Source organism: Anastrepha obliqua, chromosome 5, assembly GCF_027943255.1.
Source record: "Anastrepha obliqua isolate idAnaObli1 chromosome 5, idAnaObli1_1.0, whole genome shotgun sequence".
In the NCBI taxonomy this organism is placed as follows: domain Eukaryota; kingdom Metazoa; phylum Arthropoda; class Insecta; order Diptera; family Tephritidae; genus Anastrepha; species Anastrepha obliqua.
The window spans coordinates 67,394,291-67,466,379 of record NC_072896.1 but is presented as its reverse complement, the minus strand read 5'-3'; the positions used below and the strand labels follow the sequence as shown (position 1 = coordinate 67,466,379).

At 35.6% G+C, this 72,089-nt stretch overlaps 1 protein-coding gene across 1 annotated transcript; it reads right to left on the bottom strand.

The window, feature by feature from the left end:
* Window positions 1-43,828: 43,828 nt before the first annotated feature.
* Window positions 43,829-62,704, bottom strand: LOC129249158 (uncharacterized). Its single transcript, XM_054888824.1, has 4 exons — window positions 62,616-62,704; window positions 58,309-58,579; window positions 44,703-44,789; window positions 43,829-44,609 (listed from the first exon to the last, which is right to left on the bottom strand). Exons 2-4 carry the CDS (start codon window positions 58,394-58,396, stop codon window positions 43,858-43,860), a joined length of 927 nt encoding a protein of 308 aa, XP_054744799.1. The 5' UTR covers window positions 58,397-58,579; window positions 62,616-62,704; the 3' UTR covers window positions 43,829-43,857.
* Between the last annotated feature and the right edge of the window lie 9,385 nt (window positions 62,705-72,089).

The following is a 72,089-nucleotide window of genomic DNA, read 5'->3' as shown; positions in this document are numbered from 1 at the left end:
AAAGAGTTAAGCTAGAACTTTTTAGGCTTGAATTCACTGCAGTATCAGCGTCTCAATATTGCGCATACGAAACTGAAATGAAGTTGGAGCTAAAACTTGAGCTCAGTAGCCAGAGTTGAGTTCTCCCGTTTCAATTTCATATGATTTAATATCTCATTAAGCAGATTCTATGATATTATTAATTTTACAAATTCATCAATTCAGATGATTTCAGGAGTAATGACATTATGCCTGAATATATCTGATACTAAATAAGTCCGAACGTATGTATAACGCTGTCGTCGTATTTACTACTATAAGGAATGCTTCCAAAAATTTTACCTCGGAACAGCGCTGAGTCATAACTGAATTAGTTGTAAGAAATACATAAAGGCCTTCAGGTACCACATCCTGGATATTGAAAGATAGAAACAAAAGATTTTGCAGATCGCAATATGCATCCGCTCTTTGTACAACAGCTCTATACTCGTATTATCTTAGAAATTTATCACATTAATTAAATTAAAATAAATGAAATTCTAATGAACACTACTTAAATTCAAATAAACACTTAGGTATATAAAATAATAAATTTAACTTTAACCGAATATATATAAAGGGTGATTTTTTAGCTATTGCCTTTTTAAACAGTTTGTTTAAACAGCTGACGCACGTTTCGTGTTTTGTTTCACTGTCAAACATCTTCAGTTTGGTCTATAATTTAACCATGAATCGTCTTACAAACGAACAACGCTTGCAACTCATTGAATTTTATTATAAAAATGCGTGTTCTGTTAAGAAAGTTTATCGCGCGCTTCTTCCATTTTATGGTCAGTTTAATCGACCCACTGAAGCGGCTATTCGAGCTATTGTGACTAAATTTAGAACCAAATTTACATTATTGGACATCAAACCAACAGCACGCTTACGTAGAGTGCGAACTGAAGAAAATATCGCAGCTGTATCGGCCAGTGTTAATGGTGACTATCAATTATCTACTCGTCGCCGTTCGCAGCAATTGGGCCTCTGTTACTCAACAACGTGGAAAATTTTGCTAAAGGATTTAGGTGTGATTTCGGCCTTTCAAAATACAGCTGGTGCAAGAATTGAAGCCGAACGACCTACCGCAACGCAGAATTTTTAGTGAATGGGCTCTTTGAAAGTTGGCCAAAGATCCACTTTTTTATCGAAAAATTGTGTTCAGCGACGAAGCTCATTTTTGGATCAATGGGTACGTAAATAAGCAGAATTGTCGATTTTCGAGTGAAGATCAGCCAGAAGAATTGCAAGAGCTACCAATGTATCCAGAAAAGGTCACAGTTTGGTGCGGTTTATGGGCTGGAGGTATCATTGGACCGTACTTCTTCAAAGATGCTGCGAATCGTAACGTAACTGTGAATGGTGAGCGCTACCGTGAAATGATATCCAACTTTTTTTGCCCAAAATGCAAGAGCTTGACTTGCATGACATGTGGTTTCAGCAAGACGGTGCCATATGCCACACAGCACGCGTAACAATGGACTTGTTGAGAGGCGAGTTCGGTGAACATTTTATTTCACGTTTGGGACCTGTCAATTGGCCACGCAGATAGTTCTATATAACGCCTTTAGATTATATTTTGTGGGGCCATGTTAAAGCTCATGTCTATTCAGACAAGCCTGCTTCAACTAACGCATTGCCAGACAACATTAAAGCATTTATAAGTGAGATACCGACCGAAATATTGGAAAGAGTATGCCAAAATTGGACTAAGCGGATGGACCATTTGAAGCGCAGTCGCGGTCAACATTTACATGATATAATCTTCGAACATTAAATTATATGGACTGTACTATCGATTTAAATAAAAATTGCATGCATTTTTCTGAATTTTACGTGTGTTTTTTTTTTTGAAAAACTTTCCTATAGCTCTTAAAAAACCACCCTTTACATTTATATATATATATAATTGGCACGTACACCATTTTTGAGTGTTTAGCCGAGCTCCTCCTCGTATTTGTGGTGTGCGCCTTGATGTTGTTCCACAAATGGAGGGACCTACAGTTTTAAGCCGACTCCGAACGGCAGATATTTTTATGAGGAGCTTTTTCATGGCAGAAATACACTCGGAGGTTTGCCATTGCCTGCCGAGGGGCGACCGTTATTAGAAAAATGTTTTTCTTAATTTTGGTGTTTTCACCGAGATTCGAATCGACGTTCTCTCTGTGAATTCCGAATGGTAGTCGCGCACCAACCCATTCGGCTAAGAAACGAATATCCTATTCTATAAATTTTTTTCAGTTTTCCCCGAAGAATGCCAACACAAGTTCAAGATACGTAAAACTGACTTTGTATTTAGCTGTAATAAAAATCTGAGGTCTTATTAAGTACTAAAAATTCACACGTCCGCTAACATTGAACCAAAGTACTTACTCACAGCATAACAAGCGCCACTCTCTTGACACCACTCCCAAAGTTTATAAGCAAAATCAAATGTAAGATGTAATGTAACAAAAGTACGTTGAGTTTATAGAATTTGTGAGAAATTTAAAAAAAGTAATATGATTTAGTACTTCATTGTGAAATTTCATTTTAACTTTCACTGCAAAGAGTCAAAGTAGCTGCAAACTCTTAAAGCAATGCTACTAAGTCGGTGTAAACTCCACTGACATCACAGCAAGGCATTCGAATGGGCTTTTTTATGCATTTCGACGTTATCTGAAGCTTGCGGATATATTCAATGAATGTCAAATAAAAAGTTTTGTGCGGTTTTCTTTTTTTGCTTTATTTCAATGACGAGATTAACATATTTAGATTTAGATCAATTTATTTCTTTCCTAATTTAGCGGCTAATGGAATAAGCGTCCACTACGGGTATTTGTCAACAATCTTGGCATAAGAAATGGAAGCAGAAAAATCCCCTTTCATAGCAAAAAAGGAACATTGAAAAGCACTTTGTGCATACAACATTTTTGTGGTGGTAGGAATCAGCTGGGTTTTGAGGTTTAGCGTTCAATTCTTTAAATGAAATATTAACATAGTACGAGTATTCGTGTTGTATCAAATAATTTTAAAGCAATATGAGTGACGAACTATCCACTTGATTTGATCAGAACTTTCTACTTAATCTAATATAGAAAAAATGCACCATTGTTTGCGCTATCTAATTGGTTTTGAAGATTTCAGACCCGAATTTTTTTCTGGGGAGATTGATGACGTTTTCTCTGTAGCTCTGGTAAACTCGAAAATTCACTAAAATCAAAAATTTAACCACTAAATTGTTCATAATAACTGGGCTTGAATGTCATGGTAAACATTTACAAACATTGTTCCTGGCGAACTATCTTTGAAAGTCTTATATTTATTGAAGTCTAATATTTATAAATTAATTGCAATTATGTGATATGATAAAAAAATTATAAACGATTTCAAGTTAAGATATTAATCTTATTTTTGCTAATTTCCTTGTAATCAGCTAAACGAACATTTGTTCGTCCTCTCGTGTGTATGCGCTCGTTCATATGCAAATACATACATACATATGTATATCACAAGAAATTTCTCGTCTATTTCAATCTTTGCATATTTCTACATTTTATTACAACTTCAGCTGTCAACTTCGCACAAATGTCACATCGCAATTTAATTATGCCTTTCCAGCATTTATTGTTATTGTTTTAGCAACACAGTTGCCGAGCAATTTAGCAGTTCAGTAACCTTTTCGCGCTCTACGCTGTGAGCGATTTAAAACTTCACAAATTTCTAGCCACATGCCGAGTATAGTAGAGCAACGAGTGACGACCAAAGGGCAACTTGAGATCAGTGCGAAGAAAATACGCGAGGAGTAGAGAGTAGAACGGAACGACGAGCAAAATCTGTATGAAATACATATGTATGTATGCATGTCTAGTATTGCTACAGCAGCAAAAGGCAATCATCTAGTTTGTTTTTTCCTCATTTTGTCTTCTTGCTAAGAATTGTGAAATTTTTCTTACTATTTATGACGCTTTATGCAAATTGCGAATTTACCTCTGAACACAAGAAAGTGTGTTTCAGTCCAGTCCACCAACGCAGCGTTTTCATTTGCTGTGTAATTTCAAAATTATGTACATAAGTACATTTTGTTTGCATAACCAATGTAAAAACGCTGGCAACAGAAATTTTCACTGCATTCTAAACACTCAAAAATTCAGAAATTTTTTCTCTCAAATGAATTATGTATGTGCGAATGTGTATTCGTGTGTAGGTATGCTTCAACGACGTTGGCTGTTATTTTGGTTTCGTATTTTATATACAGTTAAACAAATTATCTCCAAGTAGCCACTCCCAGGAAAACAAATTTCGGCATCCGTTAATGTATATTTTTTTATTGTATTATTATTTGCTTGCTATGAAATTTTCGTTCCACGCTTTGTTCCAACTGATTGGTTACCAGGCCGGCCGGTTTATTGGTTGTTTGGTTTGGCTGATTGTTTTTTGGTTATGGTTTGATTCTTATTGGAAGTTATGCGACGTCAATGCCGTATTGGCAGCCAACAGCAGGGGCTGGTAAAGATACAAGCAGCGCACAGTGTTCCAGGAATTTTAAAATTTGTTGAGGTCGAAATTCAGAGTACTTAAATTTACATCTTAAACAATAAAGCCCCGAAATAGATATGCACGCTAATAACCATGCCTAGAATGTTCAGATGATTCGATTCGAACATCAAGACGCACCCCACAAATAGGAGGAGAAGCTCGGCCAAACACCCAAACAGGGTGTATACGCCAATTATATATATATAAATACAGGGTGAACGATATGAAGTTCAAAACTATTCAAGTAACTATTCAAAACACCATAACCTTTTTGTGTGAAATTAGTTTTTATTGATTTCAAAGGCAAAATTGTTCAAAAATGATTACAATTTTAACATATATTCACTTTAGCTCGATATGACCACCTTTTGCCTTTGACTATAGCCTTCAAACGGCCAAAAATGAGTTGCATGCTGCACGAATGTGATCTTGAGGTGAGATGTGAAGATGGATCAGATGGAATAGTCCATCGGATTTGCGTCTGGCGAATTCGAAAGCCATTGTGTGGACGAAATGAAGTGTGGAACATGATATTTTAACCATTCTTGGTTGACACCAGCTTTATGAGACGGTGCCGAGTCCTGTTGGAACGTCCATGGTCTACGACCGAAATGTTTGAGTGTCCACGGTTTTAAAGCAGCTTCTAAAACATTTTCCCGATAATAAGTCGCATTCACTTTGACACTAGGCTCGATAAAAACGATTGGAGAGCGTCCATCAGCGGTCACTGCGGCCCAAACCATTACTTGCGATGGGAAATTGCTTCGCGTGGCCATACGTAGGCTCAAATTCTCGTGTGAGCGTTCGGTCAAGTAAACACGATCGTTTTGAGTGTTTATGAACTGCTCAATTGGGAAATTTTTTTCATCAAAAAACACAATGTTAGGAAATTCGCCACGTTCGTGCAAGCGCAACAACTCCTTTGCTCTTTCGCACCGAACTCTTTTTTGCTGGGGTGAAAGATCGCGTGCTTTTTGGAACTTGTAAGCCTTGACCTTGAGCTCATTTTTCAATATGCGTCGAATGCTGTCTTGCGATATTTTCAGTTCTTTGGCCATTTTTCTTCCACTTCGACGTGGATTTCGTTCAAGTCGAACCTTCACTTTCCGAACCATTTCTGGCGTTGTTGCGGTTTTTTTGGTCCACCTTCATAGCGTTTTGCATTGCTACCAGTATCTTTGTAACGTTTTATAATGCGATACACAAACATTTTATTCACTTTGTGGTGACTGGGCTCTCGAACAATGGCTGGTTGTGATTTTCCAGCCAAGTATAACGCAATCACACTATTATGTTTGAATTCCATCACAGAAAAAAAAATTCAACAAAACTGAGACGCAAATGCTTTTGATGGCTTATAAACAATATATTGAACTGTCATTAAAACAATTTTGACGTTGATGTCATGTGCTGTTTTACATATACAAGCAGTGTGAAGTTGGTAACACTTCATATCGTTCACCTGTATATATATAAAGGGTGGTTTAGTTTCAAGGGCCGGTGTTGACTTTGAATAAAATACATTTTTTTTAGGAAATCATTGCCATTTTTCTTTATTATGATAATACTGGTATGGCTCAATTACGTATGAAACAAAATATCGGCCAAATGGCCGCCGCGGCCTCGGCGGCACACCTCAATCCGATGATCAAAATTTTCGATGACGCTGAGGCATAATTGAGGTTCTACGCCGTTAATGTGCCGAATTATCTCATCCTTTAGCTCTTGAATTATTGCTAGCTTATCGACGTACACCTTACTTTTTCTTTCAAATAAGCCCAAAGAAAGAAGTCCAACGGTGTCGTTGACGTTTAGGTGTGATTCACATTCAACATCGGCCCTTGCAATTTAACTACCCTTTATAAATATATATAGAACTAATCGCTCTTTTGGAACGTTCTTTTCGACTGAGCAACTATCACTAGCTTATATGTATATAGAATAGAATAGAATAAATTTGAGGTTTGCATTTCGACCTCATGATCTTTTGTGGCCCCTAATCATCGCAATACCTCATCCAAATCCAGTTCCCTTATTAAACCTAAGATAGAGCAGGGGTGAGCTGAGCGTATATGCCTTTCTTCTGGCTACAATTGTCCGAAATATTTCAACCTTTTCGCACTGTAGCCACGTTTAAGGAGAAGGTGTATTCGAGTATCCGGGGATTGGTCGCAGAAACGACAAGAGGCAGTGCACCATATCCCAATCTTGTGCAGATGACTGCATATTGAAAACAAATATTCTCAAATTGAACCGGATGGACAAAGTAAACAAATTTTATTTAAATGCAAATGAAACGAAAGCGCTTCCAATTTCTAGTATTCGATACAACCCAATTGCATTAAATAACCCAAAAATAGAATATGGAATGAAAGACCTTATCAACTCCTTGGATTCAAACTTAAGAACAGGCGTACATGCTCTGATCATAAAAATTACATTACAGGAAAAATGTGTACTGTTCTTATACAACTGTTATTCTCAGCTTCGTATTTATGTATCTCACGATTTTAAATTAAGTATTGCTGGCACATTGATTGTTCCATTAATTACCTATGAAGAAGTGCTTCATTTAAGCATGGCTTAATCCCCAGAGGAAGTTACAACGCTCGCCTTTAACGTTTATTTAAAAACAAAAAATTTCCGTATAACCAACTTTTTCAGAACTATCCTAAATTGTAATCTCACCACATGCCGTAATTTTCTAAACTGTCACGTACTCCCAAGTATTTATTTACGGAGCTAATATTTGTCGTATTATCATGTACCTCTAATCTCTTAAGCCCTTTGCAAAAGTCAAAATACTCATTCCGCGTGTTGTTTTTTAGGGCCGTTGTGCTGTGCTACAAAAGTTGCTTACTTTAAATTGTGCCTTCTCCAACATTTTCAGAATATATCGCTCACTCTTTATTAATGTAATAATAAAATTCATTTCGCAAAAATAACGTATCCTTATCTTACTGATGTCTTCATTTAAAAATTATCATTAGAACAATTTTAGTTTGTAAGAAACTGAAAAAGTAAATGTGTACTGATATAGAAAAGTTGAAATTGTATAAACTTACAAAGAAGGTGGGCCAAAATTATAGGCCAAATTGTGTTGAAAAATTAGAAAATTAGTTTTAGAACTGCAACAAATCCAAAATGGCTTAGCCGATTGGAGTATGGCTGTTTTAATGCTATAATGCTTTGAAATGTTTACTATGACTCTGCATTAAAAATGTATTTATTATTTCCTATGACTATTACAAAACGGAGGCCGCCGTAGCCGAATGGGTTGGTGCGTGACTACTATTCGGAATTCACAGAGAGAAAAAAAATTAAGAAAAACATTTTTCTTATAGCGGTCGCACCTCAGTAGGCAATGGCAAACATCCGAGTGTATTTCTGCCATGAAAAAGCTCCTAAAAATATCTGCCGTTCTGAGTCGACTTGAAACTGTAGGTCCCTCCATTTGTGGAACAACATCAAGACGCACGCCACAAACAGGAGGAGGAGCTCGGCCAAACACCCAAAAACGGGTGTACCCGTCAATTATATTTATATATTATATATACATATATTAGAAATTTGAGAACAAAAGGAACATTTGTTGAAAAAATTGCTGTGCGATATTAACGCATACAAAAAATAGTGAGGGACTTTTATACTAACTATTAAACAGTTTTGAAATATAATATCTTTAATACTCTTTTCAGTAACTTCTTTCATACAGAGTGGCGCAAAATTACCTAGAATCACTATATCGGAAGATTTATAATTCTTCCAAATGGCGTCGTACGCCGGTCATACTTGATACTTGTGCACTAGAAAGCTCCAGTATAGAAACAGTGGAGCGGATAGAGGCCAAAATAAAGATTTTCAACAATATTTTTTTTACTTAGTAAAAAATTTTCAAAAAAAAAAAAGTCGGATGATTAGTTTTGGTCCACCTTGTATTTAGATCAGGCTTTTTGTACATATTTATGGTAAGCGTTTTGTGCAATACAACATAAAAAATTTGCCATAAGTTTTTGTGCAATGTTGCTGAAAAAATTATATTTCAGCTTGAACTGGCCTCTCATCCCGTGTAATGCAGCTTCTCTTGTCAATTGGCAAAACGTCACACTGTACAAATGCCAGCCGATCGACCGTTCCATAGTTTATGGCTTTATTTTTCTATTATTTTCCGCACTCATATCCGTAGTTTATTATTCTGCTCCATTTGTTTGCGGTACAATGCATGTTTTACCTACATAAATACATGCAATCATGCATACTTACCTACATACAAAACAAGTGCAAATACAAGGCATGCAAAATGTATGTAAAAAAGAAACAAGCCCATGAAAACGATAGACCCATTTGAATGTTTGTATGCATGTATGTACTATATATACGTATGAAAATGTAACAAAAGGAACAAGTGGAAGAAGAGCTAGAAGAGCTAGAAGAAAAAAAAAGACAGCGTACACTAATTGCTATTTACCGTTTCAATTTTGCTTTTTCTTACTTTTACTCTTCACTATTTGTATAAATATATTCGTATGAGACGGATTGAATGCCACACAGACCGACCGACGAAGGACGTTGAGTGGTCAGCGCGGAATATCGATAAAATGGTACGATAATAAGGCAGGCGCTCTTGAGGGTGGTACGAAGTGAAAGATGCCACTGGCTAAGGCTGACGTTCGCAAAGTAGAGCAAACACATTTTATCAATCTGTTTTATCAGTTGCGATAATTGCTTTATCTACGTTTTTTTCCTCTTATTTACTGATTCATTACTCATCCGTTTGGCTAAAATTAATCATCAGTTCTGCGTCGCGGATAGCAGCGTGTAATTAAACAAATTCAAAACAATTCACTTTTAAAGTGATTGCCAACTGTTAAAATTTGCTGAAGAAATGCCAAGCGCTATTCTACATACACACACTAAAATTGTGGATATACAGTGAAACCTCTCGTAACGGGCACTTCTATTAGACGGACATCTCCCTTGGGTGGGCATTTTTTCCTATACCAAATTTTAAGTATAAATTTCGGATCAAATTACTCCTTCTTAAGCGGACACTCGCGTGGCCGAACGCAGGCAGTAATTTTTCATAAAATTCACACAAAAACCTCAATATAGCGGACCCCTTCACATTTCTTTTCGGACGCAGTTACTTACATACATACATACATTGAGTCTCTCTATGAAATTTTAAAAGAAATAAAACCAATTTTCCCTATTGGGTTCAAAATTGGAAATACACAGCTCGGCTCATCGTAAAAAATAAAGATACATATTATTCGGTCAAAAGGGATGGGTAGGGACGATGACTTTACTATTTTCGAATTGTTAGAAAAAATGCGAAAACCATCTTTAAAATAGTTTCCTCTTGACAAAAAAGAAAAATACGTCAATCGATAATTACAAAGTTTTCTAAGTAATGAATCTAATTATCTAGTTTTATGTAGTTTATTGACTGAAATGCAATATTTATTTTGGTTATTATCATACTTTAGATGCACTTCACATTAATGAAATATTCACTTCCAAAAAAATATATACACATTTTGCTTTGAGTGATATACTATCAATATATTTTATTCAAATAAGAAATAGTATTCAATTATTCAAAAAGTTATGAAATAAACTACCCTCCCCTTGAGCGGGCAAAAGTTTACTGACGGTGAGGCTCCGACCAAAGGAGGTTTCACTGCGTACGGAGGGCTATGTACATATGCCAGTATTTGAACGTGTGTAGACATTCATGTAAAGGGTTTTTCAAAGGGGCACAACAATTTTGTATTCAAGTGAAATATTAAGAAAATATCTCGCTGAAATTTACTTCAGGAGTAGTTGATTGATTGGTAGTGCCATCACCTTTCTACTAAAGGAAACTTTGCCATTTTGATGTTACATATGCTTCTAGTTTACGCTCAACCTCAACTTCCTCAAATAAATCAAAAATTGGCATGTCCCTAATGAAACCCCCGCTATACACCATGGCTATACCACAGACATGCCGTACTAATTTGCAAATTATTTTATTTTTTCTTACGATTTTTGCTATTTTTAGACTGTTTTAAGTACTTTTAATTTATTTATTTCTTTAGCGTAATTGGTTCTTATGCTAAAGGGCGCTTGTCAGAGATGTTCATATACAAAACACATGCATATGTACATCTATGGAGGATCTGGAAGCAATAAAGTGGAACAAAAAGCGAAGCTATTTTATATGTTAAATGACAATTTATTCTAACTTATACGATTTGAAAAACACCAAATTTTTTTGTTGCTATCTTTTGTAAAAAGAAAACAATGCGATTTCTTCAGAATTAACCCAAGAACTTTTAGTGATAGCCTAGAGCTTAATTATTGTACTTGTCATTGAGAAGCCTAGACAGGTGCTCAATTGCAAAAACTTTTAGGAATCCATGATATGTATATCGTTTAGAATGGTCGATCACTAATATTAACAACAATGTTTAAAAATAATATTCAGACGCAATATCTGCCACTGTTTTTTTGTTGGACCAGGAGATGTTATCTAAGTATTTAGCTTCACACCCGATGCAATAGAGTACACACTTTTCAATTTTCCCTAAATTTTTTGTCTCCACAAAAGTAACTCAGTCTTTTAAATTTTATTATATTGGGTTGGCAACTAAGTAATTGTGGGTTTTTTTTTTTTTAAATCAAAGACAATTTTTTCATCGAACTAAATAACTATATTCTGTAATATATCGCCTATTTTAATCAATGAACTTTTGCCATTTTTTAGGCAGCATCATAATCCCACGTTCATAAAACTTCTGGTTTTTATTAGCAAAAAACTGAATCAGATATGATTTGATATAATCATAATTATTGAAATTTTTACCATTCAAAGAGTTTTGTAAAGATCGAAACAAAAAGTAATCAGATGGGGCAAGGTCAGGACTATATGGCAGATGTGGCAAAACATCCCAACCAAGCTCCAATAATTTTTGCCGGGTGGCCAAAAATGTGTGTGGCCTTGCATTGTCACGATGGAGTACATACCTTTTCGATTTGTCAATTCGGGCCACTTTTCTTCAACTGCATTGTTTAATTTCGTTAATTATTCAATGTAGATATCAGATTGATAGTTCGGTTGGGTGGTAAGGGTTCAAAGTAGACAATTCCTTTGTAGTCCCATCAAACTGATAACAAAACCTTCTTTTGATGAATATCAGCTTTTGATGTTGTTTGAGTTGGTTCACCTGGCCTGCTCCACAATCTTTTCCGCTTGAAATTGTAAACAACCCATTTTTCATCGCCAGTTATCAGTCGTTTTAAAAATGGGTCATTTTCATTACGTTTCGTTAGCAAATCGTTGCTGTTAATGCGTTGCGTTAAATGCGTTTCTTTCTGTTCGTGAGGAACCCATGTATCTAGTTTTTGAACATAGCCAAGTTCTAACTTTAACAATAAAAAGTGCATACTTCCAGCATGGAACCATCATTTTTTTTTTATTAATTTGCTTTTTTTATTTGTGTGATAGTACGTAATCGCAATTTGCGCCAATTTATCTAATGAGTCGGTGCGTGATTCAGCTCACAAAATGCGGCGATAAACGACTTCCATACTCATTTTGTTATATAGTAAACTTCACAGTAGTATATGTAATTTGTATATATGTATGTATGCATGTATGTGTCTATTTATAATGTGCACTTTATTCATTCACATTTTCAAGATCAAGTTCATTAGGCTAATTTATTTGTGTGTGTGAATGTGTTGTGTGCGCTGACTTTGCCAAAGCTTTAACAACAATTTTAAGGTGATTTGTTTTTAATTGTACCAGCCACCTAAAGTCCGGCTACCCTGCATAAGCTACTTGTTATTAGATAACTCATTCGCATTATATTTGTTGCTACTTGTTGAATTGAAAAAAGTAAAACTAATGCCACAAGGTTTATCACATAATGCGAAGGAGATGTAGAATAATAGACGAAAAATGTAGAAAATCAAATAAAGCAATCAATCCGGGCACACAAACATTATTAGCTAAACATTAGACAAGTGGCAAAAATCAATCGACACACAGATCACACAAACATGGCTCATTCGTTATTCGTTCGTGGAGTCAGTCAGTTAGGCAATCAGTAATCAATGACGCACGTGTTGTATCGTAAACAACACCGAAAGGCCCTGCAAACTAACACCAGTCAATGCAATCAGTCGAAGGCACACATATGCATATACCCGTATGTATGCATCAATAGGTAAGCACCTTAGGTTAGTACAGAAAATAAAGAAATTATAATAATGGAAAAATTGCTAGCAAGCCAAACAGCATTTCAGCTGGTCTTTAAGGCCTCTAAAGTGGTCATTTGTAATTAAAAATAAAAATAATTGTTCATGTAAACATGTGGTTAAATAACAAGATAAATATGGCTTTTTATCTGCAGATACACAGGGTCTCCCAACGAATACTCGACCTTTTTTTATATGCAAGGAAGCACGCAACACTGACAGCAAGAATTGTTTTAAAAATCAACGAGATTTTTGAACTACTTGAAACTACTTTCATTTGCTTATACGCAAAATCAGTGGGCTTTAAACTGCACATACGAAAATTTTCTAAAAATTCAGATAAAAAAATTTGGAATTTTAATGAAAATTTTGTTGAATTTTTTTTTTAAATTTGCACAAAGGTTGCTACATGGAATTATATGGCTTTTGTAGGAGAATGAACAATATTTTCATAAAAAATTTGTGAAATTAAATAATAAATAAATAATTTATTAAAATAGTCCCTGTGCCATAATTATTAACCGCACTATATGTGCTTAGTTTGAGTGACTTGAATTTAAAACAGAAACTCGAACTTGAAAGACCCTGTCAGTAAGAACTTATTAATGTTACAAATCCATGTCAGAGAGGTTGGTGTCGAAACCACAACCTTCAGTCTAACAACTAATATCAACTGGACGTTACTCTAACATTAACTTCTTATAGATATTCATTGTAGAGCAAATAGTACATATTATTCAAAAGGATTAAAAAGCACCCTATTTTTTCTATTTTGAAGCTGCTTTCAACAACATAAAGCTTCTGGACAAAAGGTACAGAATGGAGAGCTTTGGACAACATCAGATCGATAGCCGACTCTCAGCGATTTTGAAAGAATCAGCTGATGTGCTGACGTAACTAAGGCGAATTGAAGACAGAAGATGGCGTCTTCACAGAACTGTTACTTTCTTTTTCGCTATTTTCGCTAGTGTGACGTCAGGCACTTTAATAATACAAAACAAACAAAAGGAGGCAAATTAGATGTTTGTAAAAATTGAGTGAATGGCTTGGTAATATTGCGATTTGTGACATTTAAACCAAACAAACTAAAGAAAACGAAGTGCCGCGTGTCAAATTGTGAAAGTACAAAATGATATAAAGCCTCCAAATGCAGTTTTTTACCTTTTTTTGCGGATGACGCTGTGGCGAGGAAGTGTGTGTGTATGCGTACAATTTCTTGTGCTTGGTGCTTCCTATTGATTTCCTACTCTTCCTCTTCACAAACACGTAATTCCCCTGATGCTGCGAATTCGGAAGGCGCCATCTCTTATTCTGTCATTTTTGGATAACGTTCTGCTGCCACGGACCCAATAACGGAGCAGCCGAAGTTAGCTAAAAAATTTTGCTTCGGGTGACCAAAATTATTCAGCTGTCATCTTTGGCTTCTGCATATGCATTCACCAGCCGTTATATCTGAGTTTGAAGTCCTCTCATGATAACATGGCAAGAGATGGAAAATGGCGAGGAGTTTTACTATGAACTTTGCCAGACATTTCTGAGTCATTTTATGTAGAAGGTTTGAAGGTGATACTATCAAAAAGTGATTTTAATTAGGGTTTCAGACTGAATTTATCTGGAAATATTTTTGTGGGTAAATATTTATGGGCGAACAAGTTGAAGTTAGTTAGAATTTTGAGCTCCGAGTACGTTGCATGCGTACTGATAAAAATATGGGGTTATAAAGCTCCGAGAGTAACTCGATCAAGGAATTTTAATATTTTATAGGTGATATTCGCGCTAACATACAAAATATCGAGACCATTGTCTGTACAAGACTAACCAGTTAAAGTGTAGCTCCGGTTTGAAACTCCTCGCACTATTGTTAGTTTCGAGGGTTTTTTACTATCATGAAGTCATCGATAATTTTTATGCTGTCGAAATAATCGATGGTTTTCAGTTTGTATTCTTCAACAGCTTCTACCATCTGTGTTATATACTGCAATATTGACTTATAACTCAAACTATATTAATAGGCACTACTTTTTTTTTAACAAAAAATAGAAATATATGAAATTTAATATTTTTTAAAATTATTTGAAACAAATTGCAAAACAAACAATGTTGGGTGTGGAGGGAAGTTTTTCCTTCAATGTGACGTATGTGGCTTATTCAATTAATTACTAGCCGGCAATCACCGTAGCCGAATGGGTAGGTTCCTGACTATCTTTCGGAAGTGCCCGGTCTCGAAACTGCGGGCATGAAACACCAAATGTTTAAAAAAGTTCTTTCTAATAGCAGTCACCACTAGGCAGGCAATCACCAACCATCGAGTTTATTTCTGTCATGTTAAAAGTCCTCACAAAAATCATCTCGATTTCGGAGGTGAGATAAAAGTGTAGGTCCCTCCATTTGTGCAAAAAAAAATTAAGACGAACCTCCCAATAGGCGCATACAATTATTTTATTTGAAATGCAAACGAGTCCTACAATTATTTGGTGATCTAGCAACATCATTCTAGATTTATATTTTCTACACACTAGCAAGTACTGCACTAAGACAACATTAAGTTCATTGTATTGATGGTATCGGGTTCCCTTTTAAATTTTCTTCAAATCTACCCGACCTCCAAAGAAATCTGAGTAGATCTTGTGTGGTGCTATGAAGCCAAGGCCACATCTTAACATATCAGTGCCGAAGGCCTTGCGCCTGGTTCGAGAAAAGCCTGTGCAGACGCACAAAAAGTGGTCCACCATCTCATTCTCCTCTCCACATACTGGGCAGAGTGCACTGTCTGAGATGCCTACCTTTTCAATGTGCTTCACCCATAGAAAGTGGTCCGTCAACAATCCAACCAGTTGCCTACTGTCCCTTCTGCTTAATGACCGGAGGATCTGCGGCAGTCGGTCGGACATGTTAGGTAACATCAGTTTTGTCCATCTGTCCAAAGTCCGGCATACTGTGCGTGCTCTTCTTCTTCTTGGTTGGCGCTATAACTGTTTACAAAGTACAAACACTTTGCTTAATAATGTGTTCATGCAATTTCATTTGAAATCTTTTTCTAATCGACTAAACAAATCCATTATTTAACATGAAACAAGACAATTATGCTAAAAAGCACAAAAACAGCGTTGACAAAAGTGTACATACAGAACCGGTTTCCTAGCTTGTACTCTGATGTCCTATGTTATGATATCGGTAAAATACCGTTTGGCTATTTCTTTCCTTTTCTTATGTTTTTTGCTTTGCTAATATTGATTTTAGTTGCAATTTAAATACTTAAGCATCCACAATGGCTCCTCGAAAAGAAATATCAGTTGACGTTAGAAATTTAGTTATTCAGCACAGGAAAGAAAAAAAATCATATGGCGAAATTTCAAAAATCTTAAACTTAAGTCGTGCAACAGTCCAGACCATTGTAAAAAACTTGAAAAATAGTGGTTCCACCGAAAATAAGCCGCGCAGTGGCCGCCCGAGCAAACTATCTCGCAGATAGATTCTGCTCCGCAATTGGCTGAGGATATAGCAAGCTCATGCAACAAGTGTGTTCATCCAAGAACAATTCAAAGAGCTCTGAACACAAACGGCTGTCATAGTACAACACCACGAAAAAAGCCTCTTATTTCTGAAAAAACCTGTAAACATCGTCTGGAGTTCGCCAAAGCACACAGGGAAAAGGGGATGTATTTTTGCCAAAAATATTTGTTTACAGATGAGTAGAAGTTTAATATATTCGGTTGTGATAGAAGAGCAAAAGTGTGGAGGGGAAAAAATACTGCACTGAGTCCGAAGAATTTGGTATCAACAGTGAAGCATGGTGGCGGTAATGTAATGGTTTGGGGAGCTGTTGCTGCATCTAGAGTTGGAAGATTAGTATTTATTGAAGGTAATATGGATCGTTATAAAATATAAATATATATAATAATATACAAATCACTATTGAAGGTCAATCCGAAATCTTCGGTGGATGATTTGGAGCTTGGTCTAGGTTGGGTCTTTCAACAGGATAACGATCCAAAGCACACAGCACACATTGTGAAGGATGGGCTGCTTTACAATGATCCAAGGCAATTAAATACACCAACGCAAAGCCCAGATTTGAATATTATTGAACATGTCTGGGAAATTTTAGATCGAAAAATTAGAAAAAATCCGATTTCAAGCGCTTCAGTACTCAAAGAATGACTAATAGAAGCTTGGAACAATATAACTTCTACAGAGTTAACAAATTTAGTCACATCGATGCCACGACGGCTTCAAGCTGTAATTGATGATAATGGTGGACCAACTAAATACTAAGAAGCAATATTACTTAGGGTTAAGTGAAGTTCTTCACACTGGAGTAAGATACTGTATGTAGACTTTTGTCAACGTTGGTTTTAGGCTTTTTGCCATAGCTTTGCTATTTCATATTAATGTATTGATTTTTTTAAGTTTATAATGATTAGAAAAGGCTTTCAAATAAAACTGTGTGAACGCGTTTTTCAGTAAAGTTTTTGAACTTTCAATCCAGTGGAAATGGGGGTGTATGTAGACTTTTGTCGGTCACTGTTGCTATTGAAAACCCCTTTCCAATTTTTCTTTACTGCCCTTTACCCTTAACATTCGTACAGCGAACTGCTATAAAAATTGATGAACCGAACTTTGGCAGACGATAACGAATTTTCGAACGGATTATTATTACTCACACAATTCAAACTGCTTAAACAACAAATTCAGAAGTGTAATTTACTTCAATTTATAAATGACAACATTTACTGCGACAAAGGACTATGGAGCCCATGCACCTACTTACATGCAGTTATATTTACGCGCGCACATACTTACATACACATTAAATGTTCGCCATCAGTCTGTCGTCGAATGTCGGACATTGGCGGTGTCAGTGGCAGTGCCTGTGTCTGCGGCACACGACAGGCGGCAACTGCAATGAAATGAGGGTCATTTCGGTTCACACAAATATAGATAGTTGTGTATGTGTGTGTTTAAGTATGCTTGTTGACCATGGCAACGCATATTGATAGTCAACAGTCATAGAGACCTGCGTGCATGCTCATATCTGTAATTCACACACCCCTTTGCGCACCAGCTGCCGCTGCGCCAATTGCCATTAGTTCCATAGTTGAATTATCAAAACAATTGTAATGCTTTCGCAGTAACTTGGCTGTTTATAAAACGTTCATGAAAGTGCAGATGTTGTTTTTGTTGGAAATACGCTAGAGACGCATTAGGGCGGGTCGATTTAAAAATCGCTCATTGCTCCGTGAAAATCGTATTCTAGGGATCAAAATAAGAAACTTTGCCGAGGGAACCATACCTCTAAAACGAATTCTGATGTCCCCCAATTTAAAAATATCACCATTTTTGGCCTTTACATGAAAAAATCAGCTAAATTTGTTTTCTTTATTTTTAATAATATTTATTATTTATTTATAATAATATCTATTTTTTCTCTTAAAAAAATTAATTTAAGTGAGTTATAGAAAAGAAACTAAAAAGTTCGACCCAAATTGGGGGACATCAAAATTCGTTTTAGAGGTATGGTTCCTTCGGCAAAGTTTCTTATTTTGATCCCTAGAATATGATTTTCACAGAGCAATGGGCGATTTTTTTGCCTCCCCACAAATCGACCCGGCCTAATGTGCATATATGCATATACTGACGTTGAGCGCAACCCTGGACTAGAGGTATTTTACTGCTGCATCTGCCACAAACGGCTCCACCCGAACTCCCCCTCGGTCAGGTGCAATAAGTACAACGGGTGATGCCATCTTAAGACCTGTTCAGGCCTTAAGACTCACAGGGAGTGGTCCACAAGGTATATGGCCACGTATTACCCCCGCCATCAGGCGGTGATACCGCCCTCAGTGCCGGCACGTCAAACTGCCGCCACCAACAATACCTGAACGGTAAGGAGACCTCAGGCGCAACACAACCCTTCCCTTGACCCACAACCCTTCTGCTCCTATACCAGTGCGGGGACAAATCAGCAGCTAATGGTCCCCCGCACCGTCTGCTCCGTGTGTCAGACCAGGGTCCCTCGAAACCTGACAACAGTCCAATGCAATTCTTGCAATGGCTGGTGCCTCTTTCGGCTGGTGCTCTAGCCTGCGCACCACCCGTGAGTGAACGCGCGACTTCGTTGCCCCCTGCTGCACCCGCAACCGTCCGTCAACGTCGGGCCACAACAACTTTTGCGGATTGCACAGCAGGTCCAACACCACGCGTTCCTCACCCCCCGAGTTACGATCACACTCTCGAGGAGTTTTAAACTCTTATAACTGCACTGCAACGGACTTACAAGTAAGATTGACGAGATAGTCGACTTCATGAGCCGACATGGTGTCAAGATAACTGCGGTCCAACAGACAAAACAGCTATTGGCAGAGCAGATAGACGATTCGACATTCAGCACTAGGATAGTGGGCAATTGCAGCAGCTCGCCTGACATCACAACTGCTAGCGCAGGTCTGATAAATAGCATAACCTGGCGGCCTATGCTATCGCTTGCATCAGACCACTTGCCCGTTATCATCTCGATCGAGAAACCTGCCGACTTTATTTCCGCGGATCACCGGTCATACATCAACTTCAACAAAGCTGATTGGACCAGATTCGCGGAATTTGCTGAATACATCGTCGCCGCTCTCCCATTGGTTACTCCACTGGATTTACGCGTAATTTTAAGGTTTTGATTTTATTTTGCTATTAAATACGTCATAAGGTTTTACAAAAAGTCATCATGGGAAAAAGAAGAACACGACTAACAGACAAATCGCTACTAAATTGAATTTCTCGGCCTCAACAATTGGTAATATCGTAAAACTTTACGGAAAAGTATAACACAAGAATTACCAAAAGTTATCTCTGCGACTAACATTCGCTATTATTCAGGCTGTTCTGGAAAATAATGTAATCGTTTCTAAGACTAACCTTGTTATAATTTGCAAAAATTTTAAGCACTTTTCTTTCGAGAGCTTTAGCAATAGCATTTGTTATTTTTCGTTGAAGCAGACCATCGACTTTGTCATTCTCCTTAAATAATTTTCCTAATTTTTCAAGAAATCAGGCAATCAAAATCTTCAACTTTAGGAAAATTTTTTCTACAGCTGGTCACATTATTATAACCTCTGTTTATGAGAAAAAAAACGCGTTTACCAGTTTTAGCGCTACTGATGGTGAATAATCACTGAGCTAAAGCTGTAACAGGTTTTCCTGGTAAATCCTCAACGAAAGGCGTTACTGGCGCATAGCAGATGGGTTTGTTACTCGTATCTTTGAGAGTCATTGAGCTCATTGTCGAATGCCGCCTTCTTGCTGCAGATGCTTTTGAATAAAAAAGCATTTTTATAAACGAATTACATTAGAAAATTTGCGATTGTTAGCCGAGCCGCGATCCTTATAAGATACTATTTTACTATCTGGTTTTGAACCTACGACATCTGCTTCAGTACTGTGAAAAAAAGTTGGACTTATCAGTAAGTAGTTTCAATAAAACCTAATTTAAGTTAACTCTAAATAAAATATATTACACGTAAAATAAACGTTCATCTTTCTCTATCTCCCACTTATCGCTCCAGGTCTATGCGCTTCTAATTATTATTTATTTTTGATTTTTGCACAACAATTTCCAATTCCAACTTCTGTTGTTCTTTTCAACTGTGTAACTGTTGATTTGATTTTTTTATATTTTTAATTAGTTCTGTGAGTTTTGTTTGCCGAGAGATTTTTTGAAACTATGCCAATTTTTGTGCTTATTTTTACATTCGCATTTGTTTTTTTTTTGTTTTTGTCTTTTTTGCGCACGTGCTTCTGGCTGCTATTTAACAATTATTTTATTTCCCAAACTGTAATTTTGTGTTTTATGTTTTTGTGGCATTCCAACACTTGCCGCAGCATTGCAATCGCATTTGGAATCTCAGAAAGTGCCAGCAATCGACTTCGTCGCACTGACTGCGAAATGGCACTCCAGTTGTTTTACTTAGTAGTTTTTTTTGTGGTTTATTGTCTGGCAGTAAATTCTAACAAACTAAATATTTAAATTTTTTTTAAATTATTATTGATGGTTTGGTATTTTTGCATTTCGATGGCACTGTTCGTTTTTGCACAAAAATTCATTTGCTGGTACAGGGGCAGAGAAGCCATTAATTGGAGGAGCAGCCTTTGTTTAATGCAACATTTATTAGTAGTTAAGCAAATAAAAAGTTCTCCATTTAAACGCAATACAAACTTACAATATTATTAAAAAATCAAACATAGGTGTTCTGCTTTGGTAACTGAAATCTACCCAAATCACAGAAAACCCACCTGCAAAGTGTCGCCTGGTAGAAAAACACTCGGGACCCTTCAAATAATGCTGACACGTTTGTGTGACTCCGTCAATGCGGCGTTCATTAAGACTTACTCGAATAGAAAACAAAATAAAACAACTTTATATAACACAACACAACTCAACAAAACATAATGTACATACCAACCAAATATGAAATAAAATAAGATTACAAAAGATAACATAAAAAACATAATGTATGTAACGAAACTAAAAGAAATGTAAGCAAAATAAAATTAAATCACAACATAAAATGAAATAAACTCAAATAAAATTTAAAAAATTAACACTACGTAAGAGAACATAAGAAAACTGAATGTATAATATGTTAAGTAACGAAATAAAACAAAAGAGAAGTAAGGAAAATAAAAAAACATAGCCTAAATTAACTAATATTATATAATACAACATAACATTACGTAACACAACTTAACAAAGCATTATGTATAACACATACCGAAAATCAAATATAAAATAAAATAAAAGCAAGCAAAATAAAATGAAAACATAACATAAAATGAACTAACATTAGAAACATAACATTACATAATGCAACAAAGCATAAAGTACATAACGAAAATAAAATAATATATCATAAATATGATGTAACATTACATAAGACAAATAAGAAAAAATATTATATGTAACGAAAAACCACGATGGAGATTATAAGAGATGGCGCCTATCGTGGTTCCGTTACTTTGCTCTAAGCGAATTTGACAATGAGTGGCGTGATTTTAGCACCAATATGGCCAGATTAATATTTTCGTAACTTGATTTAGAATTTTTTTGTTATTTAGTCTCCGAGTTTTATTTATTTCTTCATGAAATTTTTGTAATATGTTTTAATTAAAATGTAATGTTTATAATTTTGTAAAATATACATTTTTTAAAAATTAGATCAATAATTCACTTAGTTTTATTTAACTTTACTGTTTTTTTAAGATCTGGTCACATTGCCCATGATTTCGGTTATTGTTGATGTTTATGAATATTCGTTTCTTTTTTGAAATGTGCCTTAATTAACCAAACGTGTGAATATTTACGCAAAAATAAGATAATTCGTGAAAGTGTATAAGTGAAAGATAAGGAAAAATGAAATGTGCAGTGAAAAATTGTGATAGTAAGAACCTCAATAAAGCGTGGGATATAAGCTTTGTTATATTTCTTATCAGCCAATATGACATTTCTCGCTATATTTACATTTTTAATTTCCAACTTTTTTTTCTTCTTCTCCTTTCAGCAGTCAAATCTATGTCCCGCTATTGCAGTGTTGCCTAGGTTTGGATATAAAAACGCATTTAAAAAAAATAAAATACCAAATTTTTATTGAATTACTTGAAAAACTTTGTATGCGTGACAAATTGTCTTTAAAATGTGAGTTTTGTTTTAAATAAATGTGTTATCGAAATGTACAATTTAATTTATGAGTTTTTTTGGTAAAAGAAACTCTTTTGTTAAGGGAATGACTTATTTGCTGTATTTCAGGTTATGTAACAAAATAAAGTACTCTTTTTGTAAAAATGTCTTTATGGTTTGTTCAGTATTTTCTGGTACTTTGATTCTTATTTTTACTGTGAATACACCTCTTGATGCCCTATGCCCCACTAAGGAATGGGGACCGGACGAAACGATTAAATCTCTATGGTTTTAGTTCGCATTCAGTAAATTCAAACGCTTTTAAAAGGTTTTCAAGGTTAAGAAGAGTTAAGAGAAGAAGATTTAATATTCTGGCATAACCTCAAAAGGAAAAAAATTAAATTTTCACTTTCAAAATACTAAATTTTATAAGAATCGACAAATTTTTATTAGCACTAAAACCTTCTCAGAGTGACCTTTTTTAACCTTCCTTTGTTTAATAATAAATTTTTTTAACTTATAGTTTCGGTAGCTTTAAATTAAAACCAAAAAGAAACAAACACCAAACTTAAAAATTGTCGCATTTTGAGTATAAAAAAGCACTAAATTTATTGTGAAGAGCAAATGGTTGGCAACACTGCACTACTTGGCAAACGTGACGTCACGCACTCTCTGATCATTCTTCACGAAAAACGAAGAAGCGAAAAAAGATAGAAAAATTAAACAAAATGAAATGAAATAATATATTATTTTAGCATACAACATAACATAAAATAACATTATTCGACATAAAATTACATTAGAAAACATAAAGTGCACAACGAAAATAAAATAAAATAAAAAAATGGCATTGCATAACATAACGTTACGTAAGATTATATATAATAACAAAACATAACATATATAACGAAAATAACATGAAAGAAAATAACCATCACACAAGTGTAGATGCATAGAAGTACACACCAAGCCATTTCATGCCACATAGCACTTGCTGTTTGACGGCTGCAAAATTGCGGCATGTTTTACCTTAATTACAGTGATCGGCAAAAATGCAGCAGCCTACTATGAATAAGTGCCAAAGATGTGTGCATTTTAAGCGGCCCGCAAAGAGACTAAAATCATTCATGCGAATTCATTAAATTGAAAAAAGACTCCCACATAAATTTTTGCAGCAGATAACGAAAAGCTGCAGAGGACAAGGTTTCACAGCTTGTTGTGGTACTGAGGCGTTAAAGATCTGCTGGTTGTTTAGATTTCTTTTTCTGTTTTGTTGCTTCCATTGCAATTAATCAGCGCTAGGGCATCAGGTACAGGCTGGTAGAAAATAAAATACGTATGTATGTATGTAAAATCGCTATCAAAGTACGCAAATCTAATACAGAAGCAACGGCAGCCATGCAACTGTAGTTGGTTGTAATCTAATCCTAGAAAGCAACGCCCCGGCTATTGTCTTATTGAGTTTCAAACTTGAGATACATAATTGCAGTGTTGCATTGTTACCGGCAAGCGCAACAATAACACACATAACGCATTACACATCACAGCCAATCCAGCGTTGCATAGCATAGCAAAACGCAGCACATCACATTGAATCACATCATGAGTCGTCGCTTTCGGTCGTTGGTATCGAATACGTAGCGGCACAAACATGTGTTCGCCAACAGCGACTGTGGCAACACAATAAAATCATACACACACACACATAAGTACATACATGTATGCGTTTGACATGCAATAGCAATGTTGCCATAACAGCTTTGCAACACAACAGGCCAAAAGATGAAGAAGACTTGAAAGACGCTGGCAGCGTGGAAAAATGAGCGCAAAGGGTTTGACGAGGTAAAAAGGAGGTGAAATGTCAGGAATTCATTTAGCTGCATGGCAAGCTGCGCGGGTCTCGAATATTGCCCATAAAAGCAGACTTCGAAGAGATCAAGTGATGTTGACTTGGAGCGACAAGAAACCCGAATTGAAGATAAAGATGATGAGAATGGGAATGGTATATGAGAATAGGGAGGACGACGCAACCGATACAGCAAGAGCCTGCTCAACAGTGACAATAATCGCTCAAGTAGTGCTGAAAGACGGCATTCCATGAATATTTGAAAGTTACTGCAACAAAACTACTTGTACACACAATCAGCAAAAGTCAGCAAGTGCAAGAGTGAAAAGGCGTAAGATTTTAGTGCCATAACAAGCAAGCGAGCAAAAGGATGCTTCAGCTGACGATATAAAAGAAAGTTCTAAGATACGCTGCAGACGGCGTCGTCAGGGGACAGGGGCCGACACAGGAAAAAATGCATACATACTTGGGAATTGGTGGCGTTGAGTTGCGGCCACTGAGTAATCTTATTTCTGGTGTATATGCACATACATATGTATGTATGTTGCAGGCGAGAGGCTATTGTGGTGTCTCCATTGTACCGCTGCCACCGCTGCACTTGCTATCTCCAGCTCTGCTGTACAAGTGTTTTTGTGGCCAATTGCTGGTAATGCTTGAGCACTTTAACCGAAGTAAGCATAAATTGTAAACACGTTGTTGGCACAAGCGCAAAAGGCTTTGAATTTGAAGGAGGAGTGCACGCAGTCACTTTTCATAGTCCATCATGTCAACTGAGCTATTGCACGTACTGTCTGGCTCAATGTGCTCTTTTTCTTTTCTTCAACTTTTTCTAAACATGTGGTGACTGGCGGCTATTACTTTTTTGTTTTTGGTCGGTGAGGACAGTGACATATGCACTTTATCTATACCGCCTGCAGAGTGAGAAGGCAGGTGAGCACAAAGAAGTTTTATTTCTTCTTAAACTAGAAGATCTTATATTTTTTGTTAATAAGAAAATTGCTGCAAAGTTGAAGATCAGTTTTTTGCTCACAATTCCCGCCACACAATCTAAGTTTCAGCATAAAAGCTCGTCCGCTCTGTTATGACTTTCAGTTTCGGCATCACAATGAGTAGAAGAAATATGAGCATCTCTTCAGAAATTCCAGAAATAGGTAAAGAAAACGACCACGTCTGCCGGCTCAGTGTAGAGTTATACTTTCCCTAACTGGATCTTTAATCTCTCCTGCTAAATGTTAGATATTTCCCGTATAAGTATTTACTTCAAAAGATATACAAAATATCTTGTCTGCGGAAAAACTAGTTTTCCACGAAATTCACGTCGATAATTAATGATCTACTGCAATCTGACTCAACAACAAAATCCAGTTTTTAGAAAGAAACTTTGACTTCTAAGACAAAGTCAAAGTCAGTACCCAAAGTCAGACTGGACACTTTTCTGAGGAAGATAAACAAGCAAAGGAAACAAAAATCCATTTGAAAACTCCATTACGAAATGGCATAAATGTAAGGCTATCGACATTTTTTCAGGCATTTTCAACTGTAAACTTCTCAGGATGAGTAACATAGAAGCGCGGAGAAGAAATGGCTAAAGCATTGCAGTCTGCTATAAGAGCATGTGGAAAGAATTGAGGACTACTACTGCAAACGGACTACAGAAGGGGCCTGAGAAGGATGGAGAGCGATTGAAATCATATTCTATACAACATTTCAGCTCTCATGGGGGCATGTTTTAAAGCAACGGATCTCGCTTCTTATTTATGAAAATTAAGAACGGAAAAAAGTGTATTGTGAACTGGCTGGGGATTACGAGGGATAAGATATTTAGACTTTTTGAATGCATAATATCTTAAGGATATTGTGTCGAAATTTCATTTGTGTAAATCGGAAATTACACAGTCCTGCGAGGGTGAGTTTCTAGAACGGCTGTACTTGTTTCTTGTAGTTTTTTATGCGCTGAAAACGAATCTGACCTTCAAAATGCTCCATCACGTCAAGATTTTTGGTAAATGAAGCCTAAAAGGTCAAAAAATGGCCATTTTAGCCATTTTTGATAATTTTTTTTGGGATAGAAAATTTTTTTTTTTTCAATTTTGGATGAAAAGGTCGCATAGTACAACTCTTTAGCTTTAAAACCCATTTTTTAAAATTATTGTACGATTTTTTAAAAAAAAGTTATGACATTTTGAAATTAACAGTTTCAGTTACGTATACGTTGGGTATAACGTCTATTGGCGTAACTGAAACTGTTAATTTCAAAATGTCATAACTTTTTTTTAAAAAATCGTACAATAATTTAAAAAAATGGGTTTTAAAGCTAAAGAGTTGTACTATGCGACCTTTTCGTCGAAAATTGAAAAAAAAAATTTTCTATCCCAAAAAAAAATTATCAAAAATGGCTAAAATGGCCATTTTTTGACCTTTTAGGCTTCATTTACCAAAAATCCTGACGTGATGGAGCATTTTGAAGGTCACATTCGTTTTCAGCGCATAAAAAACTACAAGAAACAAGTACAGCCATTCTAGAAACTGAAAAAAGTTAAATTTCGCAGGCCTGTGTTATTAGTTAAGTAAATTGAAGTTATTAAGGAGTTATGATTATTTGAACGTTCCTCGTCTTGAGGCCAAATAGGCCTATTGTTTTAGCGAGAATTAATTTTTTGGCCTCGAAGTGCTACAAAAAATTTTGAAATTGTAAAACAAATACTTATATCTCGAGAAAAATCTCTGTTAACAAATGTTTTTGAGTTTTTTGTTTCAGATAATTATATCGCGAGTTATAATGTATATCGCAAGACTACTTCTTTTTGAGGCACCAACGGAGACTAACTTTCACTCGCTTCATTTCAAAGACTTTGGCCACACCCGATTGGCCAATTATCCTTTAACGAAGGGAAAAAGTATTGGCTAATAGTGGTCAATAAGAGGGTCGTTTTAAAAGGCCATGCAAAGTCAGAGCGATGACGCTACTGGCGTGTAGAAAGCCTATGTTTAGTTAGTTGCATCTCTTGGAAGAACACAGACCAAATTTCAGCCAGATCGGTATATTTCTTTGTGTTTGACATTCGTTTGAATCGAAGAAGTCCAGTGATTTCCCTTTCTCATCAGGAGAATGCACCACCACTTCATGGCTCAGCGGTTTTGGTCGCAAAACTAATGGAAATGGGGTTTCAACTGGTTTGACTTATTTTCTAGACTAGACTTGGATCCCTCGGACTGAAGGGGGACAGATTTAATTCAAACGAGTAAGTGATTGCAGAAACGAAAGGCTATTTTTCAGACTTGAACAAATCCTATATTCGGAAGAGATGAACAAACTAGAACAGGGTTTGACGAAGTGTATAAGTGTAAAAGGGGTTTATGTCGAAAAATGAAAAAGTTTAACCCTAAACAATTAAGTAGTTTTTACTTCTGCACGGACTTTTTAACTGAAGTCAAGGTACGCTTCTTCCCAAATAAATTTGTTTATGCGTGGTTGAAAAACTAAGGGAAATTATTCGTACACCTATACAATTAAATTAAATAACACAAAAAAAAATAAAAGATGAAACAATAAAATAAAAATATTAAGTAAAACAAATTAAATTAAAGTAAAATAAAGCAAAATAAAATAAAAATACATAGAATTAAACAGAAAATAAATGAAGTAAAAGTTAAAATAAAACAAACTGCAATTAAAGTAATAATATAAAATAAAAAAGGAATAAAAGTGATATAAAAAGAAATAAAAATTAAATAAAACATAATATTATAATAAAAAATTTAGTCCCATTAAAATAAATATAGAAAAAATAAACTAAAATAAAATAATAAAAAATAGTGACTAAAAGAAATTAGAAAACAAAAACACGAAAATAAAAATAGAGTAAAACGAAAAATAAAATAAAATAATAAATGATAAAAAATAAAAAATAAAATAATAAATGAAAAAATATAAAACGAGGCAATAGCAAAATTTTAATCCAATAATTTAAATCGCTTCCACAAAGCAAAGAACAATTAAACTTACACACAAATGATCATGCATATTTATATACCTACATATGTATGCGCGTTAGGGTGGCCATAATTTTTAGCAGCAAAAAACATATTAGTTTTGTTCGAGACGGCCTCTGGAAATGTAAAGTTACCAAAAAAACTATGAAATATGAAATTTTAAACTGATCGCAAAACCTCTATACCGGTTTCGACTAGAGATTCACGTTTAAAAAATGCTTTTTCGAAAAACGAATTTTTTTTTGAATATTTTTGAAAAGCAACCCTCTCAGACTTTTTTCTTATTCTTTCTATTTATAGCTGACACAATGCGCAATAATTCCTGGAAATTCTATAACGAAAATTCCATAACATTTGGATTTATATTCTATAGACCTAAGTATGCCTAAACTCACTACTTGCTCAAAGCTTTTGGAAGAGGTGGCGAAAGGTACTATAAAACGTGCTTCTTTGTGAAAGAAATGGCTTTATCTGTGGGCGTTCTACAGTTACCAACCTGGTTGAATTCAGTCAAATTTCATCATATAAAACTGGTCATCAAGTAGACGTTGTCTGCACAGATTTTGCTACTATGAAGCTCTCGATGTTGTTTCGCATAGTATATTGTTTTTGAAGCTTGAAAATACTAATACTGTTTACTCCCAAGGGATCGAAAGAGTTCAACGCAGCTTTGGGCGGTTTGCTCTGCAATCTCTTCATTTTAACGAGCCACGGCCGTCTTGTTTGTTAATAAATTCCATTTTCCTGAAGGCGTACACTATGAGAGCATTGTATTTATCTATGACATTGTCTGTGGTATCATTGATTATCCAAATCTACTGGAGCTGATAAGCTGCAATATTCTTCAAAGGGGTTTGCCTTTTCACTTTCTGTTGCATGTTAGAAGTTTTAAATAAAATTCCTTAGATTATGCATCTATTGCTAGGTCTTTTACTGAAATTAATAGAATTTTTCGATTTTGCATTTCCTAGACCTCTTTTTTCTCTAAGGTCAAATCAATTTACTTTTAAATCTTTTCTTTAATTCATTTCAGCTCCAGTCTGTAAGGTTTCGTAACCATAGTCTTAATAAATCAAATGAAACGAAAATACGCACAACAAATAATCTCACGATTCTTACCATCAAAGAGTTTTACAAGTGTAAGGATCTACTATATCTGGCGCATTGGCGGCCATGCGGTTTAGAAAATACAGAAAATTCGTAACATAACTTCAAAGTTATGTCATACATATTTCAAAGTTTTTAAATATCTACATATTTCTGAAACGTGGAGCAGAACATGGAACAGAATATTCTCAATAATTTCAGAAATAGCGGCCACCCCAATGTGTATGCATGCATCTGCCCAGCGCCAAAGACAGCAACCGCAAAAGCGATTTCAATTGCAAAGTGGACAGAAGAACGATGTGGTATAGGTGGAGCAAAGCTGTTGACAGTCAGTCGTGCATACATAGAGTCCAATGCGTCGTTGACATTGAACGTACAACAGATATGCAACTGCAGTTCGGCAGAAGGCAACTACAGCGGGGACAGAAGCAGAAGTAATATGTGTCGTAGCTGACGCACATTCCAATGAAACCATCAAACATAAAAGCAGAATAAACAAAAAAAAAACAAACAAAAAAAAACAAACAAAAAAATTTTGAATTTGCAGAGAAACACACATAAACTGACCGACAGCAGCTGGAAGGAGGAATAATATTGCTAGTGCGGAAAAAATAGCTATTTAGATGATTGTATACAAATGTACAGATAGACATATGTTTGTAGATAAACGATAAACGGCTGCTCACAGATAAACGGATACGAAACAGCAGAGTTGGAGAAAAAATGTACGAAATCGTATAACCAAAACGACCAAAGGCAAGAAAACTCACATCAGAAATTGTGGCTAAGCATAAGCGTTGTACTTGTCAGACACAGTCACTTGAGTCAAGAGAGTCAGGTTGGTGATCTTGCGATTGCGGTGTAAAGAAAGGTGAATCCCAACACAAAGCGACTTGCTGAGTGCACAGGTAGTTGGAATTGTGAGCACGTAAACGGCAAAGAGTTTGCCAAGAGTGCCAAGGGCATTACGCTGGTTATTTGTTGTGAGCGGCGCTAACGAATAATAAAATAATAGTGAGCGATTAAGATGGAGAGCGATCGACAGAATGTGCACGCTGCTCTCCTCCTTTAATACCTTCCATACAAATAAGAATAACAGCTACTGCGGCACCAGAATTTTTTAATGCTGACTAAATTCACCTGCTATTTTTTCCAAGCAACTTTGTTTGGCTTATTTATTTGTGTTTTAACTTCGTACTTCTTGTAAATTTTTCACATAAGAAGAGCATGAAAAATTACAAATAAGAACATACAAATAATATAGTGCTAGAAAATAAACAAAGCTGCAGTAATAAACGAAGTTATAGTGGAAGTGGAAGAAAGTAAGTAAGATGGGAGGATTGGTACTGTGCTCATCACGCCATTCTGTTGTTTACCTGCCTTTTATTTGTACTTTTTAATGCTTTATGATTCTTACATTTTTTCTTTCTATGCTGCGGCAGGCAATAAGATGATTAAGTAGGGAAATGTCGAAATAAAAAAATAAAAGGAGAAACAGACAACGAAGCGAATTAATTTAAAAATCACTGATTCATCGTTTTTTCGATTGCTTTTTTAATATTCGTATGCATGTATGTATGTATGTAGAACAGTGAGTTCAGAAGAAGAATTTTGAAAAAAGGTGGATGACCATGCAAAAAAATATAGTACAGTGAGTAAGAAAACAATTTTTCAAATCGGTATGTTATGTAATATATTGAGTAGTCTAAAAGGTTCTATAACAAAGTTGAGCAAAATTATTAAAGACATTACTTATTGAATTTTATTAATGATGATGATATTTCGGGTAGAGTCCTTGTTTCATCAGTATAGAATATGTGAGTTTTCAAAGCGAAAAACAAGTCTGTTTTGAAGGTCTCTTTTGAAATTCAACTCTATTCTTCTACTTTTTTTTAATATAGACTATTAATTTAACGAATGGTTTTTGTAATTTATATTAAAAGATTAGAAATATGTTAGTAATTCCGCTGGAACAACTTTGGAAAATATTTGCTTCCAAAATTAATGTTGTGTAGCCTATACAGTGCGTTTATTGAAAAATCAAAATCAATTTTATGAAAGCATATTTTATCTCGGCCGCCAAGTTAACAAGCAAAATGACTACATCTGGAAATCAGAAATCCCGCCCGGCATCGTCGAGAAGCCAATGCATCTTTAGAGAGTGACAGTTCGGTAATAGTTTTGGAGTAATTCCGGCCCATTTTTCCTTGCGAATCCTGCGAAAAACGGAATTTCTATCAACAGTGGGCGCTACAGAGGTATGATAAACGATTGTATGGACGGAAATTTAAGACATAGACGATCTGATATTTCAACAGAGTGGCGCGCCATGCTTCATTAATCATTATAATTTTTTTATAATTCTAATACTAATTCAAAGAAAAATTCGTTAAAGCGCTTATAAAATATGGTCAGCCATTAAAATATGTAAAGTCGAAAGAATTTTCGCCTGATTATTGAAGACAATAGATTTGCAAAATACTGTAAGTATAGACAAGTGACTGAAGCCTGAATAAAAAATATTAAATAGCTAGCAAAACAAATTTAAAAAATGAATATAATAGAAAATAAGTCGAATTTGATTTTACTGTCATTTTGCCAGCTTTGTTCAAAAGCGTTCTACCGGATTCTAAGCGGCCGAAAATTTTCTCACACCAGAAGTTGCTTCAGATCTCTAACTCTTTCACCTGCACTGGTTACCGAAACTATGAATTGTAAAGCGTTCTACTCTACAAAGCAATTAAAGTGGTAAAAAGGCTGCTTTAGGTAAGAAAATAGGATGCATTTAAGAAATAAGCTGACTTTACGCTAAACATTTTTTCCTATTTATTTATTTATTTTTTAGTTAAAAAATTTTTATTTTATAAGAATCGCATCAATTTCAGAGATTTTTTTGCTGTCGGTCTTGTGCATTTTATCAATTCAACGTTTGTTCGATATTTTTTATGGAAGAAAACACCCAACACCGTCAGCAAAAAGAATTGTTAGAAACCAATGCGAATTTTTGAGCCACCTGAAACTTGCACTTTGTTATACTAAGATTTAATGAGTTACAAAACTGTGTACCCGGATTTTATCCAAAGATTCTGAGTGAAAAGCATGTCAAATTTGACGTATTTTTTTAAATTTTGTACAAAGTTTGAAACCTTGCATTATTTAGCTTTTGTTGTAGTATGAAATATATATTTATAAAAAAATAATTGAAATTAAAAAATAAGTAAATAAATAGCCAGAACTTGTGATATAGCTTTCCATTTCAATTCAACCGGGCTATTCGGGTCATGTTCTTCGATTTCGATATAACTCAAATATGTTGCTCTCTGGTCAAAATAATGAGACACGTATGTATTTTTTTGTTCGCCCGAAAAATTTTTTTTTCAAGATTTATCGGCAATTTTGTTCTTCGGTTCAAAATCGATTTTTTTTCATTATATAAGAATTTTTTTTTTTTAATGCTCATAACTTAGTCAAAAATGAACCGATTTTAATAATTCTGGGTTCAAAATGATCGTCATTACTTACACGAGCGATTTCATGTAGAAATTGCAAAAAAGTAGTTGAAAATTTTTTATTTTGCAAAAAACAAAAAGTGCGAAACAGATTTTTTACTCAAAAATTCATTACTCAAAAACAACATGTAAGCGAATGTTGTTGATGAAGTCTCTAATATTGGCTAGAAAGTGCAACCTTACCAAATAGCATTGGGTAGCTAAATTAGTAAAATTAGTCGAAAGCTTATTGATCTGTACGATGAAGGCCCGGCCAGTCTGGGAAGTAATGCAGTGTAAATATAGCGTCTAATATTTACCTTGTATCGAGGAGCTTGATTGTTAATTCCATACAATACTAAGAGCCTTAACATCACTAATTCTTATCGTGTTAATATTTAAGTGGTTCACAAGGTGTTGAAAATAGTCGCACATGTACATCATATCATGTGCATGCATATATACATACATACATGCAGGCATACATATGTACTTATTGTGTGTACATAGTTTCACAATGTTGTTGTTACTAAACATGCAAAATGGAACTACGGGTAATAAAATCTTGCCAGGTATATTTATGTTGTGTACTTTTTTGCCAGTTGATTTAGAAATTACAACGGAATGGCACCTTGTAAACTCCCTAATCCAGATTGTCGTACGAATGAATGAAATAAACTCGACTTCCACGAGAAGTTTTTTATAACAGAAAATTATAACAGAGTGGCGACCACTTTTCGAAAACTTTTTCATGTGTGATTTGATTTTTCGTGTCCACAATTATGCCTGCATTAGAAATTAGGATCTCTGCTAAATTCATTGATTATTTAGTACCCAAGTCATAAAATAGCCACTTGAACGGCATAAATCTGAAAGCACTATTCCATCAGCTCAGTGGGTTTTCGTTTGGCGCAGCATTAATGTAGCTTTCGTCCTCCAAAGCATATTCGCAGCGGGTGTTAATATGGATGTATGTATGTATGTATGTATGTATATGCATATGCATGTGTTTGACAACCCTCCAAGCGCAAAAATAATGGGGAGATGATGAAAAAGTGAGTGTGAATCTGTATACAAGAAGAGCACTAGCAAACGAAGAGAAACGCAAAAATCAGCAAAACAAAAACCTCTCCAAAGGATAAAACTCATGAGCGATATGAAAACAAAGCATAGGAATTCGAATCCAAAGTGGTTGTTGCGTATCCCGGCGACTGCGGCAGTTACAGATTGCAGCAGATGTTGGCGCTTGTTGTCATGGCAACGGCTGCTAGCTGCAGACTGCTGCTTGCTGCTCGACAGTTTCCTCGTTTTCTGTATACACTTCATTGATAATTGTGCGCAGCGCAGCTATGGCGAGTCGAGAATGAAGGTTTGCAAACAGCGTAAATTTATGCCTTGGCTGTCTGCAAATGCTGTCCTAGTATATTTGTTTTTCAATTATGGAGCAAATGCATTCCGATGCAGGTGGCCTACAGCTGCTTGTTGGATAAGAGTATCTATTGGGGTTGCAAGGGATCGGTGCATAATAGCCTTGCTCGTTTGGCATTGCAAACATCAAAAGGTAAGTGGCATAGACACGTAAACATTTTTATTGGCAATGATAACTATTTTATTTTGTTGCACAAACGCTGACAACGACTGAGATGCTACTTGTTTTGGGCAGCACGCATATGAACACTTTTTTCTTGCAATTATTTAGTGAGTTAACATTTCACTTACCTATCAGTGATGATTTATTGTTGTTGTTGCTAATGGAATGCTTGACTTCTTTGTAGGTAGTGCGTATTCTCTGCAGTTAAATATATTTAGTAAGCATTTTTTATACTTTTTACTCATTTTTTACTTTTTCACAAAACATTTATCCTAAGATACTTTACTACACTTTCTCACATTTTACAATTTCGAGATATGTTTAAGCATTATTTTTCATTATCTAACACTTTCAAGTAATTTTTTTTCTCTTTTTATATAGACACATGTAATATAGATACGCATCTAATTTTCACGCACTTTATTAAATTTTCTTTTACCTTCATGTGCTTTGCGCTCTTATAATTCCTGAATACATCATTTCTTCGTGTTTGTTGATTTTTTATACACTATTTTCGATATATTTAACTCCAACTCTTTTTGATACCAACATATTTTTCCCCCTCACGCGCTAGCATAAAAAAGTGCAACAAATTGCCGACGTCGCGCTTTTTGGTAGCCACAAATATTTTTTCCCACCGTTTCAAATGGCCTTTGGAGTAAAAGCGACGGCAGCGCAGCTAGACAGTGTTTGCAAAAATACAGAAAACGCCGCAGAATGTTAAGAGTGGCTGCAACAGCGCAAACGGTGACGGCGTCGACGGCAGTGACAGCGCAGCTTCGCGCACTTTTAACGACGTTCACGCTTTAGAAACACTTTTTTCGACTCTTACACTTTTTGCTCTGCTTCGTCGTTGTAAACGTCTTTTACATTCTTCAACACACGCACACATACACTCACGTCACATAGACGACACAGCAAATACCCCTTCCTTTTTGATTCGTTTTTCCTTTTGATGGGCACGTTTCGCCCGCTGCCTAGCCTTCCTCTACCAGTATCAAAACGAACTTCTTGCTTGCTTTTTTGCTACTTTTTTGCAGCAGAATAACACTAAAAAATTTTACTCTGGTTTGCACTTTTTCAAAATCAATTTTTCTCATTTACTTTTATTGCTATAAGCAACTTGCAAACACATTTATCTGTCACATTTAGCACAATATTTGCATTTGTTTTCACATTTACAAGTTATTAAGATAAGAGGATAAAAATTAAAAGGACCCAATTCACGTACACGAGACACGCACGGAAAATTTGACTACTAATTGAAGCGACGGTTAAAAAATTACTGCGCGAAAGCGAACATCGAAAAGCGGCGCATTGCCAAACAACGGCCAACATGTCCAATGGGCCACGAATGGCGTGTCAAAACAAAAAGTCAAAAGTCAATTCAATGCAAAAGTGTGTGTTGGCTGCACTGCTGGTGGTGAGTGACGTGGTTGTTGTCTACAATACGAGAATTGCTCTGTTTGGCACAGGGTGGTACCAGAAAACAACGCTTCTTTTCATGAAGCAATAATTAAAGGTGATGTAAGTAGCCAATTTTCACCCTGTGTTAGCCATCTTGAAGCTACTTAATAAATCCGTGTTGTCCTCTTGGAAAAGCTACTTTTTATTTCAGAGCAAATTCTAAAGAAAAAGTACTCAAAAGCCTAGAAATTAAAACTTTTGCTGAAAAAGTTAGCAGGCAATACTGTTTTGCCTATTCCATTTTGCTTAGACTTTCGCATCTTTCAATTCTATTGAAAGTTCTGTGAAAATTATTTATTTTATTTATTTTTTTTATTTTTTAAAAGCTTAAATAACAATACAATTGCTAAATAAACAAAAAGATAACGCAGCGCTAGCAACGGAGGCTTTCAGCTGGCTGGTGAAGAATTCCTGGTGTATATACGTCGTAGAAGATCAGAGTCCTTCAGAAATTTATAGATTTTCGAAATGTTGGAATCGGAAGGGTTAATTAATAGCGATAGTGCATCATGACCGTCAAAATTCTGCTGTCTTTGTCTATCTAGTCCAGGGCAAAAGGCTAACAAGTGCAGGATACTTACTGGAGTATTACAAAATGGACACAGGCTTGGTTGCCTCCCTTGCAGTAGATATGCATTGGTGATTACACTGTGACCAATCATTTTTACATAAAAGGTTTGATGTGATCGTAGGAGTAATGCTCATATCCTTGGCAGCATTATCAGCGATTGTATTGCCGTTGATGCATGAATGCCCTGGTACCCACATGATTTTGATATTATGAGGGTGAGAAATCAGGATATTTCTTATGGTTCCAATAATGTGGTTGGAATTATTATAGTTCTTTATGGCCTGAAAACAGGACATACTGTCTGTGCATATAATGTATTTCCCCTTCGATTTTGACGAATACTGCATGGCGTAGAGAACTGCTGTTGCTTCTGCGGTGAAAATTGAACAAAACGGAAGTAGTAGTCAATACGATATAGGCTCTCCATTCTCTTTCACGACAGCAAAGGAAGTGTAATTCGCTTTGGAACCATCGGTGAAGATTAGCTGCCAACTAGTGCTTTTAAAGCAAGATGAAATTTCTAAAATATGTGCGCAATACTCTACCGATGTCGTAGTAGATTTTTGCATGTAACTTAAGTCGTTTATAAAAGATGATTTTTTTAGCACCCATGGCGGGTAATGGCCATGTCTCGTCGATAATAGTCTTAAGGGCAGTCCATTGTCTTTTGCAAAATAGGCGCATTTGGAAATTGATGAAGCTATCTTAGGAGCACGTGCACGCACGGTTGCCGAGTGAAAGCATTTTTGTAGCAAAGCATTAGAAGTGAGAGCAAGCTTAGGATAAAGTTTCCTTATATTGTCCTCCACATTGTCGATTAGTGATGGTAGAGCTGATTCTGCCAAGATGTTTTTTATTGGCGAAGTAGGAAATGCACGTAAAGATCGTCGGACAGCAGTGTGGTAAGGAGACGCTAGGAGCTTGATGTTATTTTTGCATGTTGGCCATATATTTCTACGCCAAAGTTGATAGAGGATAAGAGGAGCGCCTTTGTAACGTTGACCAGCAATTCAGAGTTGATAAGCGAGCGTTTGCAAGATAAATAAACAATAAACTAATAAATTTGTAATTTTTTCAATTTTAACTCTTCTAACTCCAATGTTTTTCTTACGTGGAGGAATGATCGACTGAACTTCTGCCTTTGCAATGTCTTTACGGTAACAAATGGACATACATATATTGTCATATATTGTTATGCTCGAAATACGAAATTAAATTTTCTGTTTTATCTCATTCCTGTCGTTAACATATCATGGCAGCCAAATCTATATCAAATTCAATGGTTTAACAAGTTACTCTCTTAATGCATATGAAGGATGCTAAAAGTCAGCATTTATTTCAGGAATAAAAGTTTGTAAAAACAGGTATGAAGCGTACATTTACGTTCGTACGGTACTGAAATGAGGAAATTTGCAACACGTCGTAATGCAAAGGTTACTAAACATGGCTTTATATGCATAAGAGTGAAATAATTTTCCAAAATATTTTTGTTTACTAGCTGCATTTCCATTTTAATGTAATGAAAATACTCCTTTAGAGACTCCATTTTTTTACTTTTGTCTCGTTTCCCATCTAACTAATATTTGTTTTACAACTGCGAACTAACTTAAAACACATAAAGAAGTAACATCACATATTTGTGAGTGCTCTTGGGTTAGATAAACATCCAAAATATTCTAAGTAATATAAATATTATATTCGCTTTAAAACAAAAACAATAATTTTTCTGTTGTTTTGTTTTAATGTAGAAGTAATAACCAATATACCAACGATTCATTAAATGAGGACGCTGACTTTGATAGCTTACACGAAGATGCCCTTGAATATATTGCCGGTTACATAATACTCAAATTAAAGTTGACCAATTGTTCATGCAATGAGCCTACATTTACTTGGGTTGACACTTTATCTAAGGGCGGATTAGTTAAACCAAGCACCGAGTTCTTGGACAAAATTAAAATGTTGGAATCAGCGTTTAACCAGTTCAACGGCAGGGAGCTTTACGGTGGGAGATCATTTTTACAAAAATTGTTCAAATTAATGAGCATTCGATAAGATAATTGTAAGTAAAGTATGCAATGCTTTGGGCGTCTACTTGTGTTTCTGCGTATATATGAATTTATCTTTTTTTTAACACAGATTTTATACTTGTAACTTTGCAGGTAATCTCGTCAATCAAAAAGTATGATTAGCGGACGTGACGAAATAAAAGTGGTTTTTCCTCGTTAAGAGTTTCCACTATTCTCAAGTTGTTTTATTATATTTATTACTTCAGTGTAGGTTTACAAATGGCACCTATAGATTCCAATCCGATGCATGGTCAAAATACATATATATATGACACAAATCCATGGGAATAGTTAAGTTAAAAATATAAATAATTAAGTACCACTTATAAAATAACATAAAATTATTCAATGGCTTACAACGACCTTTTTCAATTTTTTACTACATTTTCCGAAAGGGGATCAACTTATGCCCTTTTTTCCCTTGCTTCCAAATTGCATCAATGGATTAAGTAGCATCCGAAATCAGTTGTCAAACTTTACTTAACCTTGTATAATTGAATCATGGCTTCTTTTGTTGCTTCTTTGGCATAATTTTGCCATCATCATTCTCATTATTATTATTTGCAAGCAGCATTATATTTTCTTAAATTTTTGTGAAGAAGTACGTGAATATTGTTAAATTCATTTATTTGTAAATAATAACGTAAACTGATGACGGCGTATGCCTATCATAGATGACTAGATGCGAAACTCTTTTTCTCGTGAGAGCGCTAAAAAATGTGCATTTTTATAACATTCGTCAGTAATGCCACACCGCAAGAAAGATTGAATGGGTATTTTTTAAACAAAAATTGGTAATTTTTAGTTTCCACACGGCCATTGAGGTTAGTATATAGTGCGCGGTTGCCCAGTAGTCTTATATCACCCGTATGCACCTACATATGATAAAAATAAACACAAAATACATAAATAAGCTAAAAAATCAAAAATATTTACTTGATATACAAATGCTATATAATAATAATAAGGTAATGAATTCGAAAATGTATAAATAAAAGATTATAATTTTTTAATATAATAATAAACCTAAACCAGATAACCTTTAAGTTTTTATTACCTAAAAATAGTTCAGTATGATGGCAAAATATTTCAAACTCAAATTCAATTCCCTTACCTGCCCTTTTTAACCATAAAATACTTACATATATACAAATTTACAGACATAAACCAACAAATAGTTTTCAATAAAATTACATGTATGCAAAATGTATTCAGATAGGTACACAAGACGAATTAAAAGTAGAAGGCAAAAAGGATATAAAAAAGCTTTGGAAAATTCTACAAACTCCCTTCAAATTAAATTATTATGTTTCAATTAAATTAATTTTAAGGCACATAATTACAAATATTTAATCGCGTAATTTCTGTATTAAGCAAAAACGAACTGTTTTCGTTAGTTATTATTGGCGCGTTTTGTCTGGCAGCCCGCCATTTCGCCTATCAGCTGTTCAAAATCCCATAGTGTGTAAGAGCTACCAAGTTTTGAAACGAGTTCATGGGCGCGCTCTCTCTCAAAATTAAAGAGTTTCGCATCTTAATACCTATGATGCCTATTCCATGGCATTTCAACTGTTTAATGGCGAAATATTTTCTGGCACCACCAACTTCTCCGGGCAATTACGTCCCGATTTACTCAGAGAGGCATCTGGAAAGGAGACACTGGAAATTCTCTTTTGATGTTTTATTCGCGGTCAGGAAAAATTGTTTTCAGCAATATTCGTTGCCTTTGACGTTTATTTCTTTAAGTTTGGCAATGCGCATAAGAAGCACAAAGCGTGTTGCCAGTACGGGAAACAAAAACACCTCTTTCTTCCCCGTCCGTTCTTCTCCCACAAGCAACATGTTTCTCTGTGTAAATCGGAACTAATATGCCACAGCCATGAAACAGAATTTCCAATAAATGTGAAAAACTATTTATCAATTTCTGGGTGCATTTCAGCATAAACGATAAATCTCTTGTATCGGTCAAGTTAAATGGATTTGTTAAAGCGTTATAGACAATCAGCTCTCGTCCAAAGTGTTTTGAATCCTTAGTTGGATCTTTTACCTTTGTAGAATGCGAGGATAACTTCGAACGGGCTTCAACCGGCTTACAAAAAAATTAAAAAAAAAAACGGATTTTTTTGTACATGCCTCTTTTAGAAAATTTGGCAGTGCCAAATCTTTCGTTCTGCTCTTATTACTTCACCTGAAAATGGTAAAAACCATCAACATTTTCAAAGCTTTTTAAAATAACAACATTTTAAAAGAAATATAATTTAAACACTCACTAATGAGAGAATTTTTTGAAATGAAAAGATATAACATAGAGGAAACGTTTAGACTTTAGGCTATTTTTCCTGAGTTTTTCCTTGTTGCTGTTGGTTGCTAATTTCTAGTGAGAAATAACACTGCCTATTTTTTGGCGCTTGTTTGTTGGTGCAAACTCATAGGAAATATATTTTTGGTGCTTACTTTTTGGCGTTATATTTCCTTGGTGTCTATTGTTTGGGGCGTTTTTTGGTCCCAATTTTTTTGGTGCCTACTTTTTGGCACCTATTACCGTTTCCTGGCTAGTGCTTGTGCGTACTATAAAGTGCTATCCATTCCGACGTCATATTTATTGGTATTGCCTTGCGGTAATTTGTGCCGTTGCTGCGGTCCTGGAATCGCTGCGTTTGTGCGGATGATAAACGCGCGGAGTAGTGCGCGTTGGTGCCACGGTTTGTGTCCTGCGTTTACCTACATCGGTCCACCCTTCTCCGCTTTTTGTAAATTTTGTCTATTTGTATTCTCTGCAAATGTTGTGAATTTATTTGGATATGGAACAACATCAAGATGTCCACCACAAATAGGAGGTCTAATATAGGGTCCAAGCGCTAGTTATATATTTATACATACATATAAAATATACTCAGTGAAAGACAAACATTTAATAACAAAAATAATTTTGCTGCTTGGCTTTCATAATCGAAATTTTTTTTTTCAACAGACAGAAGTGAATAAGTGATTGGGACAATTGAACAAATTTCTCCAAACTATGAGTCGATAGACAGATTTTTAAGCATCATTTGCATTTGTCGACTCACATCTATCAAACGCGGCGAATCACTACAAGTAAAATTAAATTTTGTTGCATAGCGTCATGGTGCATATGTACATATATATATATGGCTGCCGTGTAAATATTTTATGTCAATTTTCTACAAATTGATTGAAATGTGCCAGATATCTTTTGTTTTTGACGTGATAACGTCTAATAATTCGATGTAGCCGGCTGCACGCACCAAAAAATGCGTCGGTATCTTGCTCATGCGGCGTTACCTTGCTTGAACTGAATGTTATGTTTCGTTATGTTATATTATGTTATGTTATGTTATGTTATGTTATGTTATGTTATGTTATGTTATGTTATGTTATGTTATGTTATGTTATGTTATGTTATGTTATGTTATGTTATGTTATGTTATGTTGTGTTATGTTATGATGTTAATGATATATATATAATATAATTGTTAATAATACGTGTTGTTTTAATGTTTTCATTATTAATTTATTATTATATATGAAGGAAAAATGTATGGTAATATTTACCACATATATAAACATGCATACATACCTACATATAATTTGGTGCAATTTTAATAGTCTAATATACATATGTCCTATGCCAATACATATAAACATGCATATATACAATTTCGCGCAATTTTCAAACAAAAAGAACAAATCTATATGTAAAGATGCATACAAATCATATGGACGTATCAAATGTACGAATATATTCTCTACGATATGATATGATAAGAGAAGTAGGAAATGAAAGGGAGTTTTTTGAGTGTAATGTGTCTTGAAAAAGTCAAATCGATGATGTTGCCTCTTATGTGTTGTTTACTTATTAACGTCTGATGCACAATCGAAATTGAACATATCTTTCATGAATTTGATAAATGTTACGTCATTTTTCACGTTTGTATAAATGTAACTTGATCAATTCCATTGCGATTCCATTGACTTCCTTCACTATATCCATACAAAATATCTATCAAACAAATAAAATTAAAATTTTCTTTGCAAAATGCAACCATTCCATCCGTATTTTCTTATGACGTTGTCACGTTAAATTATCTTCAGGAAACCGACTTTACAGACAATCTCTTTTTTTTCTAAAAATGAACATAAGTCGTGTTGATTTGTCAACAAAAGATCTGAATTTTCATCATTTATTTTTTTGTTCTCTTCAAAATGTTCAATTCGGTTCGTTTTTGGTCGAACATTGGAAAAATTGGCCTATGTTTGTTTCTGTTCGGTTTCGACTTATCGAAGTGATACTCGGTCGGTGACCATTTATAACATTCAATACATTCTCCGATTCAATTACTCCACCAAATTTTTAATGTTGGCTGTATTTTTATTTATTTGAATCTCTCTTTACCGCAACTTACTTATGGTATCGACGTGATTTTTATTGCATACTTTACGGCTGTAATATTAAGTTTATATACCATAGATTTGGCAGCCTGATTGCTTGCTATGCGAGCACGGCACCTGGAAGTGAATTCTCAATGCAACTACATGAGTGTAGTGCAAATTATTAAATATTAAATAGAAAAGAAAACAAAGGAGTGGTTTGCCACTTAACAGAAAATAAAAATTGCAATTACCGAAAAAGTGTTTAAATGTTTGTAGTTATAAAGCCTCATTATAATTTAAAAAAATTTAGTTTTTGACGTGATAACGTCTTATAATTCGATGTTGAACCATTTCTCTGTTGAGAATAGGAAATGAAAGGGAGTGTTTCGAGTGTAATGTGTCTTGAAAAAGTCAAATCGATGATGGTGCCTCTTAGTGTTGAACATACATATCTTTCATGAATTTGGTAAATGTTTCGTAATTTTTCACGTTTGTGTAAATTTAACTTGACCTATTCCATTGCGATTCCATTGACCTCCTTCTCTATATCCATACAAAATATCTATCAAACAAATAAAATTAAAATTTTCTTTTGAAAAATGCAGCCATTCCATCAGTATTTTCTTATGACGTTGTCACGTTAAAGTATCGTCAGTAAACCGACCTTTTTTATGGTTTAATTCGTTTTTTGTTTATCTTACAATTTAATATTCGAATTTATTTCCACTTTATTTAACATTTTTTCATTGCTTTATTTTTTATTTACAATACAAATTAGAGTTTAGTTTTTTATAGAAAATATTTACAAGAGTTTTCATTCCCTATGAATTTCATGTATTTACACATACTCCACACAAACTGAGTTAAAACCGTCGTTGCAAATGTATTACTCGCCCTCCTCAAGACTCACATTCATCAATTCCTTTGTAATTTCACTCTTCGATTTCTTCTCACCTTGCAGCTCAGATATTATTTGCAATGCCAATTCCTCAGGCGGACGTGGGGTAAAGCCTGTTGGGCCACCCAAGCTCAATGGCCCACCTTTATTTGGGGCAATCGGTGCAGGCAGCCTCTGAAACTGTGGCACCGTTGTGATAATCGTCATTGGCGACCCAGTGCCTGAATCGGCATCCATTGGTGTTCCTGTTGTTGTACTGGTAGTGGTAGTGGTGGCCATTTGGTAGAGCATTTGCAGCTGCATCATTGACTTATTTACCGTGGCCAATGTTGGACTCAACTTCTCCGATTGCTGCTGCTGCTTTTTGTTTACACTCTGTGTGAATTTTGGGGTCGATTTCTTTTTATTCATTGCAATGTCCATGCCGGTATCCTCTTTGTGGCTATTCCTGTTTGTGTTCATAGCTTTTGACCAATTTTCCAACCAACTACCGCCTGTAGCTTCACTTGTTGTAATTGTAGCCGTGGTGCTACTGGTGAGCTGCTTGAGCGCTTCTTGTGCTTGCTTGCGCAGCAGATAGTCGCGATGCGCTTTGCTCACTTGTCGTTTGTTGAAGGTATTCTCCGAATCAGCATTCTCGCCAATTGGGCGTGTGTTCTTCTGCGGTCCTAGCTCGAGTAGGACCTGGAAGTCCGCGTGGTTGCCGAGACGAAAGCCGAAACCAAGGCGAGAGTCGGTACCTGTTTAAGGTTAGGTGATCGTATTAGTGTCTTCGACTAATGGCAGAGGAAGGAAAAGATGGCTTGAAAATTTGGGCTTTGATTTTTACTTACCTTTTTTAATGGGTGGAATATTGGAGTAGATTAATGATAGAATGGAGGGCAGCTCCTGGGGCACAACAAGTGGCTCGGCGCTGGGTACTAAAAGAAAATAATTAAATTTCTATTTAAATAAAAGTAAGAAAATAGTATGAAATAGGAAATGAAAATTTAAGTTTTGATTATTATGGATGAAAGTGGTTAAAAAAATTAATAATAATAATAATAGTTGCCGTTCGGCGGCGGTGCAAAGCTATGGTTCTAATGGAAATGAAATCTTCTGATTCTTCCTTCTTAGCGTTGAAGCTGTATAGGTCGCCAATCGTTTTTAATTTCTCTTGCTAGCTTTGACTACAGTTTGAAGTAACAAGTGACACAAAATGTGGCTTTTTGGCACTTGGCTTTTCAAATGTGAAGGAGACCGGGGAGGTCTCCTAAGTCTATTCTGTTGTAAAGCTCATATTACTGTTCCAGCGTCTGCAGTATTCACTTTAAAGATGAAGGTTCCTTTTCCTAGCGCTCCTAATGGACCTCGTGATCGTATATCATCATAGTCCATGATAGCTCGGAAGAAGCAATATAAATGGATTTATAGAGTGTACTTTATTAAGGTAAGAAGGAGCTGGCACATTTGTTTGCTCAAAGCAATTGAAATTCTAACACGATACAAGCAATAAGATGATTTAAGATTATTATTTATTTTCACCCTGTGTCGGCCATCTGGAACTACTTGATAAATCCATGATGTCCTCTCCGAAAAGGTATTTTTTATTTCAGAGAAAAATCTAAAGAAAAAGTACTTAAGAGCATAGAAATGAAAACTTTTGCTAAACAAGTTGGCAGACAATACTGTCTTTGCTATGCCACAAAACGTCGGCAAAAGAGGGCGTTAAGTTTGTTCATGTATCAAAGGACAAACTAGAAAGAAGAGATTGGGTAAAATTTTGCGACACTTCAATGAGACCAAGCGAAAAGTTTGCGTGTATTACTTTTCGGCAACAGATTTCTAGATCAGAAGAGGGCAAAGTTGTCTGATGCCTATCGAGATTTCGCTCTGTTGGAATGAGCCCGAGACGGTCCAAGTGTAGTTTTATTTAATCGAATTTTGATTTAGATCATATACTGATTGTCGTTTGTTTCACTTGGAAAAGGGACTGAACCATTTTAAGAAGTGGCTTATGAAGCGGGCTAAATTCAAATCCAACGTCAGTCAACTACTTTTTTTTGTTTTTTTATTATTTCCCTTTTTAAATTACAATCTGTTAACCTTAAACAATAAGTCATTAGGACGAATTTTTTGTTCTCTAACCAATATTAAATAAACATTAAATTTTGCTTCATTTTATGCTACATTATATTATTTTCTAAGTGTTATAATTTCTTTCCTTTTTGTTATATTGTGAGTTTTGGTGAGGTTAATCGTTTTATATTCGTTTTCCCACTTTCTCCGATTGTGGTAGTTTGCGCATTTGTGCATTTTGATGATTTGTTAGTCCTTGCATAGGGTTTTTTAAAAGGTGCGCTTCAACTTTTTTCCGATAGGGAGGGCGAACGACGTACTATTTTTTATTTTTCGCTTGTCATTTGTAAACTTCATTAGTATACATTTCATCATGGAACGCTACACACTTGAGCAACGATTGCAAATCATGCAAATTTTTTATGAAAATAATCGTTCTCTTGCTGCTACTTTAAGAGCATTACGGCCATTTTACGGTCCGGCCGTCCCGTTTTGGGGTTATGTGAAGTCATTGGTCTACAGTAACAAACCGGCGACGATTTGTGAGCTCAGAGCCAATATTGAACGCGAAATTACTGGAATTTCGGCCGATTTATGCAAAAGAGTGGTCGAAAATTGTGTTCAACGATTGGACTTCGTAAAACGTGCACGCGCTGGTCATGCAAAGAAATCGAATTTCATACTTAAATGTATATGTTCAAACTCGATAATAAAAAAAAAAAATTAGTTAAAAAAGTCAAACCGTTTGTGTTTTATTCAAAAAAGTTCAAAAGTTGAAGCGCTCTTACTGAAAAACCCTATATATGGTTGATGCTGTATTTTCTAATTGTGTCATCTATTGTATCGATATTGAGGTCGCTGTCATTTGGTATATACCAGCCTGCTTTTGTTATTGTTCGAAGTATTTTAGATTGGGTCTTTAAATTATTTTGATATTGTTTTTTTTTTCTGTGCCCCAGATTTCTATGCCATATTTCCAAATGGGTGAGATTGTAGATTTATATATTAGTACTTTGTTGTTAAGGCTTAGTTTTGAATTTTTAGCCAACAGGCAGTATAGTTGTCTGAACTTGTTTCTGATTTTATTTCATTTATTTTCTATATAGACTAAGAGCCCGCGACGCCCAGACCTTCGTTAAATTATAAAAGTTGGAAATTTTTCTATATACGTCTCCTATACAGGTATAAGCAAACCCAGATTATTAAACCTGGGTCGCGGTGGCTTTGGCAGGTAACAGGTAGTAAAGGTGAGTAAAATTGAGTCTCAAATTTGTAATAGTATAAAGCTTAGTTTTTATACATTTCAACTTACAATCATATCAGAAACTGCCTCGTCCATTGGCGGACACTTAGGGCGGTAACAACCCCTCCCCAGACACCCTAACATTCTAATTATTTATAAATCTACTTTCGTCATATATTAGTATAAAATCTAATTTTTATATATGTTATTCAGAGATCTATAAAAATAATGTTTTCACAATCCCCAGACAGTTTCGATGGTTCCCCTATCTTCCCAGACATAATGAAGTCCACTCCAGGCGTGAGCGCGATGAATATATATGTACGTTGGCGCGAGTGAAATAGTGCGATCTGTTCTCTAAATTTATCAAGAAAATTCATTATATACATTTATAACAGATAAGAAAAGTAAATTTTTAAAGGAGAACGCAGAAAAATTTTCATATTAACAAATTATTAAATCAACAATACAATAATGCGATTTTTATTGATTCAAGTGGAGATCTACGAAAGTTGTTAATATCAATCGAAAATTTTTTCTAGTATTGTGCAGAAAAAAATACGAAAAATCGACAGCTGATGGTAAAATTCTAGAAGTTTAAAGTTAAGAAGATAAATTTGTATGCATGTTAGTTTTACTGTAAGGAGAGAGAATAGTTTAGATCGTAATTGAACCAATCGAAAAAGATTTCAATTATATTTATAATTATAGCCATTACAATACAAAGTAAAAATATAATGTGTCAAACATTATTATTAAATCAAAAGAAATATTTAATCAACTTCATCGTCCTCGTCGGTATCTCGATTATCTTCATCACCGCTACTCCATTCTGCGGATTTGTCCTCATGAATGTCATCGTCTTCATCAGCTTCTGTAATAATTAAGGCAAGTTAGAATAATTATGAATGGTTGATAATTTCTTCATAAACAGTGAACATTATAACATACCTGACAAAGTTTGTAGAGAATCACTGACATAAGTAGGTAGCTGATCTCCTTCAAACCATTTAAGGGGGGGGGGGGGTAACGTTTTTAAATTTTTTTTTGTGCATTTTTTTTTATTTGGTTTTTTAAATGAAGAACCTTTTCAAGAATATTCTGTGAAAATTTTAGATGAATCGGAGCAAAACTTACAAAGATACAGCCATGTAAGTGTTGCTACCTACCTGGCTCAACCGCGCGCCATTTGTACTTTAAAGCGTTGTTCCCACAACTTACGTTTTCAAAGTCGGTGCCCCTCATAACTTTCAAACTACTGCACCGATCCTTTTGAAATTTTGAACACTTTTTCTGTAGATGTTTTACAAGGTAACACCGAAGAGTTTTTTTCGAATTTGTTGATACTTTTGTTTTTACGGTAACTAATTCACCGATTTTTTACGCGAAAATCGTGTTTTTGACTTTAACGTGTTCCCAAAAATCGAAAAATTTTTAATTTCAAAAAACCCTCTCGGCGTTACCCGGAGAAAACGATTATCTAACGAAATAACTTTGGTTTTTTGATTTCAGATGATTTAACACCGAGTTATGAGGGGCACCGCAAAACTACTTTTTTTTGAGATGCGTCTGAATAATTTCTGCCATTGCCGTATTTTTAAATATTTTTGGATGAAAATTTCACAAAATATACTTCAAATGCTATAGTTTTATGTAGTAAAAGATTTGACGAATAAATTTTAACTGTGTCATCAAAAAAAAAATCATAAAAATGTGCCTTTTTTTCCATGAATTACCGTTACCCCCCCTTCTCCTGTTATCAAATGTTGCGCTGTTATATTTTTAGAAGGTAATTTATTTTTTTCAATTTTTAGAATTAGTTTCCTTAAAAGTAATGCGGACTTCTGTAAAATATTTTCTGTGTGTAAGCTGTCGAGGACTGTTTCATCTATTGATTGTAAATATTTAGGTGCGACAATTTTTTTATTTCGAGTAGTAAAAAATTTTATATCTTCAGAATATACTTTCATAATTTTTTCTTCGAGATGGTGTGCTGTGAAAACGAAGTTCATTTCAACGGAATTATCTTGATAAATTTTTTCCAATGACTCTTTATACAGTTCATGTAAATATATTAAAAAATAACATCGTCCCTTTTTAATAATATCTTCTTCGATAATGCTGCCAATTTCGTCAAAAACTTGTCTGTGATACTCTCGATTGTAATGCCAATGACTTTTACTAGATGATTTTTTTTTAGACGACATATCATTGTTAAAATGAACTCGACAATCAGTATGATAATATATTTTTGGAGCAGAGTAATTATTCAATGTAGTTGAAAACTCGTTATATTCTTCTAAACCTTCAATGTTAGAAAAAATACTACCTTTAAATTGGTTTGTTTCAGCTGCATGAAGTGGAAGCATTTTTGAGCGCACTTTCTTCTTCTGTTTATTACAAAATATACAAACAATCGGAGAGTCATTACTACTGACAACATTTTCGGGTTGAGTATTTACGTCCTCAATTACATTGTTTACTTCAGTAACATCTGGTGTACTAATGTCACCATTTTTTTGATAACTTGTCGATTGTAAGACCTCTGATTCACTAGCTAAAGTCGATTGTGAAATTGTTGAAGGTTCTGTATGTTGAGGCGGTAAATGAGATTGTTCTGTGGAGGTTGAAGGCTGGAGCTTTATCAATTCAGAATATAAATTTTGTTCTGATGATGTTGGAGATTTTGTTGCGAGTTCGGTAGTGAACTCAGGTACTATCGGTGTATCTGGAGATAAATTGTCTACACTAATCGACTCTTTGTTTACTCTTTTTTTCTTTTTTAAATCTGCAGGCTCCGAATTGTAGTACTGTTTATTAACGCCTGTGAATGTTTTATGGCATTCCCGGTGATAACCTCCATCTGTATATTCATCAGGAAAATAACATTCGCATATTTAAAGTTGTGTTTTTTTCTGACTTTCAAAACAGTTCGGCACTTCTTTAATGTCTCTTCAGAAAGCAATATTAATTTCCCCTCACTTTTCTTACAAATAAAACAACTTAATTTGTTTTTTTCCGGTTCCTCCGCTTCCATGACAACACTTTATCACAACTAGACCACTTATTTTATAATAAATTTTGCAAATAAATTATTAAACGCTTGCTGTACGTATAACAGTTCACACTACAATAATATACAATACGGAGTATTATACAGAGTATAAGACAGCTGGTGCGCAGAAAAAGATCGCCGTAGACCAATCGCGCTATTTCACTCGCACCAACGTACATATATATTCATCGCGCTCACGCCTGGAGTGGACTTCATTATGTCTGGGAAGATAGGGGAACCATCGAAACTGTCTGGGGATTGTGAAAACATTATTTTTATAGATCTCTGAATAACATATATAAAAATTAGATTTTATACTAATATATGACGAAAGTAGATTTATAAATAATTAGAATGTTAGGGTGTCTGGGGAGGGGTTGTTACCGCCCTAAGTGTCCGCCAATGGACGAGGCAGTTTCTGATATGATTGTAAGTTGAAATGTATAAAAACTAAGCTTTATACTATTACAAATTTGAGACTCAATTTTACTCACCTTTACTACCTGTTACCTGCCAAAGCCACCGCGACCCAGGTTTAATAATCTGGGTTTGCTTATACCTGTATAGGAGACGTATATAGAAAAATTTCCAACTTTTATAATTTAACGAAGGTCTGGGCGTCGCGGGCTCTCACTCTAATATGTCGTTTCCAAATTAATTTTTCATCTATGGTTAAGCCAAGGTACAGATTGAACATTGTCATTTATGAATGAAAAATACTATCGTTCAAATGACTGCCACGACTGGCTTTACAGCAGGCCATTCGATCAACCCAATTTTTAAGCACATTTTCGATTGTTTGGGCTCCAATTTCATGAATGGCTACTTCGATTTCATGTTTTAAAGCATCAATCGTCTCGGGATGGTTCGCATAGCATTTGTCCTTAACGGCTCCCCACAAAAAATAGTCCAAAGGGCTTAAATCACAGCTCCGAGGCGGCCAATTGATATCGGAATTTTGGCTGATTATTCGGTTTTCAAAAATAGTAGCCAAAAGTTCGAGTGTAACTTTGGCAGTGTGACAAGTTGCACCGTCCTATTGAAGCCAAATGTCGTCCATGTCATCCTCTTCAATTTTTGGAAACAACTCGTTGAGTATGTCACGGTAACGCTCGCCATTTACTGTAACCGCGGCTCCTCGCTCATTTTCGAAAAAAAAATGGCCCGATGATGCCGCCAGACCGAAAACCGCACCAAACAGTGACTCGTTGTGGATGCATTTGCTTCTCTACAGTAACGTGTGGATTTTCTGAGCCCCAAATCCGACAATTTTGCTTATTGACCTAGCCACCGATGTGAAAATCAGAAAAGAAGAAGAAGACTCACCACTTTGGAAATAGGTTTTCAATATTTCCCAATTTTGTTCAAGCCGATAGCGTCCCATTTCGTAAATGTCAAACCTTTAAGTAAACTATGAACACATTTGACATGCCATTTGTGTTACCATTCTCACAAAAATAGGTGGTTCAAAAAGCAAACGCTATATAGCCCACCCTGTACATATACACCTTCAAATCACCAGTATATCACTAGAGCGAATACAAAAATAGTATCAGCAGCGACACCTCTTTTACGAGGGCGGAAACTTATTAGTATTTTGTAAGAATATTGATTAATATTCTGTTTCGTTGTGCTTGGCATCAATTACTGCTTGCAGCCTGGAAGGAATGGAGTCACTCAATTTGTGTAGAATAGAATTGTCAGCTAATACCGAATTTCCTTAATTTCTTCGATGGTATCATGTCTTTTCCTATTCTTATTGATTGCTCTTTGTTGTTTAATAAAAGGCCAAACACTTTCAATAATGTTTAGATCTGAACTTTGATGGTGGTCAAGGTAGAACGGTTCTATTTACTTTACTCACAAATTTTGTAGGTAGCCAACCCCTATGGCATGGTGCGTTATCATGTTGTAAAATTCTGTCTTTGGTTGAGAAAAGGTTGTTGGCTGATTAAGAATACCCATGTATCCGGCTTCGTTTAGAGTACAATCTATGGGCTCTCCATGCTCGTAGAAGGACACCCCGCTCAAAACCATAACGCAATTATGTACTCTTAGCAAAGGTGAGGCGCTTACATTTGCTCGCTAGACTTATGTGGAACACTTTACGTACAACAAAAGTTTTGATTTAATCATACGGAGTTTGCTGCGAGGACTTGAATTTAAGCACTTTCTTTAATGTGAAATATGTATATCGTAGTTTCCTTTTATTTTGCACAATTTATCTTTATATACTCTAAAGATTTTAAAACGAGCAACAACATTGAATACAGTTGTTTAACAACAACAAACAAAGGCTTTCTTTTAAATATTGTGACAATTTCATCTTTGTGTAAATACTTTTGACTATGGGTGTATATAGCTCTGGCTACAAATGTAATGAAATAAATATTGTTTTTGTCATTTTTGGAACTGGTATGAAGTTCTGAAGTCAGGTGAAACTTTTAGAAGTCTACACCACCCGCGAAGGTTGGGCGAATTGAACCATACTTTGCTCCAAAACTGCGCAGAGCATTAAAAGAGGCGGAACAAAAAATTAAATTAAATGATGAAAATTCACCATCTAATCGAACATCTGATAAAATGGGGAATATCGCGCGGACTGACATGTTGGTCACTAAGCCAAGTATTTAACCAGCTTTTACAAATGTTACACTACGCTAATAGACGGAATCCAACCAAATAGTAGCCGGTATTATTTTGGCTAAACTTCGCTGTTTGATTTGAGTAACCATCACAGAAGCTATGGACACTGAACCATTCGCCATATGAAAAGTTTTGAAGATTTGAAGAAGCCATGGAATATCTGTATTGATGGGCACAGAGATTTGACGATGGTAAATTAAATACCGTTAGAATCACCGTTGGAGAAGTTGCTGAGGACATAGACATGTCGATTGGCTCGTGCCATTTGATTTTTTTCAATGATTTGGGCATGAAACGGGTCGAAGCAAAATTCGTACCAAAACTGTTCTATTTCGACCAATAGCAGCATCGCATGAACATTGCTAATGAGATGTTCGACTCCGTTCGCGACGACCTAAATTTGCTCCAGAGGGTCATAACTGGTGACGAATCGTGGGTTTATGGTTATGACGTGGAAACCTAAGCTTAATCATCTCAATTTAAGCTGCCGCACGAACCAAGACCGAAAAAAGCGCGCCAAGTTCGGTTGCATGTAAAAGTTGTGCTTACCGTTTTCTTCGATTGCAGGGCGTTGTGTATAATGAGTTTTTACCATAGGGTAAAACGGTCAATAAGGAATATTACCTGTAAGTTATGAGCAATTTGCGTGAAGCAATCCGCCAGAAACGCCCAGATTTGTGGAAGTACAAAAATTGGCTCTTGCATCACGATAACGCCCCTGCTCATACATCGTTGCTTATGCGCGACTTTTTGGCCAAAAACAACACACTAATGATGCCACAGGCACAGCATTCCCCAGATCGGGCCGCCTGTGACTTTTTCTTGTTCCCGAAACTGAAGAGCCCCATGAAAGGACGACTCTACACTACGATTGACGAGATAAAGACGGCATCGAAGGAGGAGCTGAACAAGATAAAAAAAATGATTTTTTGAAGTGCTTCGAAGATTGGAAAAAACCTTGGCACAAGTGCATAATATCTCATGGGGATTACTTTGAACGGGGCAAAATAGATATTAATGAATAAATATATAATTTTGAAAAAACACAAACACGATACTTTTTGAACACACCTCGTATATGGCTCACTAAAGGAATATAGCGGAAAACATTGAAAGCCTTTTCCATTATTAACACTACGGATGTTGTCTATGTGAGATTTATTCAGATCAGCCAGATATACCTAACCTAACATTTATCACTAAGACACGATGATATGCCGCAAATTTCGGCTAGTTAACTCTTTTGCGTGGTTAGGTCTCGAAGTTTAATACACTCCTGCCTTTCATAATTTGGGGTTAAAACCTTACATTATCCGTATAGTCCTCATGTCGGTTGGGTGAGAGAGGTGATTTTATTATTATAAAAAAGACATGACAGAAAATTGTTTTTAGGATACTAAGAGTTAGCTAACGAATTCGGAGTAAGCCACTGAATATAGTGCCCTTCTGCCCTCTCTCTCTTTCATAGCCATAATGATTGTGCTAACGCCATGAACGCCTTATCTCTATGAAGGCCTATAACTGCAGCTGTCTGTCTGATACTCGCAAAACCAATCAACTGAACCTCAACTAAACTAATTTATGCCTCATATGTACTAAATTACGTTCACGCCCTGCTTAATTGTTAAAGCAGAAATTGACAAAAATAAAAATACATTAAAACGAGGGAACTACAAACACGGAATACCAGCATTCCAGCAAAATATTTATAGTTCCTTATCTACTGCAGCACACCTTTAGCCTCATTAAAAAATGACTTCATTGTGAGAAAAGGTAGCGAGATTTCAAACCTAAAGTTATGCAATAGACTCGTAGCGTATGTTGGGCTTGGCTTAATAGCCAGTTAGCGCGGATCATAAAACAAAAACCGATAGCAAAAAAAGTAAAAAATGTAAAGTGCATATGCGTTTATTTGATGCTTTTCATTTTATTTTAGCTCAGTTTCTTTTTTTTTACATTTTTATTTATTTGTTTTTTCGTGTCTTTCTCTAATGGTTTGTTGCAAGTGGTTGCGGTTAGGCATTTAAAATTTGCACCTTGAGCTCAACTGGCGACATATTTTTATGACTAGCTTACAGCTTTACAGTCTACTGGCTTTTGCGTTTTTTTTTTCACCACAAATAAGCTTTTAACAGTTGATTTAAAACAGCAAATATTTTTATGATTTATTTGTTCATTATAAATATTTTGTATTGATTTTTTAGTACCTACAAATACGAGTATTTTTAGTAATTGGCCAACAAGATCTGCAGCAAACTGCTCTAAGATTTCCTAAGCAGTAATGGGACAAACAATTTTGGATATTTCCTGGACTGTCGAATGGAGATGAATAGATTTTGAAACAACGGAAAGCCAAAACCTACTGCAGACTTCGTGCGATGGAGCATTTATCGATAACAAGCTCACAAATTTGCAGATGTGGAATCAGAGATCACTATGGAAATTAAAATTAATCAACAAATGACGAAATATATGATTCTAAAGGGAGCTGAGAACAGAAGACGATCAACAGCACCAAAGATAAAAATATATAAATTTGAAGGCGTTGAAACACATGGGTACCTAGGAACGACTTTGTGTAATGGTAATGCAGGCAGCCAAAAGAGTAAGCACGGTTCGACGAAACTGCTGAAGTCAAAACAATTTAACAAGCAATTTCGATGTGTTTATCAATGTTAAGGCCTGGATTTTGCTGCGGAGCGGAAACCTGGGACATAACGAAAAAGAAGAAGATGACGCAAAACGCCTCAATCAATGAATAACTAATAAAAACAATGCATGTACCGATATAGAAGAATAGCGAATGGGGGGAAGAAATAACGACGACAGTGCGCAATTGATACGGGGAGAGGACACACAGTGAGTATGGCCTACTTCCACATAGGAAAGACGAAATATGGTCAGGATTGGCTGCTGTCATGCCTTCCACTCTTGTGGGCGGAGGTTTTCAAAGTTATCCGATTTTGATCAAATTTGGTTTGCATGCGTGTTTCCCATCTAGAATCACAAGTCTAAAATGTAGCGAAGATTGATGCAAAAAAAGTAAAATGTGAGTTGATTTTGATGAAATGCGGAAAAACATAAAGATCGAGCATGTGCAATTTTCTATGCCCTCATTGTTTCGGGGTATTATTATATTTCGGTATTACTTCGCATACAAATATATTAGTTTCAATTATAACTCTGAACATATAACTCATTTGTCGAAAACAAGGATATTACTGTTAAAATTTAGCATATTTCAAGTCACTTCACCTGATAAATTTTGTGTTTTGCCACAAGTTTTCGGAGACTTACACGAACCATCTTTTCCCAAAACAGTGCGAGCTCTCACGTATCGGCTCGCACAAGAGAGTTTTTGATCATTCAAAAGATGGAATGAATGGGCCATCCGCCTTGTAGTCCCGATTTGGCACTTAATGATTTCTTTTTGTGTCCGAGCATCAAAAATATTTGCTCAAAAAAAAGGTTTTTTAGAGTTTTGTGTTTGGGGAAGCCAGATATGCATAATCACTCTGCAAGCCTCATGCAACTATGATTTTTGCAAATGGTACGTGAAATAATTTTTTAAAATCATTTTTCGTAAAAGTCCTTTAAGGCAAATTTCTGAATTCAAGCTGCCAAAAATATTTGTAATGTTTCATTAATTTTTTTAGAAATTTAAAAAAAGGTGGCAACCTTATATTAATTTCTGCATAAATAAGCAAGAATTGATTGTTTAAAGGATTAAAATTAGTTTAATGTTTAGAGGAAATAAAAGATTGATCTTTAAATTATTTGATTTTGATGGTCTTAGATTCTCATTCGCATGGGCTCGACAGAAACAGAAGGTAATGTTATTTCAATGTCGCTAATGTATGAGAAGTCAAAGATGCATGCGAATTAGACAAGACCAGACAATCGATAATAATCGTAGTACTTCACCACATGCCCTATAGCTCAGAGTTAACACCACCAAATTTTTTTTAAATCCAAAAATTTAAAGCGAGAATGAATTTAAGTCGATTATTTCTATTTATTTTGAAGGTCTAGGCTTAAAAGACATATATCGCAAACTAAAAATAATTTCGTACTAATTTCACACCTCTTCATTTCGAAAATTTTTTTAGTTCACCCGGAATGCTAGACAATAACGCGAAATTAATCAACCAATTTTCTTTTTGAATAACTTTTTTACTAAATAACAAAATAAAAACGATTTTGAGTGATAGAAATCTTTATTTTGACCTTTACGCGCTCCATAGCTTGACGGTTTGCATATTGCAGTTGCTAATGCCATTTGTTAAAATTATAAATCTTTCGACAGGGTAATTAATTGTGTGCCCCTTGTATTAGTCATACGTGTATTGAATGACTATTTATGTATTGATATTGCTATTGTTGTTATAATCATAGGTACATATGGATGTGTGTCATATTTGTGCGGCAAACTGTAGTACTCGTATTAGAATCACCGCACATCTGCTAAGAATTGACAACACTAACACCATTCAAGGCAAACTTTATATGCAAGGCATTTGAGTTTCGTTTATATTGTTATATTACAAGCATCACGCTGCAGGTATATTTTCAGAAGATCAGAAGACTTAGCTGGCTTGACCTACCACACATCTATCCAAATATCAAACGTTGTAGAGTTTGCCTGAGATGCTTGATTTTACAAAAAACGCAAAAAAAAAACCAAAGTATGAAGAAATTAACTCAAGGCTTTGAAAGGTTTTATATTCATATTGTAAAATTAAATTAAAAATTGTATTAATCAGTTTCTTGTAAATTGCCATTTAGTACTTCATGTCATCCAACAATGACTAGGCCATACTTTATTTATTTTTTAAGCTCAACTCAACAGACGAGTTTATTGACTTAACAGCCGAAATTATTTGACTCTCCAATTATGCTAATATACACACGCGCATGGAATCAGCACGCAGGTGCTTAGAAGACGCTTCATCAGCTGAAGAGCAGTAGAGTCACTTAGTTGCTTATTAGATGGCAATTACGTCTGTAGCATCAAATACAAGAAAACAAAAGCCGAACTAAACGACCTTGACACAATGACGACACAGCACAGAGAGCACAGCACAGCACTTTGAACGGCCAAACGCCTAAGAGCCGTAAAAATAAGAAATCGCAACACGCCGACAGGTATGAAATAGTGAAGAGGTATAAACAACTATGAATCTGCTGCTTCGAAACCGGTTTCAAATTTACTCAATAGCTGTCAACTACGCGATTCGAGATATTTGTATAAATTTTTGGAATTTGAAGCAATAGGGCAGACTTCAAAGAGCGGCTCTACTAAAAAACACGCAAAACTTGTGAACCAAAGAGCGTGAGAGCATAAATGTGAAATAGAGATAGTGCATGCAATACTTAAATCCATATACACATACATGCATGAGTATTGTATTTGTTAATTGAATGGTGCAATACTTACAAAAACAACAGCATATTAGCAAAATACTAAAAGCAGCGGAAAATGTAGCACTTTTGGTGTGGTACAGCATTTTCAGTGGGGCATTCATCTGGGTCTGCGGGTCGAATAGCTGTTTTGGGTAGCTGCAGCGGCATTTATGGCAATTTTCAGCGTTTTTGCTGGTGATGGCTGGCGTTGGTGGCGCTGGTCGACGACCACTTCATTCAGCAAGAAATCAAAGTTATGTTCAAAGCTGCAAGTCTTTCTTTATTTCGTTGATGCTGATTGCTTGCTAAAAGATTTGATGTTGAAATTTTATTGCAATAGAAAAAAAATAAATGAATTAAAATCACATCGAAGCACTGGTCGATTAATATTGTTGTAAAAAAAGTACGCGAGTTGCAAATCTGTTAGCGAACTGTTGTTATATCAATATAAATTCGTATAATTGTGTTTGTGCTGCTTCTATTGATATATTAAAATTTTTGTTCTTTATTAAGTTTTTCAAAATTTATCTTAAATAAATTACTCTGTGAGAGCTCAAAATTTGGGCTAAGGTTTTGGTAAGTGGCCTTACTTTATTGAGGTTTTCTTAAATTAATGGTGTCCTCCGTTTTAACAGATTGGCTCCAGTTTGTAAGATAAATGTGTGTAGAATTATCCCTAAGGGCCTCGGAAAGCTCAAAATCGGTCTAAGGTGGCAGTCTTAGGGTCTAGGGAGCTACCGAAAAGACTTCAAAGACGTTAGTAGTACAATAAAATTTTTTATAAATTAGAATTAAGTCACATAGAGTAACTGGGGGTATTGGTATACAGGCACGTTTTCTCGAAATCTAAGAGTATTGAAATAACAGCACAAAGATAAACAGTCGTGCTATGCTCCTTTGTGAGTAGAGCATTTAAAGAGGTGTTCGACGATGCAGCCCTATTAATATCTCCCATACTCGCTAGAAATACTTGCAATGGAAGCTGCAAAATAGAACGAGCACAGAGGCCTAAAAGCTCGTCTGCTCGTGCGGAGTTACGAGAAACTGCTTCGTTGAGTGACAAATAATAAATGTTATAGAAAATGTTCTCTACATATTCTTCACACGCTCGCGCTTCCGTTTTGCAAAAGAAAAACTTCACAGAGCCTTTGGAAAATCGGAAATATTCGTGCAACATATGCTGAGCTCGACGGAAAAGTGGAATGCAGCATGAAACTTAGTAGTTGTGACTGTCAAAGAGATAAGGCGTTTTGAAAAACTGAAACACGGAGGCGGAGGCTAATCGCCATCCCTCTCCTCAATATAATACTTGACGGTAATCCCGCGGCGAGAGGTGATAGAACTAAACAGGCTTAGCCTTCAGAAGGCTACGTGAGAGTAACTCGCTACCGCAACGTCTATATAAAAAACACTTTTCCGCAGTACTTGCGAAGAAGCAAAAATGAACCATTGCAGAGTTTTTCTTAACGAAGCTTGGTCTAGCTCTAACTTAAGCAGGAGCTATTAAAAATGATTAAGTACTATATTTACTGGAGATTGAGCAATCTGGATATTCACTGTGAATGACATAAGTAGAACATGCTGTGCCACAAGGGTTTGTTATGGGCTTTCTTTAAATATCTCTCTTTTTTAATATCTCTAAAAAATATAGTACTTGTAGAATGTGAGATCGACTGGATTTGAAACGAGTAAAAGTTCAGGCTCGACTAAAATATCTCAGTATTGTAGGCCGACAACGAAGAGTCATACCAAAATACCCGCACTAACTCTACTTTGTGGAATGTTTGACTGACATGCATATATACATAAGTATGATATCCGATTGAAATATTTTATGCGAATAGCAAAAGGGAATGGACAATAGTATAACTTACGTTTCGAGTTTACAAAATCATAAAATGATGTATGGTCGTAAATAATATTATTTCTCATATTACATATACGAGTTGTGTTCAAAAAGTATCGCGAATTTTGTGTTTTTTCAAAAATTATTTATTTATTCATTAATATCTATTCTGTCCCCGTCAAAGTAATCCCCATGAGATATTATACACTTCTGCCAAGGTTTTTTCTAAACTTCGAAGCACTTCAAAAAATCATTTTTTTATCTTGTTCAGCTCATTCGATGCCGTCTTTATCTCGTCAAACGTAGCGTAGGGTGGTCCTTTCATGGACTTCTTCAGTTTCGGGAACAAGGAAAAGTCTCAGGGGGCCAGATCTGGGGAATACGGTGGCTGCGGCATCATTAGTGTGCTGTTTTTGGCCAAAAAGTCGCGCACAAGCAACGATGTGTGAGCAAGGGCGTTATCGCGATGCAAGAGCCAATTTTTTTTCTTCCGCAAATCCGGGCGTTTGTGGCGGATTGCTTCGGGCAAATTGCTCATAACTTGGAGGTAATATTCCTTATTTACCATTTTACCCTGTGACAAGAACCCATGATGCACAACGCTCGAAGGAAACGGTAAGCAAAACTTTTACTTTCGACCGAACTTGGCGCGCTTTTTTCGGTCTTGGTTCGTGTGGCAGATTCCATTGAGATGATTGAGCTTTGGTTTCGACGCCATAACCATAAACCCACGATTCGTCACCAGTTATGACCCTCTGGAGCAAATTTAGGTCGTCGCGGACAGAGTCCAACATCTCATTAGCAATGTTCATGCGATGCTGCTTTTGGTCGAAATTGAGCAGTTTTGGTACGAATTTTGCGACGACCCGTCTCATGCCCAAATCATTGGAAAAAAAATCGAATGGCACGAGCCAATCGACATGTCTAGTTCCTCAGCAACTTATCTAACGGAGATTCGACGATGAGCCAATACCATTTTCTTCACTTCATCATTTTTTTTGTCTGTTGTTGAAGTGCTCGGGCGTCCGGCAGGCTTTTCGTCGATCACATATTCTCGGCCTTCTGAGCACATTTTGTACCACCGATAAACGTTGATTTGGTTAAAAGTAGCTTCTCCGTATGACACATTCAACATTCGAAATGCATCTGCGCACTTAATTTCGTTTTTCACACAAAACTTAATACAGGTTCTTGGATCATTTTTGTGAGTAGGTAAAAATCGAAGACGAGCCGAAACACGTGCAAGCAAAACAGCTGTCATCAATTAACTGAACATTCAAAATGGCCGAACTCGTCGGCATGAGTGAGAAACATGAGTACCAACATATCGCCACAAAAAAATTGAAATTCGAATATACCTAACCAGCGAAAATTCAAAATTTGCGATACTTTTTGAACATACCTTGTATGCTGCAATAAATAACTATAGCACAAGGAATTATGGACAAGTTTTGACATTTTATTTATTGATTATTTATTTAATTTTTTTTTTAATTATTAACTCTATTTCCACACCACTATATAGTTATTAGTTGTACATATGCACCTTACTGAATTTTACTACATAAACACGCACGCATACATATACACACGCAATCACAAGGCCATCGCTGTGAATGAACAATGCAAACAAACAAAAACTGTTTAAGGCGGACAGCACATTTGGTAAACACTCTCACTTTTCTTTACGATTTTTATTGTTATTCGTTGATTGGTTTTTGTTTTTGTTTTTGCATCGATTTTTAAACAAATTTTTCAAGTCTTATTAATACACTGCTGTTAATTTTGTGCATAAGTTACTGGGAGTTGTGAAAACAATATCAATGAATTATTTTTATAATAAAAGAAGTTTTTGAAGCTAAATACTACTTTTTTTAACTATTAGCGCATTTTCGTGCACTATTTTTCACTCATTTGTTGAGAGCATCTCCCACATTTCTCATTTCTCTCTTCCACTCTGACGCTCACTTTTTATGCTTTATTTGGACATGCACTACTTATAAGAAAAAAAAATTAATGTACGCACATGTACATTAAAATTCCAATGGGCTTGCAAAAAAATGCAAACAAAAAAATATTGGCTGTCCAATCAAGACAACGGAATGGAGGCCAATGCGACGCAAAAACTGCGTCAAAAGCGCAAAAAAAATCGAAAAACGAAAGTCCAATGAAAGTGTACACATTTCAATACTGAAATCGTTTTTGTTTTTTTTATAAATTGTTTTTCTAACATATTTTTGTTAATTCAATTATTCTCACACATTTCGATGGCATAGACAAACGGTTGTGGTCGTATACGCGTATACGCAACTTCTTAGTAAAATTTGTTATACAGTTTTCTTTTTTGCAATAATTTCTATGCATTTTGAATCAATGCCATTTTCTTAATACACACGTGCTTGCATTTGTTGTTTTTGATTTTACATATACTTTTTTAATAACTCCAAATCAAAAAATAATAATTTTTTACACCCCCTACGCCCTACAACACTTACAACTTTTTCGGTTCGCGTTCGCACGTTGACTGAAATCAAAATTTTTAAATGCACGCCGTTCAACCAAAAAAACCCAGTTGGTAGCAACATTAACAACAACAATTATGAGCGTGAGTTTTTACTGCAACATCAAAAAGTCGTTGTTTCGTTGTTTTGTCGGTGCCCAGTTTATAGCAGCAGCAGCGTCGCCAATTTCCCTCGGTAAGTAACTTGAGCCACTCGGCCAACTCCAACGAATCGTGGTATATCACGTAATGCTGTTGCGCATGCGCATACCGAACAGTGTGCTAATTGAGTTTGTAGACATACAAAATGTTTTTTTCATTTTTTTGTCAGACAAGCACGCATTGGTGCCTGCAAGTAGATCCACAAAAGCATTGAAGGAATAAACATATACATGTACATACATATATGAAACTAAAATAAAATCTTTTACTGGTCAACTTGTGAGTGAATGCCCAAGTTGTAACTTTATCACACTCAAATAATTTCTATTTTGAGTTTAATACATTTTAAAGATAGCTGCTTGCTCTATATATCTAGATGTACTGGAAATATTCTTTCAATATCAAATCGTTTATTCACCAAGAATAACATAGACACCAAAAAGTCGTATTCTTTACTGCATACACCAGATTTCGAGGAACTTTTCTGCAGCCTTCAACCGCTCTGCTAAATAAATTGTTATATCTATCGCGGAAGTAGTCGATGGGCTGCTTCTTAGAATACTACCATTTATAAAGATAAATATTTATTTCGATAACCAAACCGCAACCAACCCTTGGGTTAATTGGTAATGCAATTGAAATTAGTCGAAGAACTCTTGATATCGCTCTCAGTCGCATACGAATACACTTAGCTGGAAAGGCAAGGCAGAGTTGACAAGGCCTTATAGCATGTTGATCGGGTGCGTTCGAGGTATATTTTGGGGCTATTTAAGCCACATTTATCGTAAATGGTGGCAGGACAGTCGCCAATGGAAATTCATATTGCCAAACTGGACTTATAAACTCAGCATACAACGGTCAACTACCTATTCGAAATTTGTAAGGCGAATGATAAGGAGGATCACCTCAACATCTACTCTTGAGTTTTTTGCTGTCACAAGACTTAGATTAGGTTTTTCGCCTTCACTAAAGAGCTTTATAGTTTGTATATCAGATATAATTTCCTCTTTAACACTCAGCGTTTTCCTTTCCGCAGCTCCTATCTTTAGCGTATTTCTAACGTTATAACAAATGCTTCAACCATTAGTTCATTTTTCATTCCAGATTAGTAATTCAATTTTGTATGGATTCTTATTCTTTCATATTTTTTTAGAAAATTCTGTTTTTAAGCATTCTGGTGGGAAGTTTCCATACGGTTACCTTATTAATCTAAAGTTAATTTATCATATTATTATTGGCAAGATCGAATATTACAATCGGCATCGTAATTAAAAACTTAGTCTACCTATGAAAGATATCCATAAATCACGGTTTCTTGCTACATATTTTAGTTCGTTGAATGATCATTTATTGGCCTTCTTATTAATACATCTTCTGCAAGTCAATTTTGGCCGACACCTATTTCTAGCGCATTTTGGATTCCACTGAAAAAAAAAACAGTATTCTTGCCGATTTTTGTTTTAAATTCAACGTTTTGCTCCATAAAGTAAAACTGATTTCACACAAGTATCCAAAATCTTTATTTTTATGACTCTTTTAATCGCTTTGTAAGATTACACTCGAGATAGCCCATCAATCATACTCGTCGCTTTGGATATCCTTTGCTGAATGTCAGATGCTGTACTACCGTCGAGGACCAAGATTCTGCTTACATCCAAAGTCACATTAAAAATTTAGTATAAGGGAACCATGAACCACTATAGTGGTTAAGCATTTGTGGCGAAATTCAATTTTCCACCTTGATATTTTGTTTTCTAATTGAGTGACTTCGTTACCTTTCAGGGTTAATACTCGTACAGTCTACTTTTTCTAAGGCCTATAATATCCAATTTTTTGGCGTTGAAAAACATGTTTTTACTTAAACATACTGATTCATAAGTGTTCACCGTACTTGGGTTTCAACAATGGATTGGTTAGGTTAGGTTTGGCAGCCGTATCGCACATAGAGACAACGATGCCACTTAGACCACGAAATGGGTCCGTTGTGAACCGCGGGGGCTGAGCTACATTTCCCTCTCCATATTAAACCATCCTGAGCTTTTGACAAAGCGTAAAAGGTTGTTGATACCTAAAACGTATAGATTATCTATATTCGTTAAGAAGTAGGATTTTAAAAATCGGTTCCTGCTTCTGGCTAGAGCTGGGCATGTGCAAAAAAGGTGTTGAATTGTTTCCAACTCCTCCTCATTTCTGCAGCTACGACAGAAATCATGCATGTAAACGCCTAATCTCCTTGCATGATTTCCTATGAGATAATGTCCTGTGAGGGCCCCTACTAAGGTCCTGATTTGAAGTCTGTTCACTTTAAGAATACTCTTGGACAGACGTAAATTTAGCCTTGGCCATGTTTGCCTAGCAATTTCACAGGTGTTAACGCTAATCCATCTTTGATTTGCAGACCTGATTAATGCGTCCTTAATGAGAAGCTTACAAGTTGCGAGAGGTATCTCTATAAAATTACTTATGTCTGGCAAACAGGTACCTTCTCTTGCAAGTTGGTCTGCCCTACAGTTCCCTGGTATATCTCTGTGGCCGGGAACCCAGCATAAGATTATACGATTTTGTTTGGCCATCTCATTTAAAGATTGGCGACAACGTAAGACACTCCTTGATGTTGTTTGGAATGCATTCAGGGCTCGTAGGGCAGCTTGGCTGTCTGATAGAATGCAGATATCCGTTGATGATATTCTGTTTATCTTTAGCCATTTTAAGGCTTCATGAATAGGGTTTATTTCCGCTTGAAAAACACTACAGTGATCCGGTAGTTTAAAGGATTCACTTATAGAAAGCTCTTCGCAAAACAACCTGACCCTAAACAGGTGTCCATTTTAGACCCGTCCGTGTAGATCGTTCAAATATTAAGCAAAATTAAGTTTTTTTCTTAAACGTTGAATACAATTTTCCTTTCAATTCGTGTTGTGTTGTGTTGAGTATCCAAAAGTTTTTAGTCGCCTGCGAGTAATTTTTACTTGGAGAAATTTTTTTTTATAATTTTGTTGTTCTTTTGATAGAGGTGTTAAGACCTTTACTACCCAAATCGGCCTATTAACCGATAAGCTACCCATTAGCACACTCACATATATAAAAATGGAATAAAAAATTATTATGTGGAAATTAGAAACTTCCCACTGTGCACTGCACAGTTATTGTGCCGGCACGAAAATTTGCGATCACTTCACTCTCAGTTACATATTTCTGCCGCCACTTTTTCAGCTAATAAATAATCGTATTCGCTTTGCAAGTTTTTATTGCTTTTTTTAATATTTTATTTGTCCACTTTGCGCGCGCTCTTTAATGACTGTTGCAACATCGTCAACAACAACAATGGTCTACTTGGATCTCTCCTCTATTCTTTACATCTCTCTTGATGCGAGGTTTTATTTCAATGCATTTATCATACTTTGCTTTACTTTAGATGGGTTTATAAAATTGTTTAAATTTTTAATTTTTTAATTTTATATATTATTTGTGTACTTTTAACATTAGTCTTAATTATTACATATGTATGCAGACCTGGTCTTTACTTTTAACCTCCACCAAACTTACATTCCATTACATCTCTATTAGCTGCTCAGTAGCTGAGGTGAGCCACTAAATAAACTGATTTTTTTTTTACTTTGCTAATTTTTTCATTTGTTAAACAACTCATTTTCTGCAATTTCTTTTTGTGTTGTATTAAGTCATCGTTATGCTATCTTTGTTGTCATTGATGTTGTTGTTGGAGTTGCTACCTTTTCATTTATTTTTAACTTTAGTTGTGTGTCTAATTTTCTCTTCCAGCTTCTCATTTGATTTTACACACATACATAGATTTATTTCGATATGCATATGGATTAGGGCGGTAATTTTTCTTCCAAGAAATTGTATGGCATATTATTAGGTTGGGTTAGGTTAGCCAGGTTGTTTGTCTAAGACAATACATTCGGTGGCCCTAAGGCCCAATGTGATACCTGCATTTGATTTTCATCGCCTAACTAAGTTGTTTAGCCACTTAGATCTTTTTACAAAGGAAACTAGGCACTTCCAGTAAGACATTTTGCAAATTTCCCAGGCCTTCAAAGAAATAATCGCAAAGATATTTGGCACAGCTTCTTTGAAGTGCAGGACATTCACAGAGATGACTCAACTTCTTCTTCTTCTTCTTTTTCTCCCCAACTCTTGCTGAAGTCATTGTGAGGTACACCCATCCAAGAAAACTGCTAAACAAACTATATCCCAAAAATGACGTTTGACCAGCCCAATTTTAACAATATATTATAATCTTATCGAACGAAGTTAATTTTCATTTACAAAATTTGGTTTATTTATTAACATTTAAGAAAAAACTTTACAAAATTTTAGAAAATAGAAATTCACGTATACATCGTCTCATACCAAATTTTTTTTAGGTTCGAGATGAATGATTATTTTTCTACTTTCAACAGTCGCGGCCATAATGCCTTCCATGTTCGTTTTAACAACAACACGCCGTGAAACACTAGTTAACCCTTTCGCTACATCTTTTTATTGCGCCATCCAAAAAATCCAAATTTTTGTCTGAGTATTAATTTAGGACCAATAACAATAGAAATAAATTTATTTTTTTTGTTAAGTGCTTTTTTTAATGTTGCCATATGGCAACAAATGTTTTGTATTAATTTCAATCGCAAATAAACTTCTTCTGCAATCTAATGCAAGTTAACACCTTACGAGCTTAGTTTTAAAGCTGCGAGCGAAAAAATATTTATATGCCAAATGACAGATTGAACATTTTTCTATATACTTTATTCAAAAATTGTTAACAACATTTGCCCAAAATGCCTCAAAAATCTAAAAATGCAAAATACAAATTTCAGAGTGAAGTGCTATATGCCAGAAGGCTTTCTTTAAAAATGTTGTATTACCGATATATAATGGGCGGTTATTATTTATTTTATTTCTGTTTAACCATTAAACTTCAATTTTTGAAAATATGTAAAAAAAAGTTGATATTTTTTACAAGAGAGTGTTGACGGCCTTTTAAAGTTTACTGTTGCCATATGGCAACAATATCGCGAAAGGGTTAAAAGCTATACACTAGGCATATGACGTTTAAGCTCTTTTTGGGGGAAAAAGCATAGCATCACGCAATATATAATAGCACTCGTTGGCACAAGAGATTCTACGTTGCATTTCAAGGCAATGTGCCGATACACTTCGTCTTGTCGTCGCTCGTCACTCGTCACCTGCACCATAACCATCTGGAATTTATGAAGCTTTTATGAGGTCAACAGAGTGTTAGAACAAATTTTCTAGGAGGCACTAAAAATCAAATGCTGGTGTCTTCATTTTGATGGAAAATGGAGTTTCAAGTAATGATTCACAAAAATGAAAGAGGAAAGTAAAGTTGGCTGTCCTGCTAATCGAAAATGGAAAAGCATCAACTATCAATATGAAATGAAAAATATTTTGCATAAATTTTACTTTTTTAAATCCATAAAAAATATAGTTTCTGATACAACAAGCACTGGGAAACGAAGTAGTGTTGCTTTCCTATTTCAGAGTTCTTTTAGTCTTGTTATTTACCTAATTTAAGAGACGTAATGTGTACGCGTACACCCTTTTTGGGTGTTTGGCCGAGCTCCTCCTCCTATTTGTGGGGTGCGTCTTGATGTTGTTCCACAAATGGAGGGACCTACAGTTTCAAGCCGACTCCGAACGGCGAATATTTTTTATGAGGAGCTTTTTCTTGGCAGAAATACACTCGGAGGTTTGCCATTGCCCGCCGAGTGGCGACCGCTATTGGAAAAAACTTTTTCTTCATTTGGTGTTTCACCGAGATTCGAACCGACGTTCTCTCTCTGAATTCCGAATGGTAGTCACGCCCCAATCCATTCGGCTACGGCGACCGCCTATTGTATACCTTCTTGGAAATAAGAAAATATTGTGCGGTATGTAGACTCTAGTCCCTCACCGTACATATTTTTCTCAAGTAGTGGAATTAGTTCACATGAACTGTAAACCACACGTACATTTACAATACAATAATTTACGAACAATTTCGATGCAGTTTTCGGTGATTACTGATTTTGGGCGGCCTGTATGTTGATTGTCATTTATCTCCTCACAACCATCTCTGAAACGTGTAGTCCACTCATAAACTCTGGCAGGAGATAGACAATCATCACCATAAACTTTTTTCATCAATTCAAATGTTTCGGTAAACGTTTTCCCGATTTTAAAACAAAATTTGATATTAGCTCTTTGTTCAAAACCTATTTTTGTACCGATGACACAAACATACTGACACTTTAGACGCAATAACTTTGCTTCCACTGAAGGGAATGTCACCAAGCTTTCACTGGAAGTCAGTTAGAGATGTAACTTCTAACGCACTACCTCACTAAAAAGTTGGCGCCATCAAAAACATTTTTATGACGCCAGTCTTTTTTATTTTGGACTTCACCTTGTCTATATATGTACATATACATAAATAAATTAATTGACCTGTTGCCCTGGTATAAAGTGCTTTAGCAATCACTTTTAGATTATATTTTCAGCAACAAATTACTTTAGCGTAGTGGTTCTAGGTGAATGTCTCAAGTGAGTTGTTGCATAAATAGACAAACTACTCGTATTTGTATTTGGTTCAGAGCTCTCATTCAAGGTAAGCGTACGACTAATTTATTCAAATAAATGATTGAAATTAAGATTAAGTGTTGGATAAAATATTTTTGTTCAGATTTTCACATATGCTTCATTATACAAATACATCTACATATTTGATTATGTGAAATAACTCCACATCTCATAGTTTCTGCATTTCTGTGATAGAAGGAAGTAATTGAAATTAACTGATCTCAGCTGTAACCATGTTTCGAAAATTATTGGTTATTCGCGCTACGCAATAATTATTGCATTATTGAATTTCCAGGTGTCCCCGAAAATGCATCACGATTAGCAGTACGTGCACCATTTCTAACGTTGCAGACTTGACATAGAACTCAGCTGATAAAAATTTTGACATTTTGCTTATATTCCGATTGCATTTTAGAATAAAATGAAAATGTTGCTGAATTTTATAATTGACGGTATATGTATTTGTTGTAAGAAAACAGACCGACGGAAAGATTCTGAGGAATATTTTTGGAACTTTGCACGTTGGCGATGGCGAATATCGCAGGCGATGGAACGATGAGCTGTAGGTATAAGCATTACGACGATAGTAGCATAGCGCAGTGAATAAAGATCCGGCTACGTTGGCTGGGTCATGTCGTCCGAATGGACATAAACGCTTCGGTACTGAAAGTATTCGATGCGATACGAGCTGATAGTAGCAAACAAAGAGAAAGGTCTTCTATCCGTTGGAAAGATCAGGTGCATAAAGACTTGGCTTCCCATGTTGTGGCCAATCGGCGGCGGTTAGCATGAGAAAGAAATTGATGGCGAGATTTGCTAAACTCGGCCAAAATCGCCTAAGCGGGTTTCGTGCCAAACAAGAAGAAGAAGGATACGTACCCGTGCAAAGTTATGGATAAAACGCTCTATTTCTTTCAAATATCCCAATAAAAAGAAAAACTACGAGAAATACATAAATAATTTTTCGGAAGAATAACAAAGTCACTTCTCAATGATTTCTCATGGCAGTTTTGGCATAACATTTGAAGAAACGCTATATGTGATTTTTAGCGAGATGGGTATTTAAATGTAGCCTCTAAAAATGATTTTCAAACATTACGAGGGGTGCCTTTTATATTTCTGGATTAGAGAACAAAAACAAATTTTAATCATCGAAAATCACTTTATTGTTTTTCAAAATATTCTCCATGAAGATCTATACATTTTTGCATGCGTTTGAACCAATTGTCGAAACACTTTTGCCACTCTGAATGAGGTACTTCCAAAACATGCATTCTGAATGCCTCAACCGCTTCTTCAGGTGTCGAAAAACGTTGACCTCTCAGTTTGTTTTTCACGTACGGGAATGAAAAGAAGTCATTCGGTGCCAAGTCAGGACTATAAGGCGGATGACCCATCAATTCGATGTTTTGGGTGCTCAAAAATGCAGTTGTTTGAGCCGATGTGTGAGAGCTCGCATTGTCCTGGTGAAGAGTGATCCGTCTTTGGCGATTGATTTTCCTAATTTCTTGGAAGACAACTGGCAAACAAATGGTTGTGTACCACTCAGAATTTACTGTTCTGCGTTGTTCTAGTGGTACGGTTGCGACATGTCCAGTTTTTCCGAAAAAATAGGCGACCATTTGCTTGGTTCGTGCGCGAACAACTTTTGTTGGATTTGGCTCATCTTGAAACACCCATACAGTCGACTGCTGTTTACTTTCGGGCTCATACGCGTAAATCCATGATTCATCACCTGTCACGATGTCATAGACGTGTTTCGAAGCCCCGCGATCGTATTTTTTGAGCACTTCCTTCGACCAATCGACACGAGCCTTTTTATGAGCGATTGACAAATTGTGTGGGATCCAACGGGAACAAATTTTTTTGACAGTCAAATGTTTATGCAATATTGAATGTATGCTGGTCCCACTAATGCCTAAGATTGTCTCAATCTCACGACAGGTCACATGACGATCTTGCAACATCAGTTCGCGCACAGCATCAATGGTTTTCGGAACAACAACTGATTTTGGACGACTTTCACGAAATTCGTTTTGGAGTGAACTACGACCACGATTGAATTCACCGTACCATCGATAAACACTGGTCTTTAATGGAGCTTCATCGCCGAAAAATGAATTAAGCTCATCCATGCAATGTTGCTGAGTTAACCCACGTCGAAAGTTGTAAAAAATAATCGCACGAAAATTTTCACGATTTAATTTCATTTTTGGACCGAGATGAATCTTTTAAGTTACTGTAAACAACACAAATAGCGCTGGTATTTCAAAACGTTCTGAATACGTAAAAGCCAAAAAATGTCAAACTTTGCGATACAGCTGTCAGTTGCCAGATTGCAACACCAGGGTTGCCAAATCCCGAAATATAAAAGACACCCCTCGTATTATGCCTTTTTATTATTTTATATTGTATGCCGCTTATCACTACTATTATTTCATTTAGTTCCAGGGTGGAACAAAGGGCCACTTTCAGATGTGAAAAACTTTCTTTGTGCCAAATTCCTGTCAATTTTTATATCTTTGTACTTGCTGCATTCTTTTGCAACCGATCTGCAGAAATAACACTAGAAATCGTTACTATTTGACATTTACTTACAGTTGCTTCTTTGCTTTTGTTTTATTTGTGTATCTAACAGCTGGGCGTTTCGTTTTATTCAAGGCGAATCCAAACAAGGTGATATAATAACTGATGGAGGCAGTTCGTGACG

Coding starts and splice junctions, on each gene's coding strand:
- LOC129249158 (XM_054888824.1), bottom strand. CDS start 58,396: ATGAATGCCCCACTGAAAATGCTGTACCACACCAAAAGTGCTACATTT. Junction 44,790..58,308: donor GCTAATATGCTGTTGTTTTT/GTAAGTATTGCA, acceptor ATTTTCTTTTAG/TACCCAGCGCCGAGCCACTT. Junction 44,610..44,702: donor TATTCCACCCATTAAAAAAG/GTAAGTAAAAAT, acceptor AACCTTAAACAG/GTACCGACTCTCGCCTTGGT.